Source organism: Typha latifolia, chromosome 11 (genome assembly GCF_019914945.1).
Source record: "Typha latifolia isolate L0001 chromosome 11, TyphaL0001v2, whole genome shotgun sequence".
NCBI classification, from domain to species: domain Eukaryota; kingdom Viridiplantae; phylum Streptophyta; class Magnoliopsida; order Poales; family Typhaceae; genus Typha; species Typha latifolia.
The window spans coordinates 1,788,242-1,859,508 of NC_133096.1; the positions used below are offsets into that span (position 1 = coordinate 1,788,242).

Sequence of the window (71,267 nt, forward strand, 5' to 3'; positions counted from 1 at the left end):
TAAAACTTTAAGTTATAGAAAGACGGTGACTTTTATATTCTAACATATTTTATAATTTCTTCTCTAAACACTCCCCGAATAGCAAAGTTGATATCCTTGGGAGTTAAAATTTGATTCATTTAACATAAATATATAGTTTAGGAGGCATGCATACAGGAAAGTAAAGAACTTTTGAAATATTTACACCAGAAAGGCCAAATATGATAGTAGGAGCCAATTTAATGATTTTAATTAGATGGGCCTAAGGTTTTCAGATGGCCTAACATTTTAAAGTTAAACAGCAGCTCAGTTTTTCATCTTTAAAATGTTCTAACTTTTCTAATCATATCCTCTATGATTTTAATTTTCAGGTAGCACTCCTTAGTGCTAAAGATCAAAAGTCTATTATGCATCTATTGGTCTCCCACCATCGTTCTCTTAGTTGCTAGCTTTACAAAGAATAAATGAGCACATTATGTCAATACTGTGAGCAAATATATTTACCTCCTAATTATAATAATATTTTATAATTAAATTGCTCAGTGTACTTTAGTGTTATTCCTTATGTGCTCGTATGCATATGTATGTGTCCAGCTGAATGTCTATTTTAGATACTAAAATTGGCTTTTATAATTTACTCTTATATTTTTGGTAGGCTTTTGAATTGGGATCAAATATTTTGATTTACCAACATAAAGTATGAAAGAACTTAAACAATTAGGCATCATTTTTCAAACAATTAGCAATTTATAAATGGTCAGCTCAACATTTGTAGGGCCTTGGCAAAAATTCTAAATAGTGCCATTCCTAAAATGAGTTATACTAAATTCTAAACATTCTAATAACCACTAAAATTGGTTTTTTTATTACTAAAGCATAACCAAGTGATCTATTTATATGAAAATGTATCTATAGAGAATATTGATAGATGTCAGGCCCTTTTAATTTTTCTAATTAATGAAAGTTAGGGGTGGCAATCGGGTTGAAGCGATTTAGATAGTGTCGATTTTTGATCGGGTCAACTTTATCTTAACATGAATATAGTTCGACTATTAAACGGATTGTATTTAGTAAATACGAATACGATCCGTTTAGTAAACGGGTAACATGACCTATATAACCCGTTTAATAAATGAGTCCTATTAACACAAAACGATAATCTGTTTAACACAACACGATAACACGATACAAATAACACAGTAATTTTTACCCTATAATAATCAATATTTATCGATTTATTCTATATAAGTGGTCTATTACACAGATAAGATGGTATCTTTTTAACTCAAAACTTATACAACACAACAAAAAAAAAAAAAACAATTTTAAGTATTCAACCATAAATCAAATAACACAGATTCATATACCAATTCAACCACCAACAATCAATATTAAATAAATAAATTTAGCTACTAATTTTAGTTCTAAGTTCCAATTGTTAAATCTAATAATGGCATGACAATTACAACATAGTTTCAAGTTCATAATTCAATCACCAACATCTAATCCATTATAAACTATAAATAATTTGAAATAAGCAAACCAGCCTTCTGTTTTATTATCCAACAATTATGACCCTACCAAAAAGAATAAAAGTGAATGTAAATAACTAAGACAGAAAATATAAAAAGAATTAGTGAACATGATCTACAACGAGTTGGTGAACATTAGAATATTCAACTGCTTCACTTATTTTAGATAAATATCAAGTTGCAGTGAAGGTCACATATAAAAGTTTTCATACAAGAAACTAACATATGGAATTCTTGTTGGATTACATTTGAACGCTACAAGTAGAAGCTCATATCTACTGACTAGAGATAGACTAACTTATATAAACATCTCTTTGTTATAAATTATGAAGACAGATGTAACCTGAGATGTCATCAATTAAAGTTATATATGGGTGACGTTTTTGCATGTTGGATCACTTGCTACTTATTTTTAACATATTCCAGTCAAATTAACAAATAGCTTTTCGTCTCCTTAATAGCAGGAAGTTCTCTAAGTTGCAATTATCATTGCATACAAATAGGAATTCTACCTTATCTGTTTATACTCTACTTCCTCACAGGGAACTTCAAACAGTACTATTAATATTCTTGAACAACTGCACTACCACCTAACTAGACATTCACTAAGCATTCTAGCTTTATTGACAGCTAACAAAAGAAATTTGAGAACTAAGCAAGCTCCTATATGAAAAAGAAGTATCTCGCTGCGTTAAGTTGCTCACTAGTGCCTAGTAATCACACTATAAGAATATAAAGCTTATACTACTCGAACTAGGACTTGCCTTAGACTAATTCTAAAAGTTTATATGACTCGAACTAGAACTTGCCTTAGAGGCTTACATGACTTAATTGAACTTGCTTTAGTGGCTTACATGACTTAATTAGACTTGCCTTAAGGGATTACATAAAAGATAAAGATTACTTAGCTAAATCAGCCTTCCTTATCCTTCTCGGATTGATTCTTCTTTATACCACAGATAGAGTCCGAGTTTGGAGAAACCTTGAATACAAAAGTTGTAGATCAGGATGTTTTCGATCTTCTCCAAGTGGTTTTGTAATATTTAGTTTCTCCGGAATATCCTTTGAATAGATTTCCAAAACTGCGCATAGTTGAATTAGTTAACTAACAAATTCTAATCTAATAAGGCTCTAATTAAAGCAAATAAGCAGATAAGATAACTAGACTCCATCTATTGAGCTAAATCTCCCCTTGATGTGATTCGATCTGACTCAATTAGCATTACACCAAAGCTATAACACCCTATTATACTCTATATTCATAATCTGCATATACTTATAGTGTGCCTATGCTTGTGCTAGCACAGATCGTTTTCGTGTATGTTCAATATCAATATTATATTATAGGAGAATTAGAAAATTCCTATTTATATGAAGATTATGTGAGACATTACAATGAGCAATATAATTAGTTGATCAATTTTGATGAATATCGATAATATTTAATACAATATTCTCATGTTATTCTTGTGCTAACAAATAAAGTCTTTGATCCTCCTATATATCTTAGAATTCACATTACACTTCTTATTATATTTCTTAACATTTGTCTTATAATCAATATGAAAAGTATTAATGTAATGACAAGATAATTGAACAAAAAAGGAGAAGAATATACATATATAAAACACAGAACATCTACTTATATGATTTTATAAACAAAAATATAAGTATAAACAAAATCTAATCAATAACTATTTGGTGATTCTTACCTTTGTTTAACTCATCATTAATTATATATAAAATAGTCACAATCTAATTATGTAAAAGTATGTAAGCTTAGTGTTATATTTTTTTTACAAAATAGTATATATATATATATATATATATATATATATATATATAGAACATGAACATAAGATATATGAATTTGATTATTATTAATTAAGATATATGTATCAACCTAATATAAGCTATATATGTATAATTATTATAATTAGTTAATTATCATGCTTATCATACTTTGCTAATAAATATGTTAGTGAGTACATATTTTTTAAAATAATTAACTGTGTAATTAAATAATTAAAAAGGAGAGAAAATCTCTATATTATAGTGCTGGGCTTGCAGTTAACAGAGAGAGGGGAACGAAGGGAGAAGAAAAGGAAGGAGAAGAAGAAGAAGATAAGAAGAAAGAGAAGGGAAGGGAGGGGGAAACCGAGTCAACGAGGAGGGGCCTGGCTGCTGCTGGCTAGCTTGCGATCGGCCTCTCGCCGGCTGTTCAGTTCCGACGAGAGAGAGAGAGAGAGAAAGAGGGAGGGAGGGAGAGAGAGAGAGAGAAGAAGAAGAAGAGAAGAAAATAGAGGAGGGGAAAGGCCTCATTAGCGGCTTCTCTGTAGTAGTAGTGGTGGCAATAGTTCGAGGACGGGAGCAAGAATCAGGAGAGAAATTTGAGAGAAAGAAGAGAACAGAAGAGAGAGAAGAAGAAGAAGAAGAAGAAGAAGAAGAAGAAGACCTCCCCTGCACCCTCTTCCTCGTCATTGGAAAAGGAGAATGTTTCTTTCCATTCCTCATGAGAAATGGTGGGCAGCTACCCGACGGCCGAGATGTGCGTTCGTACTAAGTAATTTAGTACAAACTATAGAATGGATTGTCGGTCATGAACATCGTAAGGTGCTGCTCTTCGCGAATCCCAGCATAGAAGAAGAAGAAAAAGAGAAATAGAGACGAAGAATAGTCGAAGTGGGAGGCACGAGTGCGTTGCGCCCTCGGCGCGCGATGTTGCATGGTACATCGTCATCGCCACGGTTCAGCCCGACCATGCCACGTCATGCCATGCATTACCCTTTCTTCCTATCTTCTTTTTTCTTTTTTATTATTAATTTTAATTTTATTTCATTTCATATATTATTATTATTATTATTATTTCATTACTATCATTATTTATTTATTTATTTATTTATTATTTAATATTTAGGGCTGGGTTATTACAATTGCTCACTTGTTCTAACGCGATATTGTCTATCTATCACTTTGTTCATCTAGAATTGCTCATTGTCACTGCTCATCTGTACTTTTCGTCCATCACTGTTTATGTAGAATTGTTCATCCCGTTAGTCCGCTCGAATTCCAATGGCCAATATTGATTTTTCTCAATTTAGACTTTAGAGACACATTGTCAATTACAGAAAACTTACAATCTACCCCTTGACAATTTTGTGACAAAATAAGCGTCGCCATAAAAAATCTAATATAGAAAACATTCCAAGCCCAATTCTGCAATAAAAAATATCAATCCAAATTCTATGAAATTTATATCGCCATAAGTTTGAATTTTTAAAATTACAAATCGTTCACATATCAAAAAATTTAACAGTTCAGGTCACATATTATTTTCCAAGTGTTTTGATACTTAGAAGTACTTCACAATAATCTAGGAGATGAATGTTTACTGAAAATACTCAATAATATACAAATAACTTTAAATAGAAAGCAAGGCAAACATGACAAAGATGGCAAGAATTTTATGTGGAAAACCTCATAAAACCTATGTATCATTTTTCTATGATCAAATCAACCACTAACAAATATTGCAAATACAAAAATTACTTACAGAGCACCTATTGAACCCTAGCCTACAACTATATTTGAAGTTCTCTTGCTCTCTAGATAAGTTGCTTCAAATGGTCGATAAACTAATCTCAATGACCCTCAACATCGGATGTCCTGTATTAGTAACCCTCGAGACAACAACTCACTCCAAGAAATAACGCAATAAAAATGATTCGAAATCTCTAATGAATCCTATCTTTCTAAAATCTTCGGATCGCCAAGAATGCTTATTTAACAATTGGGTTATTTGCAACAAAAAACCACTTAGTTTTCGTTTTGATGAGTGAGGGTTGTTTCATGTTTCTACTGCATATGAGGTTTTTTCCTTTCTTTCTTCCAAGTTTGCCCTTCTGCCATTTAGTACTCATTAAATGCTACTGGGATAATGTAAGAGAGAAATGATTCATACCTATTTTTTCTTCTTCTTATGCTGTTACTCTTGCTTCTTCTTCTTCTTCGTCTTCTTCTTTTTTGTTATTATTTATTTCTCTTCTTTTGCTACTGTTTTATTTTTTTCTATCTCTTAATCTTATTTTTTAATACAAGTCTCTCTAATCGCTCTTTAATTAATAAAGTAAGAGACTAATTAAAAATAGTTTAAATAAATAAAAACTTCTTAATCAATATCTCAAAAATAGAACTTAATCTATATTACAACTAAATTATAATATATATTAAAAAAATTGTGAATTACTGTCAGAATTATTCTTTGTTCTGCTATAGATATATTTCGAATTTCAAGAAACTTCGAATACAAAAAGCCTCAAGTAACGGTGGAGGAGCTGGTGGCGATGTTAGAGGAGAGGAAGAGGGCTATATAAAGATGTATTTTTATCGTCATAATTTTTTCTTTCTTAGTTGTTCATAACTTACACATGCTTACGAGAGATATTTTCATCATATTGCTATCACATGACTGTCTGAAATATATAATAGAACCCTAATAGAAGGGGCTAAGTGAGTTATTTCTAAAAGTTCAAAGGGTTAGTGTGTTCAGGGGGTCGGTGTAGAAATGGGTGATAGTTCAGGGGGTGAAAAAGAAATTATTTTTAAATATAATAACAACTTTCGTTGTTCTTTTTATAGACTACATAATTTACATACTTCATCATTTTAATTAATAAAGAAAGAGAAGAAGAAAAAAAGAAGAAGAAGAAGCAATAACAACAAAAAGTTAGTAGTAGAAGAAAATATATTAACAACTTCCACAAATATAATGATAACTTTTATTGTTTTTAACAATTTTTATTATTTTTAATACATTGTAGAATTTACACGGTTACAATTTTCATAGAAACAAACAATAATCTATAGAATCATACTTTTAGTTATTGAACTAATTATAATTATCTCACCACTATCTGTAATTAATCTCTTACTTTATTAATTAAAGAGTGATTAGATAGAATTATATAGAAAAAAAAAAGAACAATTAAGAGATAGAAGAAGAAAAAGAACAAACATAAGCAATAACGAAAAGAAAGATGAAAAAGAAGAAGGAGAAGAGGAAGAAGAAAAAAAAAAAAGGAAAAAGAAAACATATTAACAACTTCCGTAGATATAATAATAATTTTTATTATTTTTTTTAACGTACACTTTTTATACATTATAAAATTTACATATTTTACCATTATAATTTGCGTAAAACAAACAATAATCATACAAAGTTATATTTTTTTAGTTACTTAATTAATTATGATTATCTCATCACTATCTCCGATCAATCTCTAATTTATTAATTAAACAGTAATTATAGAGATTTGTATAGAAAGAAAGACTAAGAGATAAAAGAAGGAAAAGAATGATAGATAGCATTGCAGAATTTATTATATGAAGTAGAAGATGGAAAAAGATGAAGAAGAGTACATGGCTATTTTTCTCTCTTATAGTGTCCCATAAATACTTAATGAGGCACTAAATAACATAATAGAAACCAAAAATAGACCTGACTAACCAAATTTAAAAACCAGGTGGGCTTTTCATGCAAAAACCCAACTCAATTCAACTCTTATAAAATTTGTGATACATAGAAATTCAAATATTTTATGGTCATGCTCTTACAAAGTATTTTTAAATACGTTCAAATAGATTTTCTGTACACAAATTGCCGATACGAGAATATAACAAGTTATATAGATCACAATTATTAGTCTAATATTAGAGTAAAATAGCTGAAAAGAATTTCGAATAATATATATAAAATAATTAGTACTAAAGATAATAATACTAATCTAAGAATTATCCAATCAAAGATCGCATTATAACAATTATAGTTGTTATAAGGACTTGTACTAACTACAAAGATATAATACTATTAATGAATTCAGTTTAATTTGGGAAAACAGTAACGTGGAAGAAGAAGAAGAAGAAGAAGAAGAAGAAGAAGAAGAAGAAGAAGAAGAAGAAGAAGAAGAAAGTGCTCCTCGATCCGATAGAAAATGGTTAAAAGATAGGAGGTGCGGGGTTTGCACCTATCGGAAAAAAAAATTTAGAGGGATGACTTTAACATGTAGACTATTGGATCTTAGTGTTGGTGTCCACCTCTCATTCTGTTGGTTTTCCAAAGGTTTAAAGAAAAATTTAGAGAGACGACTCTGACTCTTCTCTATACATCAAGTCATGTGGAAATTGGTCCTTCTCTTAAGTGTCTGTGGAGCACAGAGAAGTTCTCTTGACAAAACAAGAGAATTCCAAGGCATGCTTTAAAGGGTACCTTGGAAGTTCACACTCCAATATCAAAACGACGTATTGAAGACGTTATTGATAGTTTTTCCCTTTGAAATGACCCTAAGTGAGTGGTAAGTCTATATAAACCCCAGAACTCTTTGAGTTTTTACAACAACAAAATTAACTGTCTTTGGCCTTTCAGTTAGATTTAGCTATGAATCCCTTGTTGTCTATCCTAACGTTCCTCTCGTCGGTTTTACTGCTACTCCCAATTCTCCCAAGTGTTGCAAAATTGGCATCACTTGATTCGCAAGGGAGAGCCCTCCTCCAATGGAGAACAAGCCTTAAGAGTCATGAAGCCATAGCCTCATGGAATCTTAAGACTAGTCCATGCAATTGGACTGGCATCACATGCAGTAGTGCCACGCATTTAGGGTTGAGCATGATCACCACGATATCTCTACCAGGGATGGGTCTTGTAGGGATGTTGGATGTCCTCGATTTCTCGACGTTGGCAACCTTAACAAGTCTCAACCTCACCGTCAACCAATTGGATGGATCCATTCCAACTTCCGTTCTTGCTCTTTCTAAGCTCACCTCTCTTGATCTCTCTATGAATCAGATAAGTGGCTCCATACCTCCTTCTCTCAATAACTTGACGAATCTTAGAATCTTAGACTTGTCTCAAAATAATCTTTCAGGTCCCATCCCAAAAGAATTAGGAGACCTACAGAGTCTATTAAGCTTGCATTTGTCTTTGAACATCTTGAGTGGCTCTATTCCGTATGAAATAGGACATCTCTCTAACTTGAATGAATTATTTCTCCCTAATAACAGCCTAATAGGTCCAATACCTTCAAGTCTGGGGAACTTGACGAATCTCGCTCTTTTAAACCTTTGGAGTAATCAACTCTCTGGTTCTATTCCTCATGAAATAGGAAAGTTAACAGTTATGGTTGTTTTAGATGTCAGCAACAATAGCCTTACAGGTCTAATACCTTCAAGTTTGGGGAACTTGACCAAGCTCACTACCTTAAACCTTTGGGGTAATAAGCTCTCTAATTCCATTCCACATGAAATAGGTAATTTAGTGAACTTGAAGGACTTGGAACTCCAAGATAACCAACGACGGGTCTCATCCCAAAAAATTTAGGGAACTTGACCATGCTTGAAACCATGTACCTATATAGTAACAAGCTCAATGGTGTGATCCCTCATCAAATAGGAAATCTCGCAAATATGGTTGATTTAGAATTTCCCAATAATAGCCTAACAGGTCCAATACCTTCAAGTTTGGGGAACTTGACCAAGCTCAATTATTTATACCTTTGGGGTAATCAGCTCTCTGGTTCCATTCCTAATGAAATAGGGAATCTAGTGAACTTGAAGGACTTAGAGTTCTCTCTTAACCAATTAACCGGTTCTATTCCGAGAAGTTTAGGAAACTTGACCATGCTTGAGGCCATGTACCTCGATGATAACAATTTCACTAGTATCATCCCTCATGAAATAGGGAAGCTGGCAAATCTGGTTTATTTAAATGTCTTCAACAGTAGCATTACAGGCCCAATTCCCTCAAGTCTTGGGAACTTGGGAAAGCTCAATATTTTAAACCTTTGTTGTAATCAGCTATCTGGGTCCATTGCTCCATCATTTGGTAATTTGAGCAACATCCAATACCTTGGACTAGCCAATAATCATTTAAGTACTAGTTCTTTACCTCAAGAACTAGCAAATATCACAAGCTTACAAAGAATGCGACTTGATAGAAATCAACTTAAGGGAGATATCTCTAACTTTGGAGTGTATCCCAATTTGATATTTGCGGATTTGAGCTTCAACAAGTTCTCCGGTATGCTCTCGCACCATTGGGGAGAATGCTACAATTTGACGAGCTTAACAATCTCCAACAATGAGCTCAACGGACACATACCTTCGAGCATTGGACAACTATCTAAAATCCAGGTGCTTGATCTTTCATCCAATAACCTGGAAGGGGAGATTCCAATAGAATTAGGCAAGTTGTCTCAATTGTACTACTTGGATCTGAGTAATAACTTACTCTTTGGTGAGATACCTCAAGAGCTTGGAAACCTACTCAAAATACAGAATTTAGATCTATCAGCTAACAACCTTAGTGGATCGATTCAAGGCAATTTTGGGGGTTGTCATGAACTTCTATTTTTAAAGTTGAGCAACAACCGTTTAAATGGAAGCATCCCCATTCAAATTGGAGGTCTAGTAAACCTACAAGAATTACTAGATCTTAGTCATAATTCATTTTCTAGAAGCATACCATCCCAACTAAGTGAACTAGTTATGCTACAAGTTTTGAATCTCTCACACAATGCATTGAGTGGATCTATCCCCACATCCTTTCAAGATATGGCTAGCTTAACAAATATAGACTTATCCTATAATGAACTGGAGGGGCCTCTTCCTGCTAGCCAAGTTTTCAAGAAAGCGCCGATGGAGTGGTTTACCCATAATAAAGATCTATGCTGTGAGGCGTCAGGCTTGGCTCTATGTAGTTCAAGCCCTTCAAGTAGAAGTTCTAGAAGTAAACAAAGTCAGGTTATTACGTTGGTTGTTCTACCTATTCTTGGATCCTTGGTTCTCTTCGCGGGGTTTGCCGTATTCTTATGGAAAAGGAAGCAAAGCTCTAAACACGATACAAGTGAGATTGATAAAAGTGGGTTCTTGTTAGGAAACGTTGATGGAAAAGATTTATATAAGGATATCATTGAAATAACAGAGAATTTTGATGAAAAGTTTTGCATTGGCAAAGGTGCATATGGAAGTGTTTACAAAATTACCTTACCCAGAGGAGTAAGAATAGGAGAATTTCAACTACCAAAAGAAAAAATAATTGCTGTGAAGAAAATTCATCAAACGGAAGAAGAAAGATTGATAGACAACCAACTTTTTTATTATGAGATACAAACACTATCTGAAATACGACATCGGAATATCCTGAAGTTTTATGGCTACTGTTCAACTGATCAACATAGGCTTATTGTTTGTGAGTACTTGGAGAGAGGAAATTTAGCAGTCATTCTTACACATGATGCATATGCCATTGAGTTAGATTGGATCAAAAGGTTGAATGTTATTGGAGATGTTGCTCATGCTTTATCTTACCTGCATCACGATTGTTCTCCTCCCATAGTTCATCGAGATATCACAAGCAACAATGTTTTACTTGATTCAAAATTTAGAGCTTGTGTGTCAGACTTTGGAATGGCTAGAATTTTGAAGCCTGAATCATCCAATTGGACAATGGTTGTAGGAACAAGGGGCTACATCGCACCAGGTAAATGCCTTTATTTATTCGAATTCAGAAAGTTTGTGTTGATACTTCGTAAAGTGTATTTTCATACATGTGTCATATACTTGCTTTCGATAGTACGAAGATACACCTAATATGTTATTTATTTGACCCCTATCTTAGCTAAAAAATATTAAGATATAATTGCATGCCATAATAACAGTTGGGCATAACTATTTATCTATCATATTTCGTAACTTTTTAGTATTTTCTTATGAGTTTTAATATAATTAAGCTTAGTTAGCTGAAACTTCTTCTTCTGATATTTTGCAGAGCTTGCCTATATAATGACAGTGACCGAGAAATGCGACGTATATAGTTTTGGAGTGGTGGCACTTGAAGTGCTCATGGGAGCTCATCCGGGAGATTTGATTACATCCTTATCATCTAGTACTATCGAACTCACACTACTGAATGATATCTTGGATCCACGTCTATCACTCCTACAATTGAAGTTGCAAGTCAAATTTTAACAGTAGTCAAGATAACCCTTCAATGTTTAGAAGCTAATCCGCTATGTCGACCAACAATGCAACATGTATCTCAACAGCTATCTGCTCTCTGGATGCCTCCTATCCTCAATTGATATTAATTACTATGATCTTGTCATATTGTATCCTAATGTACCGCATGGAAAACATACTTGTACATCAATTTAGGAGTACGAATTATTTCTCTCTATAGCTGTGCTTATATATTTTAAGTTTATTCTTCTAACCAGTATAAAAATAAAAAGAAAGATCTTGTTGATAATGCAAAGTGTGGAAACTCGATTTGGGAATCATAATCGGTTATCAATTCAATAAGCTTTTGCATCTAATGACTATCTAATCATAATTGGTTTCTCTTGGAGGATGACCCGATTGACTCTTTTTAGACCAAAATACACTTAATTTATTTTTTGGTGGGAGTGAGAAAGACTTGTTTTGCGTTTATTATTGAACTAGCTGAAGTAAATGAGGAGCAAACTCATTTTCCTTGACTTCTCTTGCTAGGTGGAAAGTGAACACCAAATACGAGTTCCCTCTTTGCGTGCTTTAAATTTAGTATAAGAAATAAAAGCAAAACAATAATACAAGTGATGCTTAAATACATGTCATAATCTTAGAACTGAAGTACATGTTATCATATGAATTCATGGTCTTGAGAAATATGGAGCTTCACTATCATTTAAGCATCGCCCTTGTATGGACTAAAATAGACATAAAATTGAGGTAATGAATTAAAGTTCAAACGATGGTCATAAAGTTCAGTGTTAGATTTTTAGTATTAGCAAATATATACAAAATAATCTAAGTATTTTTATCTATATAAATGAGCATATGCATAAGTGTTGTTAAGATTTGGTTTGAAATTTTTTAAATTTTAAAACAAATAAGTCATGCCACTTGAAGGGCATTCGAATGCACCCTAACAGTCATTAAAAGATACAAAGGTTTATTTTTTATTGTTCGAACACACCCTGGTAGGTGTTCGAAGCAGTTCGAAGATGAGATGAGCATATTTAGTTGTCTGAATGCACCTTGGCGGCCGTTCGAAGTCATTTGAAGATATAAAGACACATATTAGGTCATTCGATTGGGGGCATCTTTCACTCGAATGGGATCATGAATCTTTGAAAATTTTGGAAATCTGTGAGACCTTATTTGGACTTATCTTAAAAAGGTATAAAAGTTTTAGTATGTCCTAACCCTAGTGTATTGGTTATTACATTGAGAAGACATTATTGAATAGAAATTAATTTTCAATGACAAAGGCTTTAACCACCTTCATCACACAAAACTATTAATCTTAAGGGTTAAGAAAGTCCAATTTTCGAAGGTTACTGAGATTGAAAATCATTTACGGAAAGCAATAAATCGTGGAGTCGAGCAATCAACACTATTTCAAATAGAGTCATGAGGATCAATGGGGAGTCTATAAATCAGTCTTGTAAACTGCTACAGTTTATTAATATTGTTTCGATCCGAGTTTAAGATTTTTCCACGTAAAAGCTTAGTGTTCATCTTTATTTGTTTCTTTGATTATTATTCTGTATTTTTATTTACTTAAGCAAAGTGTTGGAAAATCGGGACTAGGGTTTAGTTTATATTTTCATCCAGAATAGCCTGTACATCTTTCTCTTGGAGCTTGTCAAGGGTACTCAAGGATAACAGCCTTCATCAGTTATCCTAGCTTGTAGGATCTGTAACAAGCCTAAAAAGCTTCCCTAGTTTATAGTAACAAACTAAACAAGTTTCCCTAGCTCATAGGACAACATATAACAAACTTTGTTACTAAAATTGTGTACGTGTAATCTCTTTATATATGGAATATGGTGAATGCCTAAACACCAATTGGTGTGAGATTTCCAAAACATTGTTATGGTATCATAGGATTAGCATCTCCCGATCCACATGGCCTCCAAAACCTGTTTCGTCCTCTCCTTCAATACAATGGTGCACATGATCACCATTAAACTCTCTTCCTTTAAGCTTTGGCATTCTTAGCTTACACCATTACTACAATGCCATGAACTTCTTTGCTATGTTGATGGCACCATTCCTATACTGCTTTGCAACCATTTTCTCTGGTGAGTTCTTTGTCCCAAATCTCAAATATGCTGAATAGAAACACCAAGATTATCGTATATTCAGTCTCATTCTATCCTCTCTCACGGAAGAAGCACTGGCTGAGGTTCTTTGGGCTTACATCCTCCCATGATATCTGGGTCACCTTAGAAAACTCCTTCGAGTCACAAGTCTAAGACTCGTGAAATATGTCTTAAGGATGATCTATAGAAGCGTGGAACTCGTACTCTAAGGGAGGTTAGAAGCGGCGTCGCCGGGGATTGAGAGAACGGGAGCGAAGAAGACGAAGGAGGCAAGGCAAAACTCAATCTCAATAATCAATAATCAATGATGACTTTGGTTGCCTTCCACATCCTTTTATAGGCTAACCAACAACTCAAATTAACCCTAAAAACACAATTTTCGCTGACCACGTTCGAACTCGCCTGACCGCGTTCGAACGCACCGGGTTCGCTCTTCTGGATTTGCGAACACGATGTAGGCGTTCGAACGTGCGATTGAACGCGCCTGTCGGTATTTGCGAACGCGATGCAGGCATTCACAGTGCGTTCGAACGCACCGCGTTCGAACGCACAGTGCACTCTCTTCACCCACGTTCACAAACCGCGTTCGAACTCACTCCACCCGCGTTCCAACGCGACTTACAGAAAACTTATTTTAATGGAAATTACATACTAAAACATAAAACAAAAACACTCCTAAAGTGAATCCATGCTCGAGACGACGTCGGTGAAGTCTGAATCGTATCAGATACAAATTGGATGGTGGCAAAAACTATTTGAACACTAAATAGTATTCATTGTGTAGTTGTATATAAGTAGCGGTTTTGTTCTTCCAAATATCATTATCCATCACTAGTAATAGTATAGACAACCATAAGTTAATAACTTAGAATTTTTGTTCTGAAAAATCTACCGAATCTACCTCTCATCTCTTGGCCTAGTGTTCTTACTCGCGATCTTCGTGACGAAAATTTATATGTCCCAGATTTTCTCTCAGCAATAATCTGGTGGATGATCTGAAAAAAATAAAAACATAGTTTTCAAGTGAGAGACAAACTTCATCTGGTCTAATCTCGGATATGTTTAAAGTTTGTGATAATTCGGTTTCTTTCTTTCCTAACCAGTCTCCTATTAACTAACTTTTCCTCATTTATTTCTTCGTGGACCTCTTAGATTACTAGTTATCTAATTGAGGTCCTATGTCTAAATATGATGTTGACTTGTTGGAGTTGCACTGCTTAGAAGTCTTGGCCAACCGTAGAAAATATTGTGAAACAAATCAGATCTAGATTTGATTGTAGAACAAACGACTTGCTCAAACTCTTGTTTGTACGCATATCGAATCTTCTACTAGTCATAGAAAATGACAAACAATTTATAGTGTTTCTCTCGAGCTTCACGAAAAAAGAGATGAGTACATATAAATTTAATTATGAAATCGGATTGGACGTGTAGATATTTTTCAGCAAAGCAACAGTTATGCCTTGTGCTTATAAATACAGGTGTGTACTCGAGCATGCAAAATTTATCACCACACCCCCTCTTCCATAGAATTTTAATGGCTCTCAAAAAGATCCTCCTTACTTTTGTGATCCTTCTCTTTGCTGTCATCGGAGACATCGTCCCTCCCGTCAGGGCTCTGCGTCCACCCGTTGATAGTCCGGGACACCGACACCCTATAGGGTCATACCCATATCCTGCTAGGGGGGGACCCTACACTCCTTCTCCTGGTCGTCGTCGTCCTCCTCCTTCTCAGACAACCACTGAAGAGAAGAAGAAAATCTCTACGATAGGTCAGTCGTATAAACACATAGATGCACACTCATTTTATTATATTAACTCATTAATTACTCTAAAATTTAATCGGGTAGAGAAATGATGACTTTTAACACAAACACTCACACTTAGAGCTTGGTAAAACTTTATATATTCATGCAAAGATAGGCACAACATGATTTGAACCTATGATTTTTGGCACTGATACTATGTTAATTTACTAACTACTCTAAAACTTTAAGTTATAGAAAGACGGTGACTTTTATATTCTAACATATTTTATAATTTCTTCTCTAAACACTCCCCGAATAGCAAAGTTGATATCCTTGGGAGTTAAAATTTGATTCATTTAACATAAATATATAGTTTAGGAGGCATGCATACAGGAAAGTAAAGAACTTTTGAAATATTTACACCAGAAAGGCCAAATATGATAGTAGGAGCCAATTTAATGATTTTAATTAGATGGGCCTAAGGTTTTCAGATGGCCTAACATTTTAAAGTTAAACAGCAGCTCAGTTTTCATCTTTAAAATGTTCTAACTTTTCTAATCATATCCTCTATGATTTTAATTTTCAGGTAGCACTCCTTAGTGCTAAAGATCAAAAGTCTATTATGCATCTATTGGTCTCCCACCATCGTTCTCTTAGTTGCTAGCTTTACAAAGAATAAATGAGCACATTATGTCAATACTGTGAGCAAATATATTTACCTCCTAATTATAATAATATTTTATAATTAAATTGCTCAGTGTACTTTAGTGTTATTCCTTATGTGCTCGTATGCATATGTATGTGTCCAGCTGAATGTCTATTTTAGATACTAAAATTGGCTTTTATAATTTACTCTTATATTTTTGGTAGGCTTTTGAATTGGGATCAAATATTTTGATTTACCAACATAAAGTATGAAAGAACTTAAACAATTAGGCATCATTTTTCAAACAATTAGCAATTTATAAATGGTCAGCTCAACATTTGTAGGGCCTTGGCAAAAATTCTAAATAGTGCCATTCCTAAAATGAGTTATACTAAATTCTAAACATTCTAATAACCACTAAAATTGGTTTTTTTATTACTAAAGCATAACCAAGTGATCTATTTATATGAAAATGTATCTATAGAGAATATTGATAGATGTCAGGCCCTTTTAATTTTTCTAATTAATGAAAGTTAGGGGTGGCAATCGGGTTGAAGCGATTTAGATAGTGTCAGATTTTGATCGGGTCAACTTTATCTTAACATGAATATAGTTCGACTATTAAACGGATTGTATTTAGTAAATACGAATACGATCCGTTTAGTAAACGGGTAACATGACCTATATAACCCGTTTAATAAATGAGTCCTATTAACACAAAACGATAATCTGTTTAACACAACACGATAACACGATACAAATAACACAGTAATTTTTACCCTATAATAATCAATATTTATCGATTTATTCTATATAAGTGGTCTATTACACAGATAAGATGGTATCTTTTTAACTCAAAACTTATACAACACAACAAAAAAAAAAACAATTTTAAGTATTCAACCATAAATCAAATAACACAGATTCATATACCAATTCAACCACCAACAATCAATATTAAATAAATAAATTTAGCTACTAATTTTAGTTCTAAGTTCCAATTGTTAAATCTAATAATGGCATGACAATTACAACATAGTTTCAAGTTCATAATTCAATCACCAACATCTAATCCATTATAAACTATAAATAATTTGAAATAAGCAAACCAGCCTTCTGTTTTATTATCCAACAATTATGACCCTACCAAAAAGAATAAAAGTGAATGTAAATAACTAAGACAGAAAATATAAAAAGAATTAGTGAACATGATCTACAACGAGTTGGTGAACATTAGAATATTCAACTGCTTCACTTATTTTAGATAAATATCAAGTTGCAGTGAAGGTCACATATAAAAGTTTTCATACAAGAAACTAACATATGGAATTCTTGTTGGATTACATTTGAACGCTACAAGTAGAAGCTCATATCTACTGACTAGAGATAGACTAACTTATATAAACATCTCTTTGTTATAAATTATGAAGACAGATGTAACCTGAGATGTCATCAATTAAAGTTATATATGGGTGACGTTTTTGCATGTTGGATCACTTGCTACTTATTTTTAACATATTCCAGTCAAATTAACAAATAGCTTTTCGTCTCCTTAATAGCAGGAAGTTCTCTAAGTTGCAATTATCATTGCATACAAATAGGAATTCTACCTTATCTGTTTATACTCTACTTCCTCACAGGGAACTTCAAACAGTACTATTAATATTCTTGAACAACTGCACTACCACCTAACTAGACATTCACTAAGCATTCTAGCTTTATTGACAGCTAACAAAAGAAATTTGAGAACTAAGCAAGCTCCTATATGAAAAAGAAGTATCTCGCTGCGTTAAGTTGCTCACTAGTGCCTAGTAATCACACTATAAGAATATAAAGCTTATACTACTCGAACTAGGACTTGCCTTAGACTAATTCTAAAAGTTTATATGACTCGAACTAGAACTTGCCTTAGAGGCTTACATGACTTAATTGAACTTGCTTTAGTGGCTTACATGACTTAATTAGACTTGCCTTAAGGGATTACATAAAAGATAAAGATTACTTAGCTAAATCAGCCTTCCTTATCCTTCTCGGATTGATTCTTCTTTATACCACAGATAGAGTCCGAGTTTGGAGAAACCTTGAATACAAAAGTTGTAGATCAGGATGTTTTCGATCTTCTCCAAGTGGTTTTGTAATATTTAGTTTCTCCGGAATATCCTTTGAATAGATTTCCAAAACTGCGCATAGTTGAATTAGTTAACTAACAAATTCTAATCTAATAAGGCTCTAATTAAAGCAAATAAGCAGATAAGATAACTAGACTCCATCTATTGAGCTAAATCTCCCCTTGATGTGATTCGATCTGACTCAATTAGCATTACACCAAAGCTATAACACCCCTATTATACTCTATATTCATAATCTGCATATACTTATAGTGTGCCTATGCTTGTGCTAGCACAGATCGTTTTCGTGTATGTTCAATATCAATATTATATTATAGGAGAATTAGAAAATTCCTATTTATATGAAGATTATGTGAGACATTACAATGAGCAATATAATTAGTTGATCAATTTTGATGAATATCGATAATATTTAATACAATATTCTCATGTTATTCTTGTGCTAACAAATAAAGTCTTTGATCCTCCTATATATCTTAGAATTCACATTACACTTCTTATTATATTTCTTAACATTTGTCTTATAATCAATATGAAAAGTATTAATGTAATGACAAGATAATTGAACAAAAAAGGAGAAGAATATACATATATAAAACACAGAACATCTACTTATATGATTTTATAAACAAAAATATAAGTATAAACAAAATCTAATCAATAACTATTTGGTGATTCTTACCTTTGTTTAACTCATCATTAATTATATATAAAATAGTCACAATCTAATTATGTAAAAGTATGTAAGCTTAGTGTTATATTTTTTACAAAATAGTATATATATATATATATATATATATATATATATATAAGAACATGAACATAAGATATATGAATTTGATTATTATTAATTAAGATATATGTATCAACCTAATATAAGCTATATATGTATAATTATTATAATTAGTTAATTATCATGCTTATCATACTTTGCTAATAAATATGTTAGTGAGTACATATTTTTAAAATAATTAAGCTGTGTAATTAAATAATTAAAAAGGAGAGAAAATCTCTATATTATAGTCTTGGGCTTGCGGTTAACGAGAGAGAGGGGACGAAGGGAGAAGAAAAGGAAGGAGAAGAAGAAGAAGATAAGAAGAAAGAGAAGGGAAGGGAGGGAAACCGGAGTCAACGAGGAGGGGCACAGGCTGGCTGGCGGCTAGCTTGCGATCGGCCTCTCGCCCAGGCTGTTCGGTTCCGACGAGAGAGAGAGAGAGAGAGAAGAGGGAGGGAGGGAGGGAGAGAGAGAGAGAAGAAGAAGAAGAAAGAAAATAGAGGAGGGGAAAGGCCTCATTAGCGGCTTCTCTGTAGTAGTAGTGGTGGCAATAGTTACGAGGACGGGGGAGCAAGAATCCGAGGAGAGAAATTTGAGAGAAAGAAGAGAACAGAAGAGAGGAGAAGAAGAAGAAGAAGAAGAAGAAGAAGAAGACCTCCCCTGCACCCTCTTCCTCGTCATTGGAAAAGGAGAATGTTTCTTTCCATTCCTCATGAGAAATGGTGGGCAGCTACCCGACGGCCGAGATGTGCGTTCGTACTAAGTAATTTAGTACAAACTATAGAATGGATTGTCGGTCATGAACATCGTAAGGTGCTGCTCTTCGCGAATCCCAGCATAGAAGAAGAAGAAAAGAGAAATAGAGACGAAGAATAGTCGAAGTGGGAGGCACGAGTGCGTTGCGCCCTCAGCGCGCGATGTTGCATGGTACATCGTCTGCCACAGTTCAGCCGACCATGCCACGTCATGCCATGCATTACCCTTTCTTCCTATCTTCTTTTTTTTATTATTAATTTTAATTTTATTTCATTTCATATATTATTATTATTATTATTATTTCATTACTATCATTATTTATTTATTTATTTATTTATTATTTAATATTTAGGGCTGGGTTATTACAATTGCTCACTGTTTCTAACGCGATATTGTCTATCTATCACTTTGTTCATCTAGAATTGCTCATTGTCCTTTGCTCATCTGTACTTTTCGTCCATCACTTTGTTTATGTAGAATTGTTCATCCCGTTAGTCCGCTCGAATTCCAATGGCCAATATTGATTTTCTCAATTTAGACTTTAGAGACACATTGTCAATTACGAAAAAACTTACAATCTACCCCTTGACAATTTTGTGACAAAATAAGCGTCGCCATAAAAAATCTAATATAGAAAACATTCCAAGCCCAATTCTGCAATAAAAAATATCAATCCAAATTCTATGAAATTTATATCGCCATAAGTTTGAATTTTTAAAATTACAAATCGTTCACATATCAAAAAATTTAACAGTTCAGGTCACATATTATTTTCCAAGTGTTTTGATACTTAGAAGTACTTCACAATAATCTAGGAGATGAATGTTTACTGAAAATACTCAATAATATACAAATAACTTTAAATAGAAAGCAAGGCAAACATGACAAAGATGGCAAGAATTTTATGTGGAAAACCTCATAAAACCTATGTATCATTTTTCTATGATCAAATCAACCACTAACAAATATTGCAAATACAAAAATTACTTACAGAGCACCTATTGAACCCTAGCCTACAACTATATTTGAAGTTCTCTTGCTCTCTAGATAAGTTGCTTCAAATGGTCGATAAACTAATCTCAATGACCCTCAACATCGGATGTCTGTATTAGTAACCCTCGAGACAACAACTCACTCCAAGAAATAACGCAATAAAAATGATTCGAAATCTCTAATGAATCCTATCTTTCTAAAATCTTCGGATCGCCAAGAATGCTTATTTAACAATTGGGTTATTTGCAACAAAAAACCACTTAGTTTTCGTTTTGATGAGTGAGGGTTGTTTCATGTTTCTCTTGCATATGAGGTTTTTCCTTTCTTTCTTCCAAGTTTGCCCTTACGCCATTTAGTACTCATTAAATGCTCTTTGGGATAATGTAAGAGAGAAATGATTCATACCTATTTTTCTTCTTCTTATCTTTATTCTTGCTTCTTCTTCTTCTTCGTCTTCTTCTTTTTTTGTTATTATTTATTTCTCTTCTTTTGCTACTGTTTTATTTTTTTCTATCTCTTAATCTTATTTTTTAATACAAGTCTCTCTAATCGCTCTTTAATTAATAAAGTAAGAGACTAATTAAAAATAGTTTAAATAAATAAAAACTTCTTAATCAATATCTCAAAAATAGAACTTAATCTATATTACAACTAAATTATAATATATATTAAAAAAATTGTGAATTCTTGTCGGAATTATTCTTTGTTCTGCTATAGATATATTTCGAATTTCAAGAAACTTGAATACAAAAAGCCTCAAGTAACGGTGGAGGAGCTGGTGGCGATGTTAGAGGAGAGGAAGAGGGCTATATAAAGATGTATTTTTATCGTCATAATTTTTTTCTTTCTTAGTTGTTCATAACTTACACATGCTTACGAGAGATATTTTCATCATATTGCTATCACATGATTTGTATGAAATATATAATAGAACCCTAATAGAAGGGGCTAAGTGAGTTATTTCTAAAAGTTCAAAGGGTTAGTGTGTTCGGGGGTCGGTGTAGAAATGGGTGATAGTTCGGGGGTGAAAAAGAAATTATTTTTAAATATAATAACAACTTTCGTTGTTCTTTTTATAGACTACATAATTTACATACTTCATCATTTTAATTAATAAAGAAAGAAGAAGAAAAAAAAAGAAGAAGAAGAAGCAATAACAACAAAAAGTTAGTAGTAGAAGAAAATATATTAACAACTTCCACAAATATAATGATAACTTTTATTGTTTTTAACAATTTTTATTATTTTTAATACATTGTAGAATTTACACGGTTACAATTTTCATAGAAACAAACAATAATCTATAGAATCATACTTTTAGTTATTGAACTAATTATAATTATCTCACCACTATCTGTAATTAATCTCTTACTTTATTAATTAAAGAGTGATTAGATAGAATTATATAGAAAAAAAAAAAAACAATTAAGAGATAGAAGAAGAAAAAAAGAACAAACATAAGCAATAACGAAAAGAAAGATGAAAAAGAAGAAGGAGAAGAGGAAGAAGAAAAAAAAAAAAAAAAAAAAGAAAACATATTAACAACTTCCGTAGATATAATAATAATTTTTATTATTTTTTACTGTACACTTTTTATACATTATAAAATTTACATATTTTACCATTATAATTTGCGTAAAACAAACAATAATCATACAAAGTTATATTTTTTTAGTTACTTAATTAATTATGATTATCTCATCACTATCTCCGATCAATCTCTAATTTATTAATTAAACAGTAATTATAGAGATTTGTATAGAAAGAAAGACTAAGAGATAAAAGAAGGAAAAGAATGATAGATAGCATTGCAGAATTTATTATATGAAGTAGAAGATGGAAAAAGATGAAGAAGAGTACATGGCTATTTTTCTCTCTTATAGTGTCCCATAAATACTTAATGAGGCACTAAATAACATAATAGAAACCAAAAATAGACCTGACTAACCAAATTTAAAAACCAGGTGGGCTTTTCATGCAAAAACCCAACTCAATTCAACTCTTATAAAATTTGTGATACATAGAAATTCAAATATTTTATGGTCATGCTCTTACAAAGTATTTTTAAATACGTTCAAATAGATTTTCTGTACACAAATTGCCGATACGAGAATATAACAAGTTATATAGATCACAATTATTAGTCTAATATTAGAGTAAAATAGCTGAAAAGAATTTCGAATAATATATATAAAATAATTAGTACTAAAGATAATAATACTAATCTAAGAATTATCCAATCAAAGATCGCATTTATAACAATTATAGTTGTTATAAGGACTTGTACTAACTACAAAGATATAATACTATTAATGAATTCAGTTTAATTTGGGAAAACAGTAACGTGGAAGAAGAAGAAGAAGAAGAAGAAGAAGAAGAAGAAGAAGAAGAAGAAGAAGAAGAAGAAGAAGAAAGTGCTCCTCGATCCGATAGAAAATGGTTAAAAGATAGGAGGTGCAGGGTTTGCACCTATCAGAAGAAAAATTTAGAGGGATGACTTTAACATGTAGACTATTGGATCTTAGTGTTGGTGTCCACCTCTCATTCTGTTGGTTTTCCAAAGGTTTAAAGAAAAATTTAGAGAGACGACTCTGACTCTTCTCTATACATCAAGTCATGTGGAAATTGGTCCTTCTCTTAAGTGTACGTAGACACGAGAAGTTCTCTTGACAAAACAAGAGAATTCCAAGGCATGCTTTAAAGGGTACCTTGGAAGTTCACACTCCAATATCAAAACGACGTATTGAAGGCGTTATTGATAGTTTTTCCTTTGAAATGACCCTAAGTGAGTGGTAAGTCTATATAAACCCCAGAACTCTTTGAGTTTTTACAACAACAAAATTAGCTTGTCTTTGGCCTTTCGGTTAGATTTAGCTATGAATCCCTTGTTGTCTATCCTAACGTTCCTCTCGTCGGTTTCTTGCTACTCCCAATTCTCCCAAGTGTTGCAAAATTGGCATCACTTGATTCGCAAGGAGAGCCCTCCTCCAATGGAGAACAAGCCTTAAGAGTCATGAAGCCATAGCCTCATGGAATCTTAAGACTAGTCCATGCAATTGGTGGCATCACATGCGGTAGTGCCACGCATTTAGGGTTGAGCATGATCACCACGATATCTCTACCGGGGATGGGTCTTGTAGGGATGTTGGATGTCCTCGATTTCTCGACGTTGGCAACCTTAACAAGTCTCAACCTCACCGTCAACCAATTGGATGGATCCATTCCAACTTCCGTTCTTTGCTCTTTCTAAGCTCACCTCTCTTGATCTCTCTATGAATCAGATAAGTGGCTCCATACCTCCTTCTCTCAATAACTTGACGAATCTTAGAATCTTAGACTTGTCTCAAAATAATCTTTCAGGTCCCATCCCAAAAGAATTAGGAGACCTACGAGTCTATTAAGCTTGCATTTGTCTTTGAACATCTTGAGTGGCTCTATTCCGTATGAAATAGGACATCTCTCTAACTTGAATGAATTATTTCTCCCTAATAACAGCCTAATAGGTCCAATACCTTCAAGTCTGGGGAACTTGACGAATCTCGCTCTTTTAAACCTTTGGAGTAATCAACTCTCTGGTTCTATTCCTCATGAAATAGGAAAGTTAACGTTTATGGTTTTTAGATGTCGGCAACAATAGCCTTACGGGTCTAATACCTTCAAGTTTGGGGAACTTGACCAAGCTCACTACCTTAAACCTTTGGGGTAATAAGCTCTCTAATTCCATTCCACATGAAATAGGTAATTTAGTGAACTTGAAGGACTTGGAACTCCAAGATAACCAGGCGACGGGTCTCATCCCAAAAAATTTAGGGAACTTGACCATGCTTGAAACCATGTACCTATATAGTAACAAGCTCAATGGTGTGATCCCTCATCAAATAGGAAATCTCGCAAATATGGTTGATTTAGAATTTCCCAATAATAGCCTAACAGGTCCAATACCTTCAAGTTTGGGGAACTTGACCAAGCTCAATTATTTATACCTTTGGGGTAATCGGCTCTCTGGTTCCATTCCTAATGAAATAGGGAATCTAGTGAACTTGAAGGACTTAGAGTTCTCTCTTAACCAATTAACCGGTTCTATTCCGAGAAGTTTAGGAAACTTGACCATGCTTGAGGCCATGTACCTCGATGATAACAATTTCACTAGTATCATCCCTCATGAAATAGGGAAGGCTGGCAAATCTGGTTTATTTAAATGTCTTCAACGGTAGCATTACGGGCCCAATTCCCTCAAGTCTTGGGAACTTGGGAAAGCTCAATATTTTAAACCTTTGTTGTAATCAGCTATCTGGGTCCATTGCTCCATCATTTGGTAATTTGAGCAACATCCAATACCTTGGACTAGCCAATAATCATTTAAGTACTAGTTCTTTACCTCAAGAACTAGCAAATATCTAAGCTTACAAAGAATGCGACTTGATAGAAATCAACTTAAGGGAGATATCTCTAACTTTGGAGTGTATCCCAATTTGATATTTGCGGATTTGAGCTTCAACAAGTTCTCCGGTATGCTCTCGCACCATTGGGGAGAATGCTACAATTTGACGAGCTTAACAATCTCCAACAATGAGCTCAACGGACACATACCTTCGAGCATTGGACAACTATCTAAAATCCAGGTGCTTGATCTTTCATCCAATAACCTGGAAGGGGAGATTCCAATAGAATTAGGCAAGTTGTCTCAATTGTACTACTTGGATCTGAGTAATAATAACTTACTCTTTGGTGAGATACCTCAAGAGCTTGGAAACCTACTCAAAATACAGAATTTAGATCTATCAGCTAACAACCTTAGTGGATCGATTCAAGGCAATTTTGGGGGTTGTCATGAACTTCTATTTTTAAAGTTGAGCAACAACCGTTTAAATGGAAGCATCCCCATTCAAATTGGAGGTCTAGTAAACCTACAAGAATTACTAGATCTTAGTCATAATTCATTTTCTAGAAGCATACCATCCCAACTAAGTGAACTAGTTATGCTACAAGTTTTGAATCTCTCACACAATGCATTGAGTGGATCTATCCCCACATCCTTTCAAGATATGGCTAGCTTAACAAATATAGACTTATCCTATAATGAACTGGAGGGGCCTCTTCCTGCTAGCCAAGTTTTCAAGAAAGCGCCGATGGAGTGGTTTACCCATAATAAAGATCTATGCGGTGAGGCGTCAGGCTTGGCTCTATGTAGTTCAAGCCCTTCAAGTAGAAGTTCTAGAAGTAAACAAAGTCAGGTTATTACGTTGGTTGTTCTACCTATTCTTGGATCCTTGGTTCTCTTCGCGGGGTTTGCCGTATTCTTATGGAAAAGGAAGCAAAGCTCTAAACACGATACAAGTGAGATTGATAAAAGTGGGTTCTTGTTAGGAAACGTTGATGGAAAAGATTTATATAAGGATATCATTGAAATAACAGAGAATTTTGATGAAAAGTTTTGCATTGGCAAAGGTGCATATGGAAGTGTTTACAAAATTACCTTACCCGGAGGAGTAAGAATAGGAGAATTTCAACTACCAAAAGAAAAAATAATTCTTTGTGAAGAAAATTCATCAAACGGAAGAAGAAAGATTGATAGACAACCAACTTTTTTATTATGAGATACAAACACTATCGAAATACGACATCGGAATATCATGAAGTTTTATGGCTCTTGTTCAGGCGATCAACATAGGCTTATTGTTTGTGAGTACTTGGAGAGAGGAAATTTAGCGGTCATTCTTACACATGATGCATATGCCATTGAGTTAGATTGGATCAAAAGGTTGAATGTTATTGGAGATGTTGCTCATGCTTTATCTTACCTGCATCACGATTGTTCTCCTCCCATAGTTCATCGAGATATCACAAGCAACAATGTTTTACTTGATTCAAAATTTAGAGCTTGTGTGTCAGACTTTGGAATGGCTAGAATTTTGAAGCTGAATCATCCAATTGGACAATGGTTGTAGGAACAAGGGGCTACATCGCACCAGGTAAATGCCTTTATTTATTCGAATTCAGAAAGTTTGTGTTGATACTTCGTAAAGTGTATTTTCATACATGTGTCATATACTTGCTTTCGATAGTACGAAGATACACCTAATATGTTATTTATTTGACCCCTATCTTAGCTAAAAAATATTAAGATATAATTGCATGCCATAATAACGGTTGGGCATAACTATTTATCTATCATATTTCGTAACTTTTTAGTATTTTCTTATGAGTTTTAATATAATTAAGCTTAGTTAGCTGAAACTTCTTCTTCTGATATTTTGCAGAGCTTGCCTATATAATGACAGTGACCGAGAAATGCGACGTATATAGTTTTGGAGTGGTGGCACTTGAAGTGCTCATGGGAGCTCATCCGGGAGATTTGATTACATCCTTATCATCTAGTACTATCGAACTCACACTACTGAATGATATCTTGGATCCACGTCTATCACTCCCTACAATTGAAGTTGCAAGTCAAATTTTAACAGTAGTCAAGATAACCCTTCAATGTTTAGAAGCTAATCCGCTATGTCGACCAACAATGCAACATGTATCTCAACAGCTATCTGCTCTCTGGATGCCTCCTATCCTCAATTGATATTAATTACTATGATCTTGTCATATTGTATCCTAATGTACCGCATGGAAAACATACTTGTACATCAATTTAGGAGTACGAATTATTTCTCTCTATAGCTGTGCTTATATATTTTAAGTTTATTCTTCTAACCAGTATAAAAATAAAAAGAAAGATCTTGTTGATAATGCAAAGTGTGGAAACTCGATTTGGGAATCATAATCGGTTATCAATTCAATAAGCTTTTGCATCTAATGACTATCTAATCATAATTGGTTTCTCTTGGAGGATGACCCGATTGACTCTTTTTAGACCAAAATACACTTAATTTATTTTTTGGTGGGAGTGAGAAAGACTTGTTTTGCGTTTATTATTGAACTAGCTGAAGTAAATGAGGAGCAAACTCATTTTCCTTGACTTCTCTTGCTAGGTGGAAAGTGAACACCAAATACGAGTTCCCTCTTTGCGTGCTTTAAATTTAGTATAAGAAATAAAAGCAAAACAATAATACAAGTGATGCTTAAATACATGTCATAATCTTAGAACTGAAGTACATGTTATCATATGATTCATGGTCTTGAGAAATATGGAGCTTCACTATCATTTAAGCATCGCCCTTGTATGGACTAAAATAGACATAAAATTGAGGTAATGAATTAAAGTTCAAACGATGGTCATAAAGTTCAGTGTTAGATTTTTAGTATTAGCAAATATATACAAAATAATCTAAGTATTTTTATCTATATAAATGAGCATATGCATAAGTGTTGTTAAGATTTGGTTTGAAATTTTTTAAATTTTAAAACAAATAAGTCATGCCACTTGAAGGGCATTCGAATGCACCCTAACAGTCATTAAAAGATACAAAGGTTTATTTTTTATTGTTCGAACACACCCTGGTAGGTGTTCGAAGCAGTTCGAAGATGAGATGAGCATATTTAGTTGTCTGAATGCACCTTGGCGGCCGTTCGAAGTCATTTGAAGATATAAAGACACATATTAGGTCATTCGATTGGGGGCAATCTTTCACTCGAATGGGATCATGAATCTTTGAAAATTTTGGAAATCTGTGAGACCTTATTTGGACTTATCTTAAAAAGGTATAAAAGTTTTAGTATGTCCTAACCCTAGTGTATTGGTTATTACATTGAGAAGACATTATTGAATAGAAATTAATTTTCAATGACAAAGGCTTTAACCACCTTCATCACACAAAACTATTAATCTTAAGGGTTAAGAAAGTCCAATTTTCGAAGGTTACTGAGATTGAAAATCATTTACGGAAAGCAATAAATCGTGGAGTCGAGCAATCAACACTATTTCAAATAGAGTCATGAGGATCAATGGGGAGTCTATAAATCAGTCTTGTAAACTGCTACAGTTTATTAATATTGTTTCGATCCGAGTTTAAGATTTTTCACGTAAAAGCTTAGTGTTCATCTTTATTTGTTTCTTTGATTATTATTCTGTATTTTTATTTACTTAAGCAAAGTGTTGGAAAATCGGGACTAGGGTTTAGTTTATATTTTCATCCAGAATAGCACAGTACATCTTTCTCTTGGAGCTTGTCAAGGGTACTCAAGGATAACAGCCTTCATCAGTTATCCTAGCTTGTAGGATCTGTAACAAGCCTAAAAAGCTTCCCTAGTTTATAGTAACAAACTAAACAAGTTTCCCTAGCTCATAGGACAACATATAACAAACTTTGTTACTAAAATTGTGTACGTGTAATCTCTTTATATATGGAATATGGTGAATGCCTAAACACCAATTGGTGTGAGATTTCCAAAACATTGTTATGGTATCATAGGATTAGCATCTCCCGATCCACATGGCCTCCAAAACCTGTTTCGTCCTCTCCTTCAATACAATGGTGCACATGATCACCATTAAACTCTCTTCCTTTAAGCTTTGGCATTCTTAGCTTACACCATTACTACAATGCCATGAACTTCTTTGCTATGTTGATGGCACCATTCCTATACTGCTTGCAACCATTTTCTCTGGTGAGTTCTTTGTCCCAAATCTCAAATATGCTGAATAGAAACACCAAGATTATCGTATATTCAGTCTCATTCTATCCTCTCTCACGGAAGAAGCACTGGCTGAGGTTCTTGGGCTTACATCCTCCCATGATATCTGGGTCACCTTAGAAAACTCCTTCGAGTCACAAGTCTAAGACTCGTGAAATATGTCTTAAGGATGATCTATAGAAGCGTGGAACTCGTACTCTAAGGGAGGTTAGAAGCGGCGTCGCCGGGGGATTGAGAGAACGGGAGCGAAGAAGACGAAGGAGGCAAGGCAAAACTCAATCTCAATAATCAATAATCAATGATGACTTTGGTTGCCTTCCACATCCTTTTATAGGCTAACCAACAACTCAAATTAACCCTAAAAACACAATTTTCGCTGACCACGTTCGAACTCGCCTGACCGCGTTCGAACGCACCGGGAGCTCGCTCTTCTGGATTTGCGAACACGATGTAGGCGTTGAACGTGCGATTGAACGCGCCTGTCGGTATTTGCGAACGCGATGCAGGCATTCACAGTGCGTTCGAACGCACCGCGTTCGAACGCACAGTGCACTCTCTTCACCCACGTTCACAAACCGCGTTCGAACTCACTCCACCCGCGTTCCAACGCGACTTACAGAAAACTTATTTTAATGGAAATTACATACTAAAACATAAAACAAAAACACTCCTAAAGTGAATCCATGCTCGAGACGACGTCGGTGAAGTCGAATCGTATCGGATACAAATTGGATGGTGGCAAAAACTATTTGAACACTAAATAGTATTCATTGTGTAGTTGTATATAAGTAGCGGTTTTGTTCTTCCAAATATCATTATCCATCACTAGTAATAGTATAGACAACCATAAGTTAATAACTTAGAATTTTTGTTACGAAAAATCTCTACCGAATCTACCTCTCATCTCTTGGCCTAGTGTTCTTACTCGCGGATCTTCGTGACGAAAATTTATATGTCCCAGATTTTCTCTCGGCAATAATCTGGTGGATGATCTGAAAAAAATAAAAACATAGTTTTCAAGTGAGAGACAAACTTCATCTGGTCTAATCTCGGATATGTTTAAAGTTTGTGATAATTCGGTTTCTTTCTTTCCTAACCAGTCTCCTATTAACTAACTTTTCCTCATTTATTTCTTCGTGGACCTCTTAGATTACTAGTTATCTAATTGAGGTCCTATGTCTAAATATGATGTTGACTTGTTGGAGTTGCCTTTGCTTAGAAGTCTTGGCCAACCGTAGAAAATATTGTGAAACAAATCAGATCTAGATTTGATTGTAGAACAAACGACTTGCTCAAACTCTTGTTTGTACGCATATCGAATCTTCTACTAGTCATAGAAAATGACAAACAATTTATAGTGTTTCTCTCGAGCTTCACGAAAAAAGAGATGAGTACATATAAATTTAATTATGAAATCGGATTGGACGTGTAGATATTTTTCAGCAAAGCAACAGTTATGCCTTGTGCTTATAAATACAGGTGTGTACTCGAGCATGCAAAATTTATCACCACACCCCCTCTTCCATAGAATTTTAATGGCTCTCAAAAAGATCCTCCTTACTTTTGTGATCCTTCTCTTTGCTGTCATCGGAGACATCGTCCCTCCCGTCAGGGCTCTGCGTCCACCCGTTGATAGTCCGGGACACCGACACCCTATAGGGTCATACCCATATCCTGCTAGGGGGGGACCCTACACTCCTTCTCCTGGTCGTCGTCGTCCTCCTCCTTCTCAGACAACCACTGAAGAGAAGAAGAAAATCTCTACGATAGGTCAGTCGTATAAACACATAGATGCACACTCATTTTATTATATTAACTCATTAATTACTCTAAAATTTAATCGGGTAGAGAAATGATGACTTTTAACACAAACACTCACACTTAGAGCTTGGTAAAACTTTATATATTCATGCAAAGATAGGCACAACATGATTTGAACCTATGATTTTTGGCACTGATACTATGTTAATTTACTAACTACTCTAAAACTTTAAGTTATAGAAAGACGGTGACTTTTATATTCTAACATATTTTATAATTTCTTCTCTAAACACTCCCCGAATAGCAAAGTTGATATCCTTGGGAGTTAAAATTTGATTCATTTAACATAAATATATAGTTTAGGAGGCATGCATACAGGAAAGTAAAGAACTTTTGAAATATTTACACCAGAAAGGCCAAATATGATAGTAGGAGCCAATTTAATGATTTTAATTAGATGGGCCTAAGGTTTTCAGATGGCCTAACATTTTAAAGTTAAACAGCAGCTCAGTTTTCATCTTTAAAATGTTCTAACTTTTCTAATCATATCCTCTATGATTTTAATTTTCAGGTAGCACTCCTTAGTGCTAAAGATCAAAAGTCTATTATGCATCTATTGGTCTCCCACCATCGTTCTCTTAGTTGCTAGCTTTACAAAGAATAAATGAGCACATTATGTCAATACTGTGAGCAAATATATTTACCTCCTAATTATAATAATATTTTATAATTAAATTGCTCAGTGTACTTTAGTGTTATTCCTTATGTGCTCGTATGCATATGTATGTGTCCAGCTGAATGTCTATTTTAGATACTAAAATTGGCTTTTATAATTTACTCTTATATTTTTGGTAGGCTTTTGAATTGGGATCAAATATTTTGATTTACCAACATAAAGTATGAAAGAACTTAAACAATTAGGCATCATTTTTCAAACAATTAGCAATTTATAAATGGTCAGCTCAACATTTGTAGGGCCTTGGCAAAAATTCTAAATAGTGCCATTCCTAAAATGAGTTATACTAAATTCTAAACATTCTAATAACCACTAAAATTGGTTTTTTTTTTTATTACTAAAGCATAACCAAGTGATCTATTTATATGAAAATGTATCTATAGAGAATATTGATAGATGTCAGGCCCTTTTAATTTTTCTAATTAATGAAAGTTAGGGGTGGCAATCGGGTTGAAGCGATTTAGATAGTGTCGAGATTTTGATCGGGTCAACTTTATCTTAACATGAATATAGTTCGACTATTAAACGGATTGTATTTAGTAAATACGAATACGATCCGTTTAGTAAACGGGTAACATGACCTATATAACCCGTTTAATAAATGAGTCCTATTAACACAAAACGATAATCTGTTTAACACAACACGATAACACGATACAAATAACACAGTAATTTTTACCCTATAATAATCAATATTTATCGATTTATTCTATATAAGTGGTCTATTACACAGATAAGATGGTATCTTTTTAACTCAAAACTTATACAACACAACAAAAAAAAAAACAATTTTAAGTATTCAACCATAAATCAAATAACACAGATTCATATACCAATTCAACCACCAACAATCAATATTAAATAAATAAATTTAGCTACTAATTTTAGTTCTAAGTTCCAATTGTTAAATCTAATAATGGCATGACAATTACAACATAGTTTCAAGTTCATAATTCAATCACCAACATCTAATCCATTATAAACTATAAATAATTTGAAATAAGCAAACCAGCCTTCTGTTTTATTATCCAACAATTATGACCCTACCAAAAAGAATAAAAGTGAATGTAAATAACTAAGACAGAAAATATAAAAAGAATTAGTGAACATGATCTACAACGAGTTGGTGAACATTAGAATATTCAACTGCTTCACTTATTTTAGATAAATATCAAGTTGCAGTGAAGGTCACATATAAAAGTTTTCATACAAGAAACTAACATATGGAATTCTTGTTGGATTACATTTGAACGCTACAAGTAGAAGCTCATATCTACTGACTAGAGATAGACTAACTTATATAAACATCTCTTTGTTATAAATTATGAAGACAGATGTAACCTGAGATGTCATCAATTAAAGTTATATATGGGTGACGTTTTTGCATGTTGGATCACTTGCTACTTATTTTTAACATATTCCAGTCAAATTAACAAATAGCTTTTCGTCTCCTTAATAGCAGGAAGTTCTCTAAGTTGCAATTATCATTGCATACAAATAGGAATTCTACCTTATCTGTTTATACTCTACTTCCTCACGGGGGAACTTCAAAACGGTACTATTAATATTCTTGAACAAGCTGCACTACCACCTAACTAGACATTCACTAAGCATTCTAGCTTTATTGACAGCTAACAAAAGAAATTTGAGAACTAAGCAAGCTCCTATATGAAAAAGAAGTATCTCGCTGCGTTAAGTTGCTCACTAGTGCCTAGTAATCACACTATAAGAATATAAAGCTTATACTACTCGAACTAGGACTTGCCTTAGACTAATTCTAAAAGTTTATATGACTCGAACTAGAACTTGCCTTAGAGGCTTACATGACTTAATTGAACTTGCTTTAGTGGCTTACATGACTTAATTAGACTTGCCTTAAGGGATTACATAAAAGATAAAGATTACTTAGCTAAATCAGCCTTCCTTATCCTTCTCGGATTGATTCTTCTTTATACCACAGATAGAGTCCGAGTTTGGAGAAACCTTGAATACAAAAGTTGTAGATCAGGATGTTTTCGATCTTCTCCAAGTGGTTTTGTAATATTTAGTTTCTCCGGAATATCCTTTGAATAGATTTCCAAAACTGCGCATAGTTGAATTAGTTAACTAACAAATTCTAATCTAATAAGGCTCTAATTAAAGCAAATAAGCAGATAAGATAACTAGACTCCATCTATTGAGCTAAATCTCCCCTTGATGTGATTCGATCTGACTCAATTAGCATTACACCAAAGCTATAACACCCCTATTATACTCTATATTCATAATCTGCATATACTTATAGTGTGCCTATGCTTGTGCTAGCACAGATCGTTTTCGTGTATGTTCAATATCAATATTATATTATAGGAGAATTAGAAAATTCCTATTTATATGAAGATTATGTGAGACATTACAATGAGCAATATAATTAGTTGATCAATTTTGATGAATATCGATAATATTTAATACAATATTCTCATGTTATTCTTGTGCTAACAAATAAAGTCTTTGATCCTCCTATATATCTTAGAATTCACATTACACTTCTTATTATATTTCTTAACATTTGTCTTATAATCAATATGAAAAGTATTAATGTAATGACAAGATAATTGAACAAAAAAGGAGAAGAATATACATATATAAAACACAGAACATCTACTTATATGATTTTATAAACAAAAATATAAGTATAAACAAAATCTAATCAATAACTATTTGGTGATTCTTACCTTTGTTTAACTCATCATTAATTATATATAAAATAGTCACAATCTAATTATGTAAAAGTATGTAAGCTTAGTGTTATATTTTTTACAAAATAGTATATATATATATATATATATATATATATATATATAAGAACATGAACATAAGATATATGAATTTGATTATTATTAATTAAGATATATGTATCAACCTAATATAAGCTATATATGTATAATTATTATAATTAGTTAATTATCATGCTTATCATACTTTGCTAATAAATATGTTAGTGAGTACATATTTTTTAAAATAATTAACTGTGTAATTAAATAATTAAAAAGGAGAAAAATCTCTATATTATAGTCTTGGGCTTGCGGTTAACGAGAGAGAGGGGAACGAAGGGAGAAGAAAAGGAAGGAGAAGAAGAAGAAGATAAGAAGAAAGAGAAGGGAAGGGAGGGAAACCGGAGTCAACGAGGAGGGGCACAGGCTGGCTGGCGCTAGCTTGCGATCGGCCTCTCGCCGGCTGTTCGGTTCCGACGAGAGAGAGAGAGAGAGAGAGAGAGGAGGGAGGGAGGGAGAGAGAGAGAAGAAGAAGAAGAGAAAATAGAGGAGGGGAAAGGCCTCATTAGCGGCTTCTCTGTAGTAGTAGTGGTGGCAATAGTTAGAGGACGGGAGCAAGAATCAGGAGAGAAATTTGAGAGAAAGAAGAGAACGAGAAGAGAGGAGAAGAAGAAGAAGAAGAAGAAGAAGAAGAAGAAGACCTCCCTGCACCCTCTTCCTCGTCATTGGAAAAGGAGAATGTTTCTTTCCATTCCTCATGAGAAATGGTGGGCGGCTACAGAGACGGCCGAGATGTGCGTTCGTACTAAGTAATTTAGTACAAACTATAGAATGGATTGTCGGTCATGAACATCGTAAGGTGCTGCTCTTCGCGAATCCCAGCATAGAAGAAGAAGAAAAGAGAAATAGAGACGAAGAATAGTCGAAGTGGGAGGCACGAGTGCGTTGCGCCCTCAGCGCGCGATGTTGCATGGTACATCGTCTGCCACAGTTCAGCCGACCATGCCACGTCATGCCATGCATTACCCTTTCTTCCTATCTTCTTTTTTATTATTAATTTTAATTTTATTTCATTTCATATATTATTATTATTATTATTATTTCATTACTATCATTATTTATTTATTTATTTATTTATTATTTAATATTTAGGGCTGGGTTATTACAATTGCTCACTTTGTTCTAACGCGATATTGTCTATCTATCACTTTGTTCATCTAGAATTGCTCATTGTCCTTTGCTCATCTGTACTTTTCGTCCATCACTTTGTTTATGTAGAATTGTTCATCCCGTTAGTCCGCTCGAATTCCAATGGCCAATATTGATTTTTCTCAATTTAGACTTTAGAGACACATTGTCAATTACAGAAAACTTACAATCTACCCCTTGACAATTTTGTGACAAAATAAGCGTCGCCATAAAAAATCTAATATAGAAAACATTCCAAGCCCAATTCTGCAATAAAAAATATCAATCCAAATTCTATGAAATTTATATCGCCATAAGTTTGAATTTTTAAAATTACAAATCGTTCACATATCAAAAAATTTAACAGTTCAGGTCACATATTATTTTCCAAGTGTTTTGATACTTAGAAGTACTTCACAATAATCTAGGAGATGAATGTTTACTGAAAATACTCAATAATATACAAATAACTTTAAATAGAAAGCAAGGCAAACATGACAAAGATGGCAAGAATTTTATGTGGAAAACCTCATAAAACCTATGTATCATTTTTCTATGATCAAATCAACCACTAACAAATATTGCAAATACAAAAATTACTTACAGAGCACCTATTGAACCCTAGCCTACAACTATATTTGAAGTTCTCTTGCTCTCTAGATAAGTTGCTTCAAATGGTCGATAAACTAATCTCAATGACCCTCAACATCGGATGTCTGTATTAGTAACCCTCGAGACAACAACTCACTCCAAGAAATAACGCAATAAAAATGATTCGAAATCTCTAATGAATCCTATCTTTCTAAAATCTTCGGATCGCCAAGAATGCTTATTTAACAATTGGGTTATTTGCAACAAAAAACCACTTAGTTTTCGTTTTGATGAGTGAGGGTTGTTTCATGTTTCTCTTGCATATGAGGTTTTTTCCTTTCTTTCTTCCAAGTTTGCCCTTACTGCCATTTAGTACTCATTAAATGCTCTTGGGATAATGTAAGAGAGAAATGATTCATACCTATTTTTCTTCTTCTTATCTTTATTCTTGCTTCTTCTTCTTCTTCGTCTTCTTCTTTTTTTTATTATTTATTTCTCTTCTTTTGCTACTGTTTTATTTTTTTCTATCTCTTAATCTTATTTTTTAATACAAGTCTCTCTAATCGCTCTTTAATTAATAAAGTAAGAGACTAATTAAAAATAGTTTAAATAAATAAAAACTTCTTAATCAATATCTCAAAAATAGAACTTAATCTATATTACAACTAAATTATAATATATATTAAAAAAATTGTGAATTACTGTCAGAATTATTCTTTGTTCTGCTATAGATATATTTCGAATTTCAAGAAACTTCGAATACAAAAAGCCTCAAGTAACGGTGGAGGAGCTGGTGGCGATGTTAGAGGAGAGGAAGAGGGCTATATAAAGATGTATTTTTATCGTCATAATTTTTTCTTTCTTAGTTGTTCATAACTTACACATGCTTACGAGAGATATTTTCATCATATTGCTATCACATGGTATGCAAAATATATAATAGAACCCTAATAGAAGGGGCTAAGTGAGTTATTTCTAAAAGTTCAAAGGGTTAGTGTGTTCGGGGGTCGGTGTAGAAATGGGTGATAGTTCGGGGGTGAAAAAGAAATTATTTTTAAATATAATAACAACTTTCGTTGTTCTTTTTATAGACTACATAATTTACATACTTCATCATTTTAATTAATAAAGAAAGAGAAGAAGAAAAAAAGAAGAAGAAGAAGCAATAACAACAAAAAGTTAGTAGTAGAAGAAAATATATTAACAACTTCCACAAATATAATGATAACTTTTATTGTTTTTAACAATTTTTATTATTTTTTTAATACATTGTAGAATTTACACGGTTACAATTTTCATAGAAACAAACAATAATCTATAGAATCATACTTTTAGTTATTGAACTAATTATAATTATCTCACCACTATCTGTAATTAATCTCTTACTTTATTAATTAAAGAGTGATTAGATAGAATTATATAGAAAAAAAAAAGAACAATTAAGAGATAGAAGAAGAAAAAGAACAAACATAAGCAATAACGAAAAGAAAGATGAAAAAGAAGAAGGAGAAGAGGAAGAAGAAAAAAAAAAGGAAAAAGAAAACATATTAACAACTTCCGTAGATATAATAATAATTTTTATTATTTTTTCTGTACACTTTTTATACATTATAAAATTTACATATTTTACCATTATAATTTGCGTAAAACAAACAATAATCATACAAAGTTATATTTTTTTAGTTACTTAATTAATTATGATTATCTCATCACTATCTCCGATCAATCTCTAATTTATTAATTAAACAGTAATTATAGAGATTTGTATAGAAAGAAAGACTAAGAGATAAAAAGAAGGAAAAGAATGATAGATAGCATTGCAGAATTTATTATATGAAGTAGAAGATGGAAAAAGATGAAGAAGAGTACATGGCTATTTTTCTCTCTTATAGTGTCCCATAAATACTTAATGAGGCACTAAATAACATAATAGAAACCAAAAATAGACCTGACTAACCAAATTTAAAAACCAGGTGGGCTTTTCATGCAAAAACCCAACTCAATTCAACTCATTATAAAATTTGTGATACATAGAAATTCAAATATTTTATGGTCAAGCTCTTACAAAGTATTTTTAAATACGTTCAAATAGATTTTCTGTACACAAATTGCCGATACGAGAATATAACAAGTTATATAGATCACAATTATTAGTCTAATATTAGAGTAAAATAGCTGAAAAGAATTTCGAATAATATATATAAAATAATTAGTACTAAAGATAATAATACTAATCTAAGAATTATCCAATCAAAGATCGCATTTATAACAATTATAGTTGTTATAAGGACTTGTACTAACTACAAAGATATAATACTATTAATGAATTCAGTTTAATTTGGGAAAACAGTAACGTGGAAGAAGAAGAAGAAGAAGAAGAAGAAGAAGAAGAAGAAGAAGAAGAAGAAGAAGAAAAGGAAAAGTGCTCCTCGATCCGATAGAAAATGGTTAAAAGATAGGAGGTGCGGGGTTTGCACCTATCGGAAAAAAAATTTAGAGGGATGACTTTAACATGTAGACTATTGGATCTTAGTGTTGGTGTCCACCTCTCATTCTGTTGGTTTTCCAAAGGTTTAAAGAAAAATTTAGAGAGATGACTCTGACTCTTCTCTATACATCAAGTCATGTGGAAATTGGTCCTTCTCTTAAGTGTACGTAGACACGAGAGAAGTTCTCTTGACAAAACAAGAGAATTCCAAGGCATGCTTTAAAGGGTACCTTGGAAGTTCACACTCCAATATCAAAACGACGTATTGAAGGCGTTATTGATAGTTTTTCCTTTGAAATGACCCTAAGTGAGTGGTAAGTCTATATAAACCCCAGAACTCTTTGAGTTTTTACAACAACAAAATTAACTGTCTTTGGCCTTTCAGTTAGATTTAGCTATGAATCCCTTGTTGTCTATCCTAACGTTCCTCTCGTCGGTTTTACTGCTACTCCCAATTCTCCCAAGTGTTGCAAAATTGGCATCACTTGATTCGCAAGGGAGAGCCCTCCTCCAATGGAGAACAAGCCTTAAGAGTCATGAAGCCATAGCCTCATGGAATCTTAAGACTAGTCCATGCAATTGGACTGGCATCACATGCAGTAGTGCCACGCATTTAGGGTTGAGCATGATCACCACGATATCTCTACCGGGGATGGGTCTTGTAGGGATGTTGGATGTCCTCGATTTCTCGACGTTGGCAACCTTAACAAGTCTCAACCTCACCGTCAACCAATTGGATGGATCCATTCCAACTTCCGTTCTTTGCTCTTTCTAAGCTCACCTCTCTTGATCTCTCTATGAATCAGATAAGTGGCTCCATACCTCCTTCTCTCAATAACTTGACGAATCTTAGAATCTTAGACTTGTCTCAAAATAATCTTTCAGGTCCCATCCCAAAAGAATTAGGAGACCTACGAGTCTATTAAGCTTGCATTTGTCTTTGAACATCTTGAGTGGCTCTATTCCGTATGAAATAGGACATCTCTCTAACTTGAATGAATTATTTCTCCCTAATAACAGCCTAATAGGTCCAATACCTTCAAGTCTGGGAACTTGACGAATCTCGCTCTTTTAAACCTTTGGAGTAATCAACTCTCTGGTTCTATTCCTCATGAAATAGGAAAGTTAACGATTATGGTTGTTTTAGATGTCGGCAACAATAGCCTTACGGGTCTAATACCTTCAAGTTTGGGGAACTTGACCAAGCTCACTACCTTAAACCTTTGGGGTAATAAGCTCTCTAATTTCATTCCACATGAAATAGGTAATTTAGTGAACTTGAAGGACTTGGAACTCCAAGATAACCAGGCGACGGTCTCATCCCAAAAAATTTAGGGAACTTGACCATGCTTGAAACCATGTACCTATATAGTAACAAGCTCAATGGTGTGATCCCTCATCAAATAGGAAATCTCGCAAATATGGTTGATTTAGAATTTCCCAATAATAGCCTAACAGGTCCAATACCTTCAAGTTTGGGGAACTTGACCAAGCTCAATTATTTATACCTTTGGGGTAATCAGCTCTCTGGTTCCATTCCTAATGAAATAGGGAATCTAGTGAACTTGAAGGACTTAGAGTTCTCTCTTAACCAATTAACCGGTTCTATTCCGAGAAGTTTAGGAAACTTGACCATGCTTGAGGCCATGTACCTCGATGATAACAATTTCACTAGTATCATCCCTCATGAAATAGGGAAGCCGGCAAATCTGGTTTATTTAAATGTCTTCAACGGTAGCATTACGGGCCCAATTCCCTCAAGTCTTGGGAACTTGGGAAAGCTCAATATTTTAAACCTTTGTTGTAATCAGCTATCTGGGTCCATTGCTCCATCATTTGGTAATTTGAGCAACATCCAATACCTTGGACTAGCCAATAATCATTTAAGTACTAGTTCTTTACCTCAAGAACTAGCAAATATCCTAAGCTTACAAAGAATGCGACTTGATGGAAATCAACTTAAGGGAGATATCTCTAACTTTGGAGTGTATCCCAATTTGATATTTGCGGATTTGAGCTTCAACAAGTTCTCGGTATGCTCTCGCACCATTGGGGAGAATGCTACAATTTGGCGAGCTTAACAATCTCCAACAATGAGCTCAACGGACACATACCTTCGAGCATTGGACAACTATCTAAAATCCAGGTGCTTGATCTTTCATCCAATAACCTGGAAGGGGAGATTCCAATAGAATTAGGCAAGTTGTCTCAATTGTACTACTTGGATCTGAGTAATAACTTACTCTTTGGTGAGATACCTCAAGAGCTTGGAAACCTACTCAAAATACAGAATTTAGATCTATCAGCTAACAACCTTAGTGGATCGATTCAAGGCAATTTTGGGGGTTGTCATGAACTTCTATTTTTAAAGTTGAGCAACAACCGTTTAAATGGAAGCATCCCCATTCAAATTGGAGGTCTAGTAAACCTACAAGAATTACTAGATCTTAGTCATAATTCATTTTACGGAAGCATACCATCCCAACTAAGTGAACTAGTTATGCTACAAGTTTTGAATCTCTCACACAATGCATTGAGTGGATCTATCCCCACATCCTTTCAAGATATGGCTAGCTTAACAAATATAGACTTATCCTATAATGAACTGGAGGGGCCTCTTCACTGCTAGCCAAGTTTTCAAGAAAGCGCCGATGGAGTGGTTTACCCATAATAAAGATCTATCTTTGTGAGGCGTCAGGCTTGGCTCTATGTAGTTCAAGCCCTTCAAGTAGAAGTTCTAGAAGTAAACAAAGTCAGGTTATTACGTTGGTTGTTCTACCTATTCTTGGATCCTTGGTTCTCTTCGCGGGGTTTGCCGTATTCTTATGGAAAAGGAAGAAAAGCTCTAAACACAATACAAGTGAGATTGATAAAAGTGGGTTCTTGTTAGGAAACGTTGATGGAAAAGATTTATATAAGGATATCATTGAAATAACGAGAGAATTTTGATGAAAAGTTTTGCATTGGCAAAGGTGCATATGGAAGTGTTTACAAAATTACCTTACCCGGAGGAGTAAGAATAGGAGAATTTCAACTACCAAAAGAAAAAATAATTCTTTGTGAAGAAAATTCATCAAACGGAAGAAGAAAGATTGATAGACAACCAGCTTTTTATTATGAGATACAAACACTATCTGAAATACGACATCGGAATATCATGAAGCTTTATGGCTCTTGTTCAGCGATCAACATAGGCTTATTGTTTGTGAGTACTTGGAGAGAGGAAATTTAGCGGTCATTCTTACACATGATGCATATGCCATTGAGTTAGATTGGATCAAAAGGTTGAATGTTATTGGAGATGTTGCTCATGCTTTATCTTACCTGCATCACGATTGTTCTCCTCCCATAGTTCATCGAGATATCACAAGCAACAATGTTTTACTTGATTCAAAATTTAGAGCTTGTGTGTCAGACTTTGGAATAGCTAGAATTTTGAAGCGACTCATCCAATTGGACAATGGTGGTAGGAACAAGGGGCTACATCGCACCAGGTAAATGCCTTTATTTATTCGAATTCAGAAAGTTTGTGTTGATACTTCGTAAAGTGTATTTTCATACATGTGTCATATACTTGCTTTCGATAGTACGAAGATACACCTAATATGTTATTTATTTGACCCCTATCTTAGCTAAAAAATATTAAGATATAATTGCATGCCATAATAACGTTGGGCATAACTATTTATCTATCATATTTCGTAACTTTTTAGTATTTTCTTATGAGTTTTAATATAATTAAGCTTAGTTAGCTGAAACTTCTTCTTCGATATTTTGCGAGCTTGCCTATATAATGACGGTGGCCAGAAATGCGACGTATATAGTTTTGGAGTGGTGGCACTTGAAGTGCTCATGGGAGCTCATCCGGGAGATTTGATTACATCCTTATCATCTAGTACTATCGAACTCACACTACTGAATGATATCTTGGATCCACGTCTATCACTCCCTACAATTGAAGTTGCAAGTCAAATTTTAACAGTAGTCAAGATAACCCTTCAATGTTTAGAAGCTAATCCGCTATGTCGACCAACAATGCAACATGTATCTCAACGACTATCTGCTCTCTGGATGCCTCCTATCCTCAATTGATATTAATTACTATGATCTTGTCATATTGTATCCTAATGTACCGCATGGAAAACATACTTGTACATCAATTTAGAGATGCAATTATTTCTCTCTATAGCTGTGCTTATATATTTTAAGTTTATTCTTCTAACCAGTATAAAAATAAAAGAAAGATCTTGTTGATAATGCAAAGTGTGGAAACTCGATTTGGGAATCATAATCGGTTATCAATTCAATAAGCTTTTGCATCTAATGACTATCTAATCATAATTGGTTTCTCTTGGAGGATGACCCGATTGACTCTTTTTAGACCAAAATACACTTAATTTATTTTTTGGTGGGAGTGAGAAAGACTTGTTTTGCGTTTATTATTGAACTAGCTGAAGTAAATGAGGAGCAAACTCATTTTCCTTGACTTCTCTTGCTAGGTGGAAAGTGAACACCAAATACGAGTTCCCTCTTTGCGTGCTTTAAATTTAGTATAAGAAATAAAAGCAAAACAATAATACAAGTGATGCTTAAATACATGTCATAATCTTAGAACTGAAGTACATGTTATCATATGAATTCATGGTCTTGAGAAATATGGAGCTTCACTATCATTTAAGCATCGCCCTTGTATGGACTAAAATAGACATAAAATTGAGGTAATGAATTAAAGTTCAAACGATGGTCATAAAGTTCAGTGTTAGATTTTTAGTATTAGCAAATATATACAAAATAATCTAAGTATTTTTATCTATATAAATGAGCATATGCATAAGTGTTGTTAAGATTTGGTTTGAAATTTTTTAAATTTTAAAACAAATAAGTCATGCCACTTGAAGGGCATTCGAATGCACCCTAACAGTCATTAAAAGATACAAAGGTTTATTTTTTATTGTTCGAACACACCCTGGTAGGTGTTCGAAGCAGTTCGAAGATGAGATGAGCATATTTAGTTGTCTGAATGCACCTTGGCGGCCGTTCGAAGTCATTTGAAGATATAAAGACACATATTAGGTCATTCGATTGGGGGCAATCTTTCACTCGAATGGGATCATGAATCTTTGAAAATTTTGGAAATCTGTGAGACCTTATTTGGACTTATCTTAAAAAGGTATAAAAGTTTTAGTATGTCCTAACCCTAGTGTATTGGTTATTACATTGAGAAGACATTATTGAATAGAAATTAATTTTCAATGACAAAGGCTTTAACCACCTTCATCACACAAAACTATTAATCTTAAGGGTTAAGAAAGTCCAATTTTCGAAGGTTTCTTGAGATTGAAAATCATTTACGGAAAGCAATAAATCGTGGAGTCGAGCAATCAACACTATTTCAAATAGAGTCATGAGGATCAATGGGGAGTCTATAAATCGGTCTTGTAAGCTGCTACGGTTTATTAATATTGTTTCGATCCGAGTTTAAGATTTTCCACGTAAAAGCTTAGTGTTCATCTTTATTTGTTTCTTTGAGATTATTATTCTGTATTTTTATTTACTTAAGCAAAGTGTTGGAAAATCGGGACTAGGGTTTAGTTTATATTTTCATCGAGAATAGCACTTGTACATCTTTCTCTTGGAGCTTGTCAAGGGTACTCAAGGATAACAGCCTTCATCAGTTATCCTAGCTTGTAGGATCTGTAACAAGCCTAAAAAGCTTCCCTAGTTTATAGTAACAAACTAAACAAGTTTCCCTAGCTCATAGGACAACATATAACAAACTTTGTTACTAAAATTGTGTACGTGTAATCTCTTTATATATGGAATATGGTGAATGCCTAAACACCAATTGGTGTGAGATTTCCAAAACATTGTTATGGTATCATAGGATTAGCATCTCCCGATCCACATGGCCTCCAAAACCTGTTTCGTCCTCTCCTTCAATACAATGGTGCACATGATCACCATTAAACTCTCTTCCTTTAAGCTTTGGCATTCTTAGCTTACACCATTACTACAATGCCATGAACTTCTTTGCTATGTTGATGGCACCATTCCTATACTGCTGCAACCATTTTCTCTGGTGAGTTCTTTGTCCCAAATCTCAAATATGCTGAATAGAAACACCAAGATTATCGTATATTCAGTCTCATTCTATCCTCTCTCACGGAAGAAGCACTGGCTGAGGTTCTTGGGCTTACATCCTCCCATGATATCTGGGTCACCTTAGAAAACTCCTTGAGTCACAAGTCTAAGACTCGTGAAATATGTCTTAAGGATGATCTATAGAAGCGTGGAACTCGTACTCTAAGGGAGGTTAGAAGCGGCGTCGCCGGGGATTGAGAGAACGGGAGCGAAGAAGACGAAGGAGGCAAGGCAAAACTCAATCTCAATAATCAATAATCAATGATGACTTTGGTTGCCTTCCACATCCTTTTATAGGCTAACCAACAACTCAAATTAACCCTAAAAACACAATTTTCGCTGACCACGTTCGAACTCGCCTGACCGCGTTCGAACGCACCGGGTTCGCTCTTCTGGATTTGCGAACACGATGTAGGCGTTGAACGTGCGATTGAACGCGCTGTCGGTATTTGCGAGCGCGATGCGGGCATTCACGGTGCGTTCGAACGCACCGCGTTCGAGCGCACGGTGCACTCTCTTCACCCACGTTCACAAACCGCGTTCGAACTCACTCCACCCGCGTTCCAACGCGACTTACAGAAAACTTATTTTAATGGAAATTACATACTAAAACATAAAACAAAAACACTCCTAAAGTGAATCCATGCTCGAGACGACGTCGGTGAAGTCTGAATCGTATCAGATACAAATTGGATGGTGGCAAAAACTATTTGAACACTAAATAGTATTCATTGTGTAGTTGTATATAAGTAGCGGTTTTGTTCTTCCAAATATCATTATCCATCACTAGTAATAGTATAGACAACCATAAGTTAATAACTTAGAATTTTTGTTCTGAAAAATCTACCGAATCTACCTCTCATCTCTTGGCCTAGTGTTCTTACTCGCAGATCTTCGTGACGAAAATTTATATGTCCCAGATTTTCTCTCAGCAATAATCTGGTGGATGATCTGAAAAAAATAAAAACATAGTTTTCAAGTGAGAGACAAACTTCATCTGGTCTAATCTCGGATATGTTTAAAGTTTGTGATAATTCGGTTTCTTTCTTTCCTAACCAGTCTCCTATTAACTAACTTTTCCTCATTTATTTCTTCGTGGACCTCTTAGATTACTAGTTATCTAATTGAGGTCCTATGTCTAAATATGATGTTGACTTGTTGGAGTTGCCTTTGCTTAGAAGTCTTGGCCAACCGTAGAAAATATTGTGAAACAAATCAGATCTAGATTTGATTGTAGAACAAACGACTTGCTCAAACTCTTGTTTGTACGCATATCGAATCTTCTACTAGTCATAGAAAATGACAAACAATTTATAGTGTTTCTCTCGAGCTTCACGAAAAAAGAGATGAGTACATATAAATTTAATTATGAAATCGGATTGGACGTGTAGATATTTTTCAGCAAAGCAACAGTTATGCCTTGTGCTTATAAATACAGGTGTGTACTCGAGCATGCAAAATTTATCACCACACCCCCTCTTCCATAGAATTTTAATGGCTCTCAAAAGATCCTCCTTACTTTTGTGATCCTTCTCTTTGCTGTCATCGGAGACATCGTCCCTCCCGTCAGGGCTCTGCGTCCACCCGTTGATAGTCCGGGACACGGACACCCTATAGGGTCACACCCATATCCTGCTAGGGGGGGACCCTACACTCCTTCTCCTGGTCGTCGTCGTCCTCCTCCTTCTCCTGGTCGTCGTCGTCCTCCTCCTTCTCAGACAACCACTGAAGAGAAGAAGAAAATCTCTACGATAGGTCAGTCGTATAAACACATAGATGCACACTCATTTTATTATATTAACTCATTAATTACTCTAAAATTTAATCGGGTAGAGAAATGATGACTTTTAACACAAACACTCACACTTAGAGCTTGGTAAAACTTTATATATTCATGCAAAGATAGGCACAACATGATTTGAACCTATGATTTTTGGCACTGATACTATGTTAATTTACTAACTACTCTAAAACTTTAAGTTATAGAAAGACGGTGACTTTTATATTCTAACATATTTTATAATTTCTTCTCTAAACACTCCCCGAATAGCAAAGTTGATATCCTTGGGAGTTAAAATTTGATTCATTTAACATAAATATATAGTTTAGGAGGCATGCATACAGGAAAGTAAAGAACTTTTGAAATATTTACACCAGAAAGGCCAAATATGATAGTAGGAGCCAATTTAATGATTTTAATTAGATGGGCCTAAGGTTTTCAGATGGCCTAACATTTTAAAGTTAAACAGCAGCTCAGTTTTCATCTTTAAAATGTTCTAACTTTTCTAATCATATCCTCTATGATTTTAATTTTCAGGTAGCACTCCTTAGTGCTAAAGATCAAAAGTCTATTATGCATCTATTGGTCTCCCACCATCGTTCTCTTAGTTGCTAGCTTTACAAAGAATAAATGAGCACATTATGTCAATACTGTGAGCAAATATATTTACCTCCTAATTATAATAATATTTTATAATTAAATTGCTCAGTGTACTTTAGTGTTATTCCTTATGTGCTCGTATGCATATGTATGTGTCCAGCTGAATGTCTATTTTAGATACTAAAATTGGCTTTTATAATTTACTCTTATATTTTTGGTAGGCTTTTGAATTGGGATCAAATATTTTGATTTACCAACATAAAGTATGAAAGAACTTAAACAATTAGGCATCATTTTTCAAACAATTAGCAATTTATAAATGGTCAGCTCAACATTTGTAGGGCCTTGGCAAAAATTCTAAATAGTGCCATTCCTAAAATGAGTTATACTAAATTCTAAACATTCTAATAACCACTAAAATTGGTTTTTTTATTACTAAAGCATAACCAAGTGATCTATTTATATGAAAATGTATCTATAGAGAATATTGATAGATGTCAGGCCCTTTTAATTTTTCTAATTAATGAAAGTTAGGGGTGGCAATCGGGTTGAAGCGATTTAGATAGTGTCGAGATTTTGATCGGGTCAACTTTATCTTAACATGAATATAGTTCGACTATTAAACGGATTGTATTTAGTAAATACGAATACGATCCGTTTAGTAAACGGGTAACATGACCTATATAACCCGTTTAATAAATGAGTCCTATTAACACAAAACGATAATCTGTTTAACACAACACGATAACACGATACAAATAACACGGTAATTTTTACCCTATAATAATCAATATTTATCGATTTATTCTATATAAGTGGTCTATTACACAGATAAGATGGTATCTTTTTAACTCAAAACTTATACAACACAACAAAAAAAAAAAAAAAACAATTTTAAGTATTCAACCATAAATCAAATAACACAGATTCATATACCAATTCAACCACCAACAATCAATATTAAATAAATAAATTTAGCTACTAATTTTAGTTCTAAGTTCCAATTGTTAAATCTAATAATGGCATGACAATTACAACATAGTTTCAAGTTCATAATTCAATCACCAACATCTAATCCATTATAAACTATAAATAATTTGAAATAAGCAAACCAGCCTTCTGTTTTATTATCCAACAATTATGACCCTACCAAAAAGAATAAAAGTGAATGTAAATAACTAAGACAGAAAATATAAAAAGAATTAGTGAACATGATCTACAACGAGTTGGTGAACATTAGAATATTCAACTGCTTCACTTATTTTAGATAAATATCAAGTTGCAGTGAAGGTCACATATAAAAGTTTTCATACAAGAAACTAACATATGGAATTCTTGTTGGATTACATTTGAACGCTACAAGTAGAAGCTCATATCTACTGACTAGAGATAGACTAACTTATATAAACATCTCTTTGTTATAAATTATGAAGACAGATGTAACCTGAGATGTCATCAATTAAAGTTATATATGGGTGACGTTTTTGCATGTTGGATCACTTGCTACTTATTTTTAACATATTCCAGTCAAATTAACAAATAGCTTTTCGTCTCCTTAATAGCGGGAAGTTCTCTAAGTTGCAATTATCATTGCATACAAATAGGAATTCTACCTTATCTGTTTATACTCTACTTCCTCACGGGGAACTTCAAACGGTACTATTAATATTCTTGAACAAGCGCACTACCACCTAACTAGACATTCACTAAGCATTCTAGCTTTATTGACAGCTAACAAAAGAAATTTGAGAACTAAGCAAGCTCCTATATGAAAAAGAAGTATCTCGCTGCGTTAAGTTGCTCACTAGTGCCTAGTAATCACACTATAAGAATATAAAGCTTATACTACTCGAACTAGGACTTGCCTTAGACTAATTCTAAAAGTTTATATGACTCGAACTAGAACTTGCCTTAGAGGCTTACATGACTTAATTGAACTTGCTTTAGTGGCTTACATGACTTAATTAGACTTGCCTTAAGGGATTACATAAAAGATAAAGATTACTTAGCTAAATCAGCCTTCCTTATCCTTCTCGGATTGATTCTTCTTTATACCACGAGATAGAGTCAGAGTTTGGAGAAACCTTGAATACAAAAGTTGTAGATCGGATGTTTTCGATCTTCTCCAAGTGGTTTTTGTAATATTTAGTTTCTCCGGAATATCCTTTGAATAGATTTCCAAAGCTGCGCATAGTTGAATTAGTTAACTAACAAATTCTAATCTAATAAGGCTCTAATTAAAGCAAATAAGCAGATAAGATAACTAGACTCCATCTATTGAGCTAAATCTCCCCTTGATGTGATTCGATCTGACTCAATTAGCATTACACCAAAGCTATAACACCCCTATTATACTCTATATTCATAATCTGCATATACTTATAGTGTGCCTATGCTTGTGCTAGCACAGATCGTTTTCGTGTATGTTCAATATCAATATTATATTATAGGAGAATTAGAAAATTCCTATTTATATGAAGATTATGTGAGACATTACAATGAGCAATATAATTAGTTGATCAATTTTGATGAATATCGATAATATTTAATACAATATTCTCATGTTATTCTTGTGCTAACAAATAAAGTCTTTGATCCTCCTATATATCTTAGAATTCACATTACACTTCTTATTATATTTCTTAACATTTGTCTTATAATCAATATGAAAAGTATTAATGTAATGACAAGATAATTGAACAAAAAAGGAGAAGAATATACATATATAAAACACAGAACATCTACTTATATGATTTTATAAACAAAAATATAAGTATAAACAAAATCTAATCAATAACTATTTGGTGATTCTTACCTTTGTTTAACTCATCATTAATTATATATAAAATAGTCACAATCTAATTATGTAAAAGTATGTAAGCTTAGTGTTATATTTTTTACAAAATAGTATATATATATATATATATATATATATATATATATAAGAACATGAACATAAGATATATGAATTTGATTATTATTAATTAAGATATATGTATCAACCTAATATAAGCTATATATGTATAATTATTATAATTAGTTAATTATCATGCTTATCATACTTTGCTAATAAATATGTTAGTGAGTACATATTTTTAAAATAATTAAGCGTGTAATTAAATAATTAAAAAGGAGAGAAAATCTCTATATTATAGTCTTGGGCTTGCGGTTAACGAGAGAGGGGAACGAAGGGAGAAGAAAAGGAAGGAGAAGAAGAAGAAGATAAGAAGAAAGAGAAGGGAAGGGAGGGGAAACCGAGTCAACGAGGAGGGGCCTGGCTGCTGCTGGCTAGCTTGCGATCGGCCTCTCGCCGGCTGTTCAGTTCCGACGAGAGAGAGAGAGAGAGAGAAAGAGAGGGGAGGGAGGGAGAGAGAGAGAAGAAGAAGAAGAAAGAAAATAGAGGAGGGGAAAGGCCTCATTAGCGGCTTCTCTGTAGTAGTAGTGGTGGCAATAGTTACGAGGACGGGAGCAAGAATCCGAGGAGAGAAATTTGAGAGAAAGAAGAGAACAGAAGAGAGGAGAAGAAGAAGAAGAAGAAGAAGAAGAAGAAGAAGACCTCCCCTGCACCCTCTTCCTCGTCATTGGAAAAGGAGAATGTTTCTTTCCATTCCTCATGAGAAATGGTGGGCGGCTACTACCCGACGGCCGAGATGTGCGTTCGTACTAAGTAATTTAGTACAAACTATAGAATGGATTGTCGGTCATGAACATCGTAAGGTGCTGCTCTTCGCGAATCCCAGCATAGAAGAAGAAGAAAAGAGAAATAGAGACGAAGAATAGTCGAAGTGGGAGGCACGAGTGCGTTGCGCCCTCAGCGCGCGATGTTGCATGGTACATCGTCACGCCACCACATTCGGCCGACCATGCCACGTCATGCCATGCATTACCCTTTCTTCCTATCTTCTTTTTTTATTATTAATTTTAATTTTATTTCATTTCATATATTATTATTATTATTATTATTTCATTACTATCATTATTTATTTATTTATTTATTTATTATTTAATATTTAGGGCTGGGTTATTACAATTGCTCCTTTGTTCTAACGCGATATTGTCTATCTATCCTTTGTTCATCTAGAATTGCTCATTGTCCTTTGCTCATCTGTACTTTTCGTCCATCACTGTTTATGTAGAATTGTTCATCCCGTTAGTCCGCTCGAATTCCAATGGCCAATATTGATTTTTCTCAATTTAGACTTTAGAGACACATTGTCAATTACAGAAAACTTACAATCTACCCCTTGACAATTTTGTGACAAAATAAGCGTCGCCATAAAAAATCTAATATAGAAAACATTCCAAGCCCAATTCTGCAATAAAAAATATCAATCCAAATTCTATGAAATTTATATCGCCATAAGTTTGAATTTTTAAAATTACAAATCGTTCACATATCAAAAAATTTAACAGTTCGGGTCACATATTATTTTCCAAGTGTTTTGATACTTAGAAGTACTTCACAATAATCTAGGAGATGAATGTTTACTGAAAATACTCAATAATATACAAATAACTTTAAATAGAAAGCAAGGCAAACATGACAAAGATGGCAAGAATTTTATGTGGAAAACCTCATAAAACCTATGTATCATTTTTCTATGATCAAATCAACCACTAACAAATATTGCAAATACAAAAATTACTTACAGAGCACCTATTGAACCCTAGCCTACAACTATATTTGAAGTTCTCTTGCTCTCTAGATAAGTTGCTTCAAATGGTCGATAAACTAATCTCAATGACCCTCAACATCGGATGTCTGTATTAGTAACCCTCGAGACAACAACTCACTCCAAGAAATAACGCAATAAAAATGATTCGAAATCTCTAATGAATCCTATCTTTCTAAAATCTTCGGATCGCCAAGAATGCTTATTTAACAATTGGGTTATTTGCAACAAAAAACCACTTAGTTTTCGTTTTGATGAGTGAGGGTTGTTTCATGTTTCTCTTGCATATGAGGTTTTTTCCTTTCTTTCTTCCAAGTTTGCCCTTACGCCATTTAGTACTCATTAAATGCTCTTTGGGATAATGTAAGAGAGAAATGATTCATACCTATTTTTTCTTCTTCTTATGCTGTTACTCTTGCTTCTTCTTCTTCTTCGTCTTCTTCTTTTTTGTTATTATTTATTTCTCTTCTTTTGCTACTGTTTTATTTTTTTCTATCTCTTAATCTTATTTTTTAATACAAGTCTCTCTAATCGCTCTTTAATTAATAAAGTAAGAGACTAATTAAAAATAGTTTAAATAAATAAAAACTTCTTAATCAATATCTCAAAAATAGAACTTAATCTATATTACAACTAAATTATAATATATATTAAAAAAATTGTGAATTCTTGTCGGAATTATTCTTTGTTACGCTATAGATATATTTCGAATTTCAAGAAACTTGAATACAAAAAGCCTCAAGTAACGGTGGAGGAGGCTGGTGGCGATGTTAGAGGAGAGGAAGAGGGCTATATAAAGATGTATTTTTATCGTCATAATTTTTCTTTCTTAGTTGTTCATAACTTACACATGCTTACGAGAGATATTTTCATCATATTGCTATCACATGGTATGCTGAAATATATAATAGAACCTAATAGAAGGGGCTAAGTGAGTTATTTCTAAAAGTTCAAAGGGTTAGTGTGTTCGGGGGTCGGTGTAGAAATGGGTGATAGTTCGGGGGTGAAAAAGAAATTATTTTTAAATATAATAACAACTTTCGTTGTTCTTTTTATAGACTACATAATTTACATACTTCATCATTTTAATTAATAAAGAAAGAAGAAGAAGAAAAAAAGAAGAAGAAGAAGCAATAACAACAAAAAGTTAGTAGTAGAAGAAAATATATTAACAACTTCCACAAATATAATGATAACTTTTATTGTTTTTAACAATTTTTATTATTTTTAATACATTGTAGAATTTACACGGTTACAATTTTCATAGAAACAAACAATAATCTATAGAATCATACTTTTAGTTATTGAACTAATTATAATTATCTCACCACTATCTGTAATTAATCTCTTACTTTATTAATTAAAGAGTGATTAGATAGAATTATATAGAAAAAAAAAAACAATTAAGAGATAGAAGAAGAAAAAGAACAAACATAAGCAATAACGAAAAGAAAGATGAAAAAGAAGAAGGAGAAGAGGAAGAAGAAAAAAAAAAAAAAAAAGAAAACATATTAACAACTTCCGTAGATATAATAATAATTTTTATTATTTTTTAAGTACACTTTTTATACATTATAAAATTTACATATTTTACCATTATAATTTGCGTAAAACAAACAATAATCATACAAAGTTATATTTTTTTAGTTACTTAATTAATTATGATTATCTCATCACTATCTCCGATCAATCTCTAATTTATTAATTAAACAGTAATTATAGAGATTTGTATAGAAAGAAAGACTAAGAGATAAAAGAAGGAAAAGAATGATAGATAGCATTGCAGAATTTATTATATGAAGTAGAAGATGGAAAAGATGAAGAAGAGTACATGGCTATTTTTCTCTCTTATAGTGTCCCATAAATACTTAATGAGGCACTAAATAACATAATAGAAACCAAAAATAGACCTGACTAACCAAATTTAAAAACCAGGTGGGCTTTTCATGCAAAAACCCAACTCAATTCAACTCTTATAAAATTTGTGATACATAGAAATTCAAATATTTTATGGTCATGCTCTTACAAAGTATTTTTAAATACGTTCAAATAGATTTTCTGTACACAAATTGCCGATACGAGAATATAACAAGTTATATAGATCACAATTATTAGTCTAATATTAGAGTAAAATAGCTGAAAAAGAATTTCGAATAATATATATAAAATAATTAGTACTAAAGATAATAATACTAATCTAAGAATTATCAATCAAAGATCGCATTTATAACAATTATAGTTGTTATAAGGACTTGTACTAACTACAAAGATATAATACTATTAATGAATTCAGTTTAATTTGGGAAAACAGTAACGTGGAAGAAGAAGAAGAAGAAGAAGAAGAAGAAGAAGAAGAAGAAGAAAGAGGAAAGTGCTCCTCGATCCGATAGAAAATGGTTAAAAGATAGGAGGTGCAGGGTTTGCACCTATCAGAAGAAAAATTTAGAGGGATGACTTTAACATGTAGACTATTGGATCTTAGTGTTGGTGTCCACCTCTCATTCTGTTGGTTTTCCAAAGGTTTAAAGAAAAATTTAGAGAGATGACTCTGACTCTTCTCTATACATCAAATCATGTGGAAATTGGGGACTCAAAGACAAGTCTTCTCTTAAGTGTTTGTTGGAGTGCAGAGAAATTCTCTTGGCAAAACCAGAGAATTCCACGGCATGCTTTTAAGGACCTTGGAAGTTCACACTTCACTATCAAAACGTCGTATTGAAGACGTTATTGGTAGCTTTTCCTTTAAAGGGTTCGGATAATGCTCGATTGAGTAGCAAGAAAAGTTAGGTTTTAGAACAACAAAATAAGCTCTAGTCTTTGGCCTTGAGTTACATTTAGCTATGAATTTCTTGTTGTTCATCCTAACATTCCTCTCGTCGGTTCTACTGCTACTCCCAATTCTCGCAAGTGTCGCAAAATAGGCATCACTTGATTCACAAGGGAGAGCTCTCCTCTATTGGAGAACCAGTCTTAAGAGCCATGACATTATAGCTTCATAGAATCTTACGACTAGTCCATGCAACTGGACTGGCATCACATGCAATAGTGTCATACATCATGGAAGGCGAAGCGTGATCACAGCAATATCTCTACCGCAAATGGGTCTTGTAGGGACTCTCGAAGTCTTCGATTTCCCGCAATTAGCAACCGTAAAAAGTCTTAACCTCACCCTCAACCAATTGCATGGATCCATTCCAACTTCCATCGCTGCTCTTTTTAAGCTCACCTCTCTTGATCTCTCTAAGAATCAGATAAATGGCTTCATACCTCCTTCTCTTGGTAGCATGACCAAACTTAGAATCTTAGACCTATCTCAAAATTATCTTTTAGGTCCCATCCCAAGAAGTTTAGGGAACTTAGCCAAGCTTACTATCTTATACATTTGGGGTAATCAGCTCTCCGGTTCCATTCCTCATGAAATAGGGAATCTAGTGAACTCGAAGGACTTAGTGTTCTCTCATAACCAATTAACCGGTTCTATTCCGAGAAGTTTAGGGAACTTGACTATGCTTGAAAACATGCACCTATATAGTAACAAGTTCACTGGTGCCATCCCTCGTGAAATAGGAAAGCTGACAAATATGGTTGATTTCGAAGTTTGCAACAATAGCCTAGTAGGTTCAATACCTTCAAGTTTGGGGAACTTGACCAAGCTCAATTATTTATATGTTTGGGGTAATCAGCTCTCTAGTTTCATTCCTCATGAAATAGGGAATCTAGTGAACTTGAAGGACTTAGTGTTCTCTCTTAACCAATTAACCGGTTCTATTCCAAGAAGTTTAGGAAACTTTGACCATGCTTGAAACCATGTACCTCGATGATAACAATTTCACTAGTATCATCCCTCAGGAAGCTGGCAAATCTAGTTCGTTTAGATGTCTCCAACGGTAGCATTACAGGCCCAATTCCCTCAAGTCTTGGGAACTTGGGAAAGCTCATTCTTTTAAACCTTTGTGGTAATCAGCTATCTAGGTCCATCGCTCCATCATTTGGTAATTTGAGCAACATCCAATACCTTGGACTAGCCGACAATCATTTAAATGGCTCTTTACCTTAGGAACTAGCAAATATCACAAGCTTAGTAAAAATGCGTCTTGATGGAAATCAACTTAAGGGAGATATCTCTAACTTTGGGGTGTATCCCAATTTGGTATACATTGATTTGAGCTTCAACAGGCTGTCCGGTATGCTCTCACACCGTTGGGGAGAATGCTATAATTTGACAAGCCTAAAAATCTTTAACAACAAGCTCAACGGACATGTACCTCTAAGCATTGGACAATTATTGAAGTTGCAGCTGCTTGATCTTTCATCTAATAACCTGGAAGGGGAGATTCCAAGAGAATTAGGCAAGTCATCTCAACTATACAAATTGAATCTAAGTAATAACTTACTCTCTGGTGAGATACCTCAAGAGGTTGGAAACCTACCCAACATGGAATGTTTGGATCTATCAGCTAACAACTTGAGTGGATCGATTGAGGGCAAGATTGGGGGTACTCAAAGACTTCAGTTTTAAAGTTAAGTAATAACAATTTATATGGAAGCATCCCTCTTCAAATCGGAGGTCTAGTAAATCTACAAGAATTACTAGATTTTAGTCATAATTTTTTTTCTGGAAGCATAACATCCCAACTAATTGGACTAGTTATGCTACAAGTTTTGAATCTCTCACACAATGCATTGACTGGATCTATTCCCTCATCTTTTCAAGATATGGCTAGCTTGACAAAGATAGACTTATCCTATAATGAATTAGAGGGGCCTCTTCCTGGTAGCAAAGTTTTCAAGAAAGCTCCAATAGAGTGGTTCACCCATAATAAAGATCTATGCGGTGAGGTGCCTAGCTTGACTCCATGTAGTTCAAGCCTTTCAAGGAGAGATTCTACAAGTACACAAAGTCACAATATTATGTTAATTGCTCTTCCTATTCTTGGATTCTTGCTTCTTCTTGCAGGGTTTGCTTTATTCTTATGGAAGAGGAGGAAAAATTCTACACATGATACAAGTGAGATTGATAAAAATGGGTTCTTGTTAGAAAATATTGATGGAAAAGAGTTATATAAGGATATCATTGAAACAACAGAGAATTTTGACAAGAAGTTTTGCATTGGCACCGGTTTATATGGAAGTGTTTACAAAATTATCTTACCAAGAAGAGTATGAGTAGAAGAAGTTACATTAACAATAGGAAAAGCAATTGCTGTGAAGAAAATTCATCAAATGGAAGAAGAAAGATTGATAGACAACCAACTTTTTCATCGTGAGATACAAATACTATCTGAAACCAAACATCAAAATATTGTGAAACTTTATGGCTATTGCTCAACTAATCATTATAGGCTTATTGCTTGTGAGTACTTGGAAAGAGGAAGTTTAGCACCCATTCTTACAAATAATGCATATGCCATTGAGTTAGAATGGATCAAAAGATTGAACATTATTAGAGATGTTGCTCATGCTTTATCTTACCTGCATTACAATTGTTCTCCTCCCATAGTTCATCGAGATATCACAAGCAACAACATTTTACTTGATTCAGAATTTAGAGCTTGTGTGTCAGACTTTGGAATAGCTAGAATTTTAAAACCCGATTCATCCAATTGGACAATAGTTGCTGGAACACGGGGATATATCGCACCAGGTAAATTCCTCTATTTTATTGTAATTAAGAAAGTTTGCGTTGATATTTCTTAATTAGAATGGCCCTTCAATGTTTGCTGAATTTTTTTTTCTTTTGAACTTAATTTTTAATATTTTCTTATAGGTCTTAATATCATTATGTTTAGTTAGCTAAAACATTATGTTTTAATACTTTGCAGAGCTTGCTTATACAATGATAGTGACCGAGAAATGCGACGTATATAGTTTTGGAGTGGTGGCACTTGAAGTGATCATGGGAGCTCATCCAGGAGATTTGATTACATCCTTATCATCTACTACTGTCGAACTCACACTGTTGGAGGATATCTTAGATCCACATGTAACATTCCCTACAATTGAAGTTGCAAGTGAAATTTTAACCGTAGTCAAGATAATCATTCAATGTTTAGAAGCTAATCCGTTATGTCGACCAACAATGCAAAATGTATCTCAACAGCTATCTGCTCTCCGGATTCCTCCTATCCTTAATTGATATTAATTAATATGATCATGTCATATTGTATCCTATAGCTATGCTTATATATTTTAAGTTTATTCTTCTAAGCAGTATAAAAATAAAAGAAAGATCTTGTTGACTATCTAATCTTTTTTCTTTTTTTTTTCTTTTCTAAGCTGGAGTGACTATTTTTGCATTCAGTTTTGGAACTAGCTGAAGTAAATTAGGAGCAAACTCTGGATAAGTCCACCAAAAACCATTTCCCTCTTTGCGTGCTTTAAATTTAATATAAGAAACAAAAGCAAAACAATAATAGAATTGATGCTAAAATACATGACATTATCTTAGAAATGAAGTACAGTTCCTCTTATATGAATTCATGGTCTTTGAGAAATATGGAACTTCACTATCAATTAAGCCTTGCCATCCTATATGGACTGAAATAGATGTAAAATTGAGGGAATGAATTAAAAGTTCAAATGATGGTTGCAAAGTCCAGAATAGCCTATACATCTCTCTCTAAGCTTGTATCTAGTTTTCTCCCCTCCTCTCCCTTTACCCCTTCCTTTAGGATTGCTTTGGGCCTTCTGGGTTTATGTTGTTCTCCTCCTTCCGATTCTCCTGGAGCTGCCGCTAGAGCTATTCCATTTCTCCCTCTTGTTGATAGGGTGGTAGTCCCAAGTTGAGGCAACATCTCATTTCTTTGGCAAGAGAATGGTATGGTATTTTTGATAGTTTATGGGATTATGTACCAAAAAGAAAAGGTTTAGGGGTCCTTATGAAAAAACGTGATAGTTTAGGGTGTAAAAATAGAATTATCCTTAAATTTAATCAAAAAATTCATACGAGCAAGAATGTTTAAGACAACATTTTAAGATATCTATCATAAGTTCTTTCAAGATCAACTTTTAGAACTGTACGATCAACAGAGTTAGGAGACTTATGAACCAAATGATTAATTTAATATGCAAGAAAAAGGTTATCATGAATGTGTCTCTCTACAATGAAGGTGGGCCGCTCAGAGGTAATAATCCCAGGCAAGAGCAATTTGATTATGTTAGCCAGAATCTTAGCTATGATGTGATAGGCCACGTTATAGAGGGAGATCAGTCTATAATCCACCACCGAGGAGGAGTTAGGCTTTTTCAGAATAAAAGTGATAAAAGTTTGACCCCAACTAAAGGGAAGAAGCTCATGATGGTGAAAGCTTAAAAGAGCCGAAACAAGATCCGAACCAATAATATTCTAGTAAGTATGAAAAAACTCCAATTGAAATCATCGAGCCGGGGGGGAGGGAGGGGAGACTTATCCACCGGCATCGACTTGACAACCGATCTCACCTCATCCATACCAAAAGGCCTAAGGACCTCATCGTAGCAATCTAGATTCAGGGAGGGGGGAGGCCAAAAGGGAGGGGAGGCCAAGGAGGAGGGGATGGAGCTAAATAAGGAGACTCCTAGGACCAAAGGGCAGTATATGAATCAACAAAATCATTAGCAATACGAGACTGACCAGTAATACAAGTCAAATAATTTAAATCAAGGAATTTAATAGAGTTTTTCTGAGAGTGGATTTTAGCTAATAACTGAAAAAACCTAGTATTGGAATCACAATCCTTTATCCAATTGACTTGGGCTTTGCTTTGCCACTTGAGGTAGATTTGTCTAAGGATGGCTACACATCCACGGTTGGGGCTAGTCAGGTCCCAACTCTCTGTCTCATATAGAGGAGAGAGCGATTCCTCGAGCTCCGGAGTACATATAGTATCCCTAATTTGAAACAGAATATCTTCAAGATGACCTAAGCCCAAGCAGTTCCAACTAGAAAGTTTACGAGAAACATAAGCAAGGTTCTATTGAAAAATCTCCATAGAGAGTATTCTGGTGGCCCGAGGGGTGCCAAGAGTCTCAAGAATCTCGAACACCTCCGGGAAATCAAATCAAAACCATTTAAAACAAAACATTCCCCTCATGGGCTTAGCAAAGACATCAAAGGAGATAAGAATAGGACAATGATCTAAAGCAATCTGTGAAATGTGCAAAATAGAATATGTTAAGAAAATATCAATAAAAGTCGGATTGATAAAGACGCGGTCCAACTTAATCAGAATTCTTTGGTTCACATGATGATTATTACACCATGTATTAGTAGATCCAGAGAAACACATATAAACAAGATTATTTCTAGCAACCATAGATTTAAAAGTGGAAGAGAGAGGTTTGCCCCTAGCTTGTCCTCCAAACTAATATTGCAATTAAAATCCCCCATCAATATCTAGGGCAAGTCTGAAACATTAAGCAAACTGAGTTCATGCTAGAACCAATTACAAGTCATAGGAATAGTGCTAGCACACATGGCCGAAAGGAGGAAAGGTGATTTACCTGGTGCCACGACAACAATATGAATGACCTGGTTAGAGGGAAGAACATGGAAAACCTACGTAGAAGCCTTCTTCCATCCAAAATGATGTCACCAACTAGTACTTGGGGAGTACATTCGAACTAGGTCGATCGTAGCCTACGAAGGAAGAAATGGGAATTACAATTAGTGAGGTGAGTCTCAAAAAGAATGATGAAATCAGGAGAGCTAGTAGATAATAATTTAAGAAAAGCATAACAGCCTTCCCTCTCAGCGAGACCGCGACAATTCCAAAAGTAAGCTTCACTAACTGACCATGTCGTTGGTATTGCCATTCATTAGGAGGCTAGCACTAGAGCTAAGGTCTTCATCATCAGTAGAAAGCTTATGACCTTTGAACCGACCTGGCCAAGTCTTAGGCTTGAGCAGGGCAGTGACTTTAAGGTTGGTCGTTAGAGGAGAGGCAGGCACTACTTGAAGGAGGCCCTCGAGACCGAGTGAATAAGATCTGGATTCAACATCTCTTCTAGTATATGGACCTCTTCTTCTATGGCATGCTACTGAGTAGACTCAAAAGTAGACACTGCCCAACACACAACTAGGAAAGGGGAAGGGGTGGCAGAGGAGGAAGGGTAAGATGTGATGGGAGAGGATGTGGGAGAGGAATGGGATAATGGTGTTGGAGTGAGGGCAGGCTGCAGCAAGGTAGGTTGATTAGGGAGTGAGGAAGGTAGGAAGAATTGACTAGAGAAGGTGAGGGGGTCACATTAGGGGACTAGGGGTGTCAAATGAGCAACTCGAGCTCTACTCGGCTCGGCTGAAGCTTGGCTCCACTTAGCTTGGCTCGAGCTGAGCCAAGCTTGAGCTTAGTTTGAGGCTTGATTTGAATTTTGAGCCAAGCCAGAGTTAAAGCTGGCTTGCTCAGGCTAGACTTGACAGGTTTGTTTACACCCCTGCCATTGCCATATAGCATTTAGAGAGAGAGAGGGCAAAATGACACATATATGGATTCATGGCATGTCTTCTTGTTACTCCATAACCGAGGAATAAAGAAATAAACTCCCTCTCTCTCTCCTCTTGGTTGTAATTAATGTGTTGTTTTATTTGTTTTGGCTCTTTTCTATCTCCCTCTCTCTCCTCTTATCATAATTAAACTCCTCTATTACTTTTTCTCTCTCTTATTTCTCTATGGGACCTTATCGCTCTCTTCTCTCCATCACTTTAATTAGAGTCCCCTCACGTGGTCACCCTACTTTCATCATCATCCCCTACCCTCCTCTTCCTCTTCCTCCTCCTTTGCCTCCTCATCCTCCTCCTCCTCCTCCTCCTCCTTCACCTCCCTATTCATCCTCCTCGTCCTCCATTAGTAAGCCGCCATTGCCTCCTCTCTATCGACCTCCTCCCTCATTGACAAGTCACCATCGCCTCCTCCTCTTCCTTCGGCCTCCTCCTGCTCCTTCGCCAAGCAACCATCCTCGCTGTTGCCGCCTCCTCCTCCTCCTCCACCAATCAAGTTGGGGCTTAGCTTGGGCTCAACTCAGGCTCCGTCTGGCTCGACTTGAGTTGAGCTGATCTAAGCCTAAACATCAAAGTAAGGCTCAAAATTAATTTTGAGTTGAGCTTGAGCTAGAGCCAGCTTACTCAAGCTTGACTCATTTACACTCCTAGTAGAGACATGGTAAAGGGGTTATGGGAATTTGAAATCGTAGCCGCTAAATGGCTGGGATTAGAACCGAGATAGAGGATTTTAAAACTAGCATTGACATGTGGCTAGAATCCAAGTCCATAGGGGTAATCAAAGGGACAGGGGTCCCTTTGGGAAGATTAGCACTAGATGAGAGGACTGTACCTAAGGTGGGACGAACGACATTAATGATATTAAAAGACGCGAGCGACTGGTGGTTAGCGATGCGACTCCATGTGTGGCTCGAGGTGATACTGGTAATGCGAGAAGATACTAGATCATTGGGATGGAGACATGTGGCTTCATCTAAGGCCCGAGGAAAGGAAAGATCTACACTAACACCATGCCCCAAGGCTGATTACCAATATGCCACACATGCAGCCAAGAGGATGCCCACTACTCAAGGCAGGCCAAATGTGAATATGCCATGACAGCAAGTGATTGGATGCGAGCCCGATATCATTACCGTGGAATAGATATGGAGTGGTAATGTTATCAGGTGCAACGACAGCGACCTTTGAGAGACTGGTGTAGCACGTAGATCCAAGGGCCAAAATTTTCCCCTTCCTCCCACCTGCATGGCGACTGACCGACCGATAGTGACAAAACCTTTGTATGCTCACCACCAGCTAGCGGAATAATAAGCATTGAGGGAGGCGAGTAAGCAATTATGGGCATTAAGACAATAGGGCAAAGAGCCAAGCGGTGCCATATGCGCCCACACTTAAAGCATATTGTAGGAATATTTTCATAAGCAACTGGCTGAAAAAATTTCTAGCCTAGGGACCCAAGGTCAGTGCCTTGCTTTAGGGGTAAAGACAAATCAACCTCGAGGCATACCCCGACAAACATGCCACGAACATTGGCATAATTATAGGCATCGATCTTAATTCGTCTCCCAAAGTTAGAGGCTAATTTCATGAGAATATCCAGAGGCCAATAATCAAAAAGATAAACCCACAAATTGAACCCAAATTGGTGCAATAGTGATCTCCTCCAGAAGAGGTTGAAAATCAAGTTGCTAGGGTTTTAAATTTAATAAGAGCCCACAAAACATCCACGGCCCACCTGTTAAAGCATAGACCATATCATCTTCATAAGAGAACTTGAATGTGAAGAAACTCGGTCGCCATATCAATGACCTACAAAGTGCCTACCGGTGCTCACTTGCGTTTGGACGTAGAGTCTTCAATAGTGAGCGACGAGATAGTTAATGAAGTATCGAGTCTTGATGGCTTGAGCTATAAGTGAGAAGGTCTTTGATGGATGTCTCGTTTTTACTACGAAATGATGTGTTTGAGGTGGGTCGAGTTAGACAATTTGACAAATATTTGATGCGGAAGGATGGGATTTCTAGAAAGGATGGAAATTTTTGAGAGGCTGGTACTATTAAAGATGGGTGCAATATAGAGGTAGGCATAACTACTAGCTCAACTGAGCACATTGAGGTCCTAGTGGGAGAAGAGGAGCCTTTCCTGCTGTTGTGGTAGGCACCTCTCTTAGCTAGTCAAAGCATGCATGCCAGGTATACCTTTGGTAGCAGGAGAAGAGTAAACTTCGAGAGGAGACCAGTTGGGTTTCGCACTGTTCGACAGTTCTGGGAACCTATCGTAGTACCTACCATCTTCCATCACTTGATTTTGCTAAGAGATTCTATCAAGCACCAATTTTTCAATCATTGCTTGTGATAGTTTTGCTGAGGGGGCTAGCACCTAGGGAGGGAGAAAACTTGTTTCTCCTTTAAGTAAAGCATGATCAAGGGAGCTATAGTCTACAGCTAGGTTGTAGAATTTGGGTTTTAGGAGATCGAGCAGCTTGGTTCTCAAAAGAGGAGGGTAATCCTTCTTGCACCTCCAAAGAGCATCTCTACATGCACTCAATATGATCATGGTTGATACGAGCGGAGAAGAAGCAATACTTGGGCAAGGTCTCATATTAAATGTTGACCTCCTGATTGGAACCGTTCAAGAGAGAAATAGATAGGATTCCCATCAAAGGTTTAGAGATATCAATGTTTATTCTCAACGAATCTCGACCATTTCGACGAGTCTTAAAGCATTTGTAATTTTTTGAGACATGAACTCGAGGGGAAGACTATGAAATTGGATCCAAAACTTCGAAATGGTGAAGCACCATTTTTTTGGTGGACAAATAAGTCTTATTAATGGACAATTGGGCACCAAACCAAACTTTCCATTTGTCATGAGCAAGCTTGAAAGAGAGTAAGTGTTTCTACTGGCTTCAATGAAGTCCAAAGTGCTTTCTAGGCACCACACTTTGGTAAGGAGATTTTTTAGCACTACTAAATTAAAGGATTTGCCGGTTATCAGTTTTTTGCCCAGGCACAAGTTCGGCTTACGACCTGGAATGGGATAGTTTTCAGCTAGAGGGATGATTATCTCCATCCATTCTCAATTAGGCGAGACGAAAATTTGTGTAGTAGATCTTCCTTAGAAGCTGACATCTTCGGAAGAGATGGAAATAGATCAAATGCCTAGCAAAAGGAACAAAAGAAGAGGAGAGTAGACTAGCTCGAGCTCTCAGCCTAGAGAGAGGAAAAAATAGGGGAGGGAGTATGAGGCAACACAACTACCAAGAGGGAGAAATGGAATAGCTCTAGCAGTAGCTCTGGCAACAAGAACTCAAGAGCAGGAAGATGGAAGGAGGAGAACACAAAGCTGTAATGCTTGAAGCAACCCTAGAGGAAGGGCAAAGGGAGAGGAGGGAAGAAAACTGGCCTGCCTAAGTATTGTATTTTCTATGCTCGTATCAACCATGACTTTGTTGAGTGCATGCATAGATGCTCTTTGGAGAACCAAGCTGCTCAATCTCCTAAAACCCAAATTCTACAACCTAGTTGCAGACTATAGCTCCCTTGAGCTTCCAACAAAGGAGAAACAAGCTTTCTCCTCCCTAGGCAGTAGCTCTAGGGGTGAAAATGGGTCAGATTAATTTTGAACTGATCTGCTATCCGATCTGACGGACTGGATTCGAATAAGAGATTTCTATCTGATCCAGGTATGGATTTAGATACGAATAGGACTTTTGAAAAGAAAACTCGGATACGGGTTCATATACAAGTTTGATATAATTTTTGGATACATATACAAATATTAGATATCCATTTAACTAAATATTTTTTGAATAATTTATAGTTTTAAGTTTCCTTATTTAAATAATGAGTATTGATATTATTGCTAATAATGTATTATATATTATTTATAAAGATTTATTTTGCTAATTTTATATGTATTTGACATGCAAGACATTTAACTTTTTTGAAACTCTTAATATTTTTATGTTTGTCTCTAAATGAAAGATCATAATTCGTTTAAAGTTTGATCAGATACGAAAATTATGTGTGTCTATTTAGTTAGAATATAATTTTAAATTTTACTATTCATCTAATATTCATATCTGAATTCATATCTCTACTAAAATTATAGATCTAAATATAAATTGAATTCGTTTTCACTGCTGACTAGCCCTCTTAGCAAAACCACGCCGCACACATTTATCGAAAATTGATGCACGATAGAATCTCTTAGCAAAATATAGTGATGGAAGATGGTAACTGCGACAGGTTCCCAGAAGCATCGAATAATATGGAATTCAAACAGTCTTTTTATCCTGAAGCATACTCTTCTCGTATTACCAAAGGTACACTTGGCATATGCAAAAGCCTGCTTCGACTGGCTAGGAAAGGCATCTACCACACTAGCAGGATAAGCTCCTCTTCGTCCACTTGGACATCAACGGGCTCAGTTGGGCTAGTAGTTGTGTCGATCTCTATTGCACTCATCTTTAACCGTACTAGCCTAGCCTCTCACAACTTCCAACCTCCCAATATATCTCATCCCTTCACGTCAAATCTCTATATCGAATATCTAACTACTCCACCCACCTCAAACACATCATTCCGTAGTTAAAATCTGATGCGACATCCATCAAAGACCTTCCGGCTTCTAGCTCGGTTCATCAGGATCTCGGCACCTCATTAACCATCCCGTCGCTCACTGTTGAAGACTCAGACCCACTAAAGCCTTTTCTTTCAATTGCTTCCACTACAGTAGCCAACCCTAGCCAAAACTACTCCTTCCATGCCTTGCATGACCCTTCCAAACCCTAGCGCCAATCTACTGGTGGTTAACATTGTTAGTGCTATTTAGTTGCCCACCCTCTCCCTTCCCCATGTAAGCTCCAGCTCAATAAAATCGATTCATATAATCCTTCTCTCTCCTACAACCAATACTAACTAAATCACTGCCTCAAAATCCATCTGTAATAGGAAAGAAATCTCCTTCAAACTCCCAAAACCCAAGTGTCTATCTCTTCTCAATGTCCATCCATATGATAAATCCTCTCCGGTCAAATGGTCTCAACCTATGAAAATGGCTCTCCCTTCTATCCCGTGGTCAAAGTTGTCTCACCGCATAGCCACCAATGAAGGCTACTGCTTGGAATTGCCGAGGAAGTGGAGGCTCCTCGACGACTTGTAACTACAAATATCCTACACAGTGCTCGCTCTTCTATTGCTTTTCTCTCTGAAACGAAGTTTGGAAAACACAGGGCAAAGAAGATTTGAGCCTTGCTATAATAACCCAAGTTACTAAAAAAAAGGAGGAATAGTTGGGAACGACATGACCAGCCACGCTTTGACTGGCCTCGTGCCCAGCATGCATTGCATGCAATGGTCACGATGGAGGTGCCACGCATGTCTACCGAGCCCTCCCCATTTGGCGTCGCGGTAACGCGTGGAGGTGGGATCGAGCCCACTGGCCACTCCGCCGCCGCCACGCGACCACCTCGGCCTCTCTATCTTCCTCTGTCTCTCTCTAATTTTCTCTTTCTCTCATTCTCTCGGTCTTTTTCTCTCTCTAGCTCTCTCTCTCCATCTAGCACCATAGGCCTTCGACAGCTGGGAAGAGCCGCCATCGGCCCTTCTACCTGCTAGTGAGCCTCTTTCTCTCCTTCCTTCTCTCTTTCTCTCTTTAGCTCTCTTCCTCCCTCATGGTTTTCTCTCAGGGAGGCCGGAGGACCGAGCCGGCGACGAGAGGCTGGTCGCTGAGTGGCCACCAGCGGCCGTTCCCCTCCCCTGTGGGTCGGCCCCTCGCCCATTCTTATTCTTCTTCTTCGTTCCTCCCTCTTCTTCTTCTCCTCCTTTTCTTCTTCTGCTCTCCTCGGTCTGCCTCTTGGCTACAGTGGTGCTGGGCTCGGCCTAGCACCCTACCATGCTGTGGTGCTAGGCTCAGCCTCGCACCTCGCTACGCATTGGTGCTGGGCCGAGCCCAACACGTGCAGCATATTGGTGCTGGGCTCGGCCTACCACCATAAAGCATTAAGGTGCTGGGCCGAGCCCGGCACTGTATATCAACATATCTTTTTTTCTAATTATTAAAATTATGTTATTAGTTATTTAATTATTATAGTTAATCAAAAGTACTAATTTCTATGAATTAATTTAATTATACCATGATTAGTAAATAAATCTAATTATACCATGATTAGCAAAATACATGCAATATAATTACTATATTAATCCTAGCTAGGTATAATAATTATTATTAGAGTTATGTACATATACTCATATGTAGGTACTTGCATTAATTTATTTTTATTTGTATTTTCTAGATAATTATGTCTTAAATAAATTATTATATAATATAATTATGGTTAATAAATAAGATAACAAATATAGGAATTAATAGTATATGATCACAATGAGAAATTATCTTCTAGTCCGATTAATTTTAATTAGTGGAAAGACTGACATTATATGTTACAAAGAATTTTAGATTCTGACCCCCTATTCAAGACCCCGTGGACCTTTCTAATAATAACTGATTGTTGTTGTAGCAAACGTGAAATAGTGGTTGTTTCGTAATAATAGTAGTCGTGAGTAGTCTTATCTCCTCAACGTCTTTCTCAAATTAGAATATATTATATAATTATGCTAAAGATATATGTGTGTTTTGGTCTCTAGCATAATTATATAATCTTATCTAGAGATGATTTTGGTTGAGCATATTTTATCATTTATTTAATTATATTGATTTTGGATATGAGTATGCTGATGATATATAGAGATGATTAGAGATGATTATACTGTTATTACTTTATGTCAAGATAATCTCTAGCATGAGTATACATGTGATAGACTAGCATGAGTATGCATGTAATAGATGTATGATTCGAGAATGCATCACAGTATGTCTCTTTTGACTCCTTTTCCACTTGAATTTCTAATATGAGTATGCATGTGATAGATGTTGAATATACTTGAGTGGGCGCGAGGGTTAGGACACGCTTAATAGATTTTTGGTCGCTAGATATATTTGTGATCCTATGACCTTAAGTTCGAGGTCGTTAGCCTGTGTGCGCAGCAGACATTCGAACACATACTGTTTGCTATGGCATATGTGGTGAGTTATCCTCATGTAGTTTTTATTAGCTAGAAGGGTGTTAAACAATAATTATAAAGAAAAATGAGGGGTTAGAATACAAAATCGTTAAAAACAAGTGCGAATCATGCAATAAGTAAAATGTAGTATGTGATTTGTAAAATACCCTAATATAAAACAAGAACTAAATTACAAAAGCAAATAAATCTAATTAAGCTAAGGGGTTTCGACCCCTGAGATGATTAGGTTGGCCTGAGTCATATTAGAAGATTACAATTTAAAATAATAATATAATGCGTCGAGAAATAATGTAATCCATTGATCACTTATATAATTTGTTACCAAATAAATCATGACCACTTCTATTTATAGAAGTACAGTTATAGCAGATCGGATCCACACACCGCTTTAATATAAAATTAAAAATAATAAGCAAATATAATCGACTATACTTGGCTCAACTTAACAGTCTCAACTCCCATGGTCGGATCATAACACTTCACCCTAAATGAGTAGAAAGATATATCTTGATATTGATTTGCAGTAATTTGAATATCTAGTAAAAACAAAATCTGTGTACCTAAAAACGTTAAAATTATTTTACTATATATTATTGTATAGCTTCTATTCCCCTAAAGATATCTCATAATCCTTTTGGCTACCTTCTAATATGCTATGCCTGGATTACTTTGGTATCTTCCAAGTACTCCCATTGCATAAGTGATATCTGGATGAGTACACATTTGAGAGTATATCAGGCTACCAACAACAAAAGCTTAAGGAATATCCATTATTTTTGCTATTTTTAATCTTATCCCTTTGGCATTGTAATTCACTGAATAATTCACCTTTCTAAATGGAGGTTAACCATATTTATATATACTCATACTAAATCTTTCAAGAATTGTAGAGATGTAGGTCTATTAAAATAGTCCAAGTATATACTTAGATCTATCTTGGTGAATCTCTATGCCTAAATCATAGGATGTTTCATCTATATCCTTCTTCTCAAAGTTTCTGATCAAAGAATGAATTGGTGTCATATAAAACCTCGAGATCATCACTTGCAAGTAGAATTTCATTCATATAAAACTAAAATTAATAATCGGCTCCCACTGACCGTTAGGTATACATTGATTTATGACGTTTTCTTTAGAACCAAAGATCATGATTACCTTATTGAATCTAAGGCACCACTCTCAAGAGGTTTGTTTTAACTTATATATCAATTTCTTTGGTCTGTATACTAGATGTTCTTTGTTTTTATTTGAGAAATCTTCAAGTTGATCCATCTCAAGATCACAATTAAGTAAAGTCATTTTCATAGCTATAAGTCAAAATAGGCTACTAATGCCATAATTATTCTGAGTGAGTCCTCTTGAGAGACTAGAGAGGTCTCGTTGTAATCAATGCCTTACATTTGAGTGAATTCTTTAGCTAAGTTTGACTCTATGGCTCTATATTATCTTTGGAGTCTCTTTTGGTCTTATAGATCTATTTACACCCTAGGTGTTTGACTCCTTTAGACTATTCAATAATTTCATACTTGGAATTTATATCTTCTAACATGGCATTGTACCACTCAGATAATTATACACCATTCATGACCTGTGAGAACCCATGGATAATTCAAATATTCCATTACTTCATTTTGCACTTTGCTAAAAATTTAGGCTGCTTACCCTTTATGCAGTCCATATATGTCTCAAAATTAGAGAAGTCAACAGAAAGTAAAATTTATCTTTGGCTAATCACCTCGTTTTTTTTTCTTTTGAGACATGTCTAAGCCTTTGTGCCGTGGTATGGAGATCTATTCTTCTACATCTACCATTTCTGTGAAGGGTTGGATTTGTTTGGCGATAAGAACTAGGGAGATATAGTTAATATAGACCATTAATCAAAATTTTAAGAATCAATAAATTGAGAACTAAATGAAGAGTAAAATCATACTTAGACATGATCATCGGACGGGCCGGGCCGAGTTCAGGCTGAGCTTTTCGGGCCAATCGGGCTTAAGTATTTGTTCATGGCTCTACCCACCAATCACTCGGCCGGGCCGGATTCAGGCCAGGCTAGAATAGTCTAGCCTGTTACCGCCCGTCGGCCTGTGAGAGATTGGGCTAGCCGGTCGGGCTGGGCCGGCCCAACCCACATTTTAACTTTTTTAAGAATTTTTTTTACTATTAGCTTATTTTTTAAAAAAATATTTATGTTCCTCCATTTAAAAAAATAATAATAAATTAAAAAAATTTAAATGTGTGCTTAAAAAAATGTAAAACGATATAGTTTTTTAGTTGATTTTTTACTGTAGCAGAATGAGTAAATACTATAGCAGAATGGATAAATACTATAGCAGAACGGGCGGGCTTTCTGGCTGGGTCGAGCAGGCAAAAGGTTGGCCCGTGCCGCCCATGGGTAGTTCGAGCTTAGGCCGGGCCAATACCGGGTCCGAGCCAGGCTTAGCCCGGTCCAAACTGGGCCGGGCATGGACGGGTTGGGCCGTTTGATCAAGTCTAACCATACTTTATCGAAATTAATTGAATAGCCAATTTAGTCCAATTTTGTAACCAAATTTGAACTTTACAATACAAAGGAATGTAAAAATATTCTCAAGATCTAAATGAATGATAGTGTCGAAAATGAATTTGAATGTCTCTGTATATGCGAACGCATTCCGTTTTCCAAATGTAATGCATTACTCGCTCTCTATTGGAGTTCTCTGGTGCAGG

General features: G+C 34.8%; 3 protein-coding genes, 4 long non-coding RNA genes and 1 pseudogene across 7 annotated transcripts in view; all 8 read left to right on the forward strand.

The window, feature by feature from the left end:
- The window catches only part of LOC140798000 (uncharacterized), a 1,118-nt gene extending 496 nt beyond the window's left edge, over positions 1-622 (forward strand). The window contains exon 2 of the long non-coding RNA XR_012110756.1: positions 351-622. This is a non-coding gene — a long non-coding RNA (uncharacterized lncRNA). The remainder of the gene's footprint in view (positions 1-350) is intronic.
- Positions 623-7,944: 7,322 nt separating this feature from the next.
- LOC140797701 (uncharacterized) lies at positions 7,945-11,531 on the forward strand. The gene is made up of 3 exons (XM_073151334.1): positions 7,945-8,812; positions 8,956-11,043; positions 11,332-11,531. The coding sequence occupies exons 1-3, from the start codon at positions 7,945-7,947 to the stop codon at positions 11,529-11,531; spliced, it is 3,156 nt and encodes a 1,051-aa protein (XP_073007435.1).
- A 3,817-nt stretch (positions 11,532-15,348) lies between these two features.
- On the forward strand, positions 15,349-16,257 carry LOC140798002 (uncharacterized). Its single transcript, XR_012110758.1, has 2 exons — positions 15,349-15,423; positions 15,986-16,257. It is a non-coding gene; the product is annotated as an uncharacterized lncRNA (long non-coding RNA).
- A 7,568-nt stretch (positions 16,258-23,825) lies between these two features.
- On the forward strand, positions 23,826-27,365 carry LOC140797702 (uncharacterized). The gene is given in 6 exon segments (XM_073151335.1): positions 23,826-23,930; positions 24,457-24,908; positions 25,125-26,187; positions 26,338-26,611; positions 26,614-26,670; positions 26,959-27,365. Coding segments are annotated over 6 exon segments (2,265 nt in total). The 3' UTR covers positions 27,273-27,365.
- Positions 27,366-30,770: 3,405 nt separating this feature from the next.
- Positions 30,771-31,888, forward strand: LOC140798003 (uncharacterized). The gene is made up of 2 exons (XR_012110759.1): positions 30,771-31,054; positions 31,617-31,888. It is a non-coding gene; the product is annotated as an uncharacterized lncRNA (long non-coding RNA).
- Positions 31,889-39,538: 7,650 nt separating this feature from the next.
- On the forward strand, positions 39,539-41,472 carry LOC140797703 (uncharacterized; annotated as a pseudogene).
- A 4,941-nt stretch (positions 41,473-46,413) lies between these two features.
- On the forward strand, positions 46,414-47,531 carry LOC140798001 (uncharacterized). Its single transcript, XR_012110757.1, has 2 exons — positions 46,414-46,697; positions 47,260-47,531. It is a non-coding gene; the product is annotated as an uncharacterized lncRNA (long non-coding RNA).
- Positions 47,532-54,924: 7,393 nt separating this feature from the next.
- LOC140797705 (uncharacterized) lies at positions 54,925-56,829 on the forward strand. Its single transcript, XM_073151336.1, has 2 exons — positions 54,925-55,792; positions 56,053-56,829. The coding sequence occupies exons 1-2, from the start codon at positions 55,094-55,096 to the stop codon at positions 56,512-56,514; spliced, it is 1,161 nt and encodes a 386-aa protein (XP_073007437.1). The 5' UTR covers positions 54,925-55,093; the 3' UTR covers positions 56,515-56,829.
- Positions 56,830-71,267: the final 14,438 nt, after the last annotated feature.

Coding starts and splice junctions, on each gene's coding strand:
- LOC140797701 (XM_073151334.1), top strand. CDS start 7,945: ATGAATCCCTTGTTGTCTATCCTAACGTTCCTCTCGTCGGTTTTACTG. Junction 8,813..8,955: donor TTCCATTCCACATGAAATAG/GTAATTTAGTGA, acceptor CTCATCAAATAG/GAAATCTCGCAAATATGGTT. Junction 11,044..11,331: donor AAGGGGCTACATCGCACCAG/GTAAATGCCTTT, acceptor GATATTTTGCAG/AGCTTGCCTATATAATGACA.
- LOC140797705 (XM_073151336.1), top strand. CDS start 55,094: ATGGGTCTTGTAGGGACTCTCGAAGTCTTCGATTTCCCGCAATTAGCA. Junction 55,793..56,052: donor GTTTAGGAAACTTTGACCAT/GCTTGAAACCAT, acceptor TCTTTACCTTAG/GAACTAGCAAATATCACAAG.